This window comes from Astatotilapia calliptera, chromosome 7 (genome assembly GCF_900246225.1).
Source record: "Astatotilapia calliptera chromosome 7, fAstCal1.2, whole genome shotgun sequence".
Lineage (NCBI taxonomy): Eukaryota > Metazoa > Chordata > Actinopteri > Cichliformes > Cichlidae > Astatotilapia > Astatotilapia calliptera.
In genome coordinates, this window is record NC_039308.1 from 10774394 (window position 1) to 10846482 (window position 72089).

Here is a 72089-nt window from a genome sequence, read left to right on the forward strand (position 1 = left end):
ATCCTATTTGCATGAACGATCCTTTTCTGTGGCTACCTCTAAGTACAGTTCCTCTTCTACTTTTCTTGCCTATGGTGTGCCACAAGGTTCAGTTTTGGGGCCTTTATTGTTCTTACTGTATTTACTTCCTCTTCAACACTTATTGAGCACTTTTAAGGACATTTCGTATCACTGCTATGCTGTGTATATATTCAGGTATATATCTCCTTTAAGCCCCATGATGTTTCCAAGCTACAAATTTTGCACAAGTGCATAGACTCCATTAGATGTTGGATGGCTGGAAACTTTCTTCAACTAAATGAGGAGAAGACTGAAGTTCTTGTTTGTGCTCCTAAAACTTTTGTACCTAGTGTTATGGAAAACTTGGGTCCACTTGCTACATTTGCAAAACCGTCTATCTGGTGTTAGTATTGACTCAGCTCTGACTTTGGATGCCCATGTAAAATCTTTGGTTCGCTCCTGTTTTTATCATTTGAGAAACATTGCTAAGCTGAGTCCCATTGTATCGCGCTCCGAATTAGAAATTGTCATTCATGCATTTGTTTCATCTCGTCTGGACTACTGTAATTCTTTGTTTACTTGTTTATGTAAAGCCTCTTTGGATCGTCTGCAAGTTGTTCAGAATGCTGCTGCAAAGCTTCTGACCAAGTCCTCCAAGTTTTCCCATGTCACATCCCTGCTGATTCAGCTGCACTGGCTCCCCGTTAAATTCAGGATCCAGTTTAAGGTTTTTACCTTGACTTTCAGGGCCCTGCATGGACAAGCACCAACATATATAAGTGAACTTTTGCATCCATACATTCCCAGCAGGTCCCTGAGGTCATGTGACCAGGGCTTGCTTGCTGCGACAAAAGGCGACAAAGCTTTTGGAACTGTGGCCCCCAGATTGTGGAACCTCCCTTTGAGCCTGAGATCTGTGGACTCAGTGGTCACTTTTAAAAAACAGCTAAAAACCCATCTTTTTAAACTTGCTTTTAGTTGATTTTTATTTTTAGGTTTTAGCTTCTGTGAAGCACTTTGTGATTTTTATCTTGAAAGGTGCTATATAAATAAAGTTTTACTTGCTTACAAGACGACGAGGCTCCAGTTACAGCAGTGCAATTAAACAAACAAGAAGAGTAAGAAAATAAATATACACTTTAGGACTATTGCCCCCGCGATAAAGGGATCAATAACAATTTAAAATTCATAATTTACAGTTTGATGATTTAAAATCTCACACACAACCCGTCGAAAGGGGAGGAGAGCCCTGCTGCTTCCAAGTAGACCACATTTCATTCATAATGTTGTAAATCCAAGCCCATTATGTATTCATGATTGGAATCCTGGGTTGTGCGAAATCCTCGAAATAAACCCTAGACAAAATGAACTAAGGTGTAGGTTTATTAGGTTATGTTGGGGTGATCCCTGAGTTGGGGGATGGGTGTTCATACTGTAGTGTAAAATTAAAACCAATGGAAGATGGACAAGAAAAGTTCAAAGCCATCATGTCTTCAGTTTAGAAAAAAGAAAAAAGAAGAGGAGGAGAAACGCGCAAAAGATACAGGTAACCAGATGTGTCATTGGATCATGGCAAGTCATGTATCCTGAAACAATCAGAATCAGAATACTTTATTAATCCCTAAGGAAATGTGGGTTGCTCCAAGAAGAAATGGTAAAAATAGTAACAGTAACAGACTAAACTCCAAACAATACATTATGTTACAGATTTTAATATTAATTAGTCATTGTCAATTGTTGATTTGTTCTATTCTCATTGTATGATGAATTATGATGGCTGTTTGGTGGCTGTTTGCATACTATGCACACTCTCTCTCTCTTCATATGTGTGTGTTTCTCTGGTGAAATTCAGTATGGTTCCGACAACAGTTTTATGTTAATGCATAATCCTTAATATGTTTTATATGTGTGTGTGTGTGTGTGTGTGTGTGTGTGTGTGTGTGTGTGTGTGTGTGTGTTTGGCGGGGGGGGGGGGGCAGAGGGAGTGTTCGCCCTGGGCGCCAAACAGGCTAGGACCGCCACTGTTCACGGTCTTTGTTTTACAGACAAGGCTGCAGCTTTTTAGCTTGCAGCCGAACATACACACCAACTAAAACAACACAGTCAGGACCCAGCAAAGACTTGAATGCAGGGGAAGTGTGATGAGCTGATGCAGTTTCGGTGTATCAGCCAGATACGGTGCTACAGACCACACCCTGCCACACGTTTTTAGCCTTTGCTTCCCTTGACCCAATTTTTTTTGGAACATTTTACTGGCATCAAATTCAAAATAAGATGATATTTTTCATGAAATAGTAAAATTTGTTTAAAAACTCCATTTAAATTAAATGTTATTGAATGTATGTGTGTGTGACAGTGTAAAGACATTAGATGAAAAAGTTATGGAAGGGAAAAATCGTACCTTCATGTCAAAGCAGGCAGATTCAATTCCTTCTTCAGGTGAGCTGAAATATGAAATAAAACATTTGTAAGACACTGAATGGAATAAAAACACGTATAACTGTATATAATTATCAATATCAGCCTACATACCTATATACACAAATGTCTGTTGTAATGTGAACACCATGCTTTGTCAAGCAATGTATTTAGACACAGAATGCAAGTACAATATGATTACAGTGAGGGAATGGGAAACGAAACATGCTGCCAGACTGGAGCTGTTCCCTTTTCACAAACAATAACCCAGGATGTAACTCTATAATTGCAAATGCTTTTGGGAAACTCCACCCTTAGCTACTGGTTTGAGATCAAAAGCATAAAACATTTAGAATTTTACTTAACATATCCATAATCACGTAAAAATCACATTATGTTGTTATGATAGTTTTAGTAAAAGCATTAGCTTTTGGCTTAAATTTAAAATAAATTTAACTGAATAGAACTTCTTGTACTTACCAGTCCAGAGCTTGAGAGAGATCAAAATCACACATAGTTGCGAAGTAAATTGCTGAATTGGGATTTTTTTTTTAAGTTCTCTGTCCAGGTTTTGCGAGCGTTTTAAGTAATTAGTGTCACTTGTTGCACTGCAAGTTGAATGACAGTCCTGTGTGTGAGCAGCTTCCTTTATGCGGCTAGAGGTGGACCTTCTTTCTTTATGTCATCAGAAACCACACTGCTGCAATTTTGTTACAGGGGAAATGGAAAGAATATGCTCTCTGCCTAATGCTACTCATTTCTAGACACACAGTGAGGAGGAAAAAGTTGCATTAATTCAGGTGAAAGGTTGATGTTTTTTTCCCCATTTTACACAACTATTTAAACAAAACTAGAGGAAAAAATCCATAACTTAATGTTTGTGGGACTTTTGATGTCTACTAAAAATGTGTCTAAAAATGTGAAAAAGGGTTTCCCCCTTCCCGATTTCCTATTTTTTGTATGTTTGTCACACTTGTTTGACAAACATTGCTCATATATGTATATGTATATACATATATACATATATATATATATACATATACATATATATACATATACATATATACATACACATATACACACACACACACATATATATATATACACACACACACATATATATATACACACACACATATATACACTCAACAAAAATATAAACGCAACACCATTGTTACTGCTCCCATTCCCCATGGGATGGACGTAGAGACCTAAAATTCATTCCAGATACACAATATAACCATCCCTCCCAAACAGTGGTCACAAATCAGTCCAAATGTGTGGTAGTGGGCACATCTGCTATATTGAGATAATCCATCCCACCTCACAGGTGTGCCACATCAAGATGCTGATCTGACATCATGAGTAGTGCACAGGTGTACCTCAGACTGCCCACAACAATTCTTTACCTGTTAAATCTAGAGTTCTGAATGAGTCCCATGAGTGTGAACAGGGTTTTTCTGACTTTGCAGCTTGTGCTGTTACGAGGGCTGCAGCTAAAAGGGATGCAGAGCCTGTAACTCAAGCAGAAGAGTGTCAGGTTGAACCAGACTTGATTGTTCCTGAACATTTGTCAGTTTCCCAGCAAGAGTTAATTCAGGCACAGCGTGCTGATGCTTCACTGACTGAGCTGTTTCACAAAGTGCAACCTAGTGATGACGCTAGAAGTGCGGCCTCTGGTTATTTTCTGCAGAAGGAGGTACTAGTCCGTAGGTGGATTCCGCAAGGGTTGGACTGTGTTGGGAGTCCAGTTGTCCAGATTGTGGTTCCAACTAAATACCGTGACGAGGTGTTGAAGTGTTCTCATGACAAATCTGGACATTTGGGTGTGACGAAGACTTATAATTACATCTTGCGCTACTTCTTTTGGCCACATCTTAAGCGTGATGTTTCAGCTTACATTAAGACCTGCCATACTTGCCAAATTGTAGGTAAGCCAAATCAGTCTATTAAACCTGTTCCACTTTGTCCCATCCCTGCTGTGAGTAACCCATTTGAACATTTGATCATTGACTGTGTGGGCCCTCTTCCTCGATCAAAATCTGGTTCGGAGTATCTGTTAACTGTAATGTGCCAGGTTACGCGTTATCCTGCTGCATATCCGTTGCGTACCATCACAGCTAAGTCTGTGGTGAAGGCTTTGACACAGTTTATTTCTGTATTTGGCATACCGAAGATTATTCAGAGTGACCAGGGATCAAACTTTTCGTCACATCTATTTGCACAAGTTCTTAAGCTGTTGAATATTGTGCATAATAAAGCCTCTCCTTATCATCCACAGAGCCAAGGTGCTTTAGAGCGCTTCCCCCAAACACTGAAGTCCTTGTTACGTGCCTATTGCACTGAAATGAGGAGTGACTGGGAGGAAGGTTTACCGTGGCTTCTGTTGGCAGCGCGTGAAGTGTGCCAGGAGAGTACTGGGTTTAGCCCAAATGTCTCGGTCTTTGGCCACAAAGTTCGGGGACCGTTGACAGTGCTGTGCGATAAGTGGTTGTCAGGTGAACCACCAGTGAACTTGATAGATTATGTTAATGGTTTTCGGCACAGACTGTATGTGGCAGGTCAGTTGGCCAAACAGAACCTTGAAAAGGCTCAGGTCAAGATGAAGTATTTTTATGACCGGCATTCTGAAGAGCAGCAGTTTAGTACAGGTGACCAGGTTTTGACTTTACTGCCGATTGCAGGGTCACCGTTCCAGGCACATATATATATATATATATATATATACAGGCCCCCTTTCCGGAGTATGGGGGTGCCTACTGCGGTCAGCGGGGGAGCTGGCCCCAGGGAGGGGTCACTTGCCCCTCCCTTCCTTCCCTCCCCATCTCCAGCTGCCTCCCTCTTCCCGCTCCACCACAACCACCCACACATGCAGGGCCTTGGAGTAGGGGTATGTCACCAGGGTGCAGAGGAGGCTTACCCCCCCCCCCCTCCCCCCCTCTGTCCCCTTCTGGCTGCCTCTGCCTCAATTTTATCCCACAACTTAGACATTCACATTACTCACACTCTCATTACACATACATATAGGATCTTGGGGGTGGGCACGATACACGGAGTCCAAAGTACCATCAGGGTGTACACCCCACCCCTGGCATCGTTGCCCACCTCTCAATTTTAAATACACGTAGACATTGAGGGCTAGCAGGAGGGACCATGCGCTTACCTGCTGCTCTCTGGCAGGTAGCTCCAAGCCCTCCTGGGTTTTAAATGCACCTTAGAACACACATGCATCAACATTACAATGAGCGGGTGGAGGGAGGTTTGGAGTCTTCTCTCACCCCCATTCTCTGCGACCTGCTGGAGCAGGGGGGCTAGGACTAGGAGGAGGAGTTGGCCGTCCGACTGCGGTCTGGAGTGTGGAGCCTTCCTGCTGCTGCGGAGTCGGGGCGGTCTGCCTCCCCCCACCGCAGGGAAAAGGGAAACACCACCTGGGTCTGGGTGCAGTTCCCCCCTCCAGGGGCGGGGGCACCTAGACCCGGTTTGTAGAGTACGCTTGGGGAGTGTGATCGTGTGTACGTCTCTTTATGTCTGTCTCCACGTTGGTTGAGTGTGGAGTAAGTGCATATGAGAGCATGAGGGTGGGAATGGATGTTTGTATCTGTGTGTGCCTGTATGTCTGTGTCTATATGTCAGGTTGGGTGTCAGGCGCCACCTCTCTGGGGACATCTCAGGCCCTCCAAGGTTTGGAGGCCTATCTCCCCCTACCACCACTTCCCCTGCCAGTGGCGGACCCCCTCAGACATCGGTGCGTTGGTGGTTCTTTGTGTCCGGGGATGGGCGTCCAGGTACACACCGGCTCACTCCTTGGCGGCCGCTTATCGGGGCCTGGAGCCTGGGGCTCGCTCGGGCCACTTCGGAGGTGGGGTGCCCCCGGCCTCTCGGCCTGGGGCTCGGTCACTCAGGCGCAGCTGGCTGCCGGCGGAGCTCACGGGCGCGTCACTGCAACTCCCCCTGGCTTCTGCTCCGCGGCTGCTGAGTGAGCCCTCATCTGGGACTCTCGTCAGCTCTTTCCAGGACAGTGGCGCAGCTGCCCCTCTGTTGGTCTCCCTTGGTCTCTTGTGTTCTGGGGGCCTCTGGATGTCTGGAGTTTTGATCTCCTCCACACCTGCTTCACGCCCTGGAGGACGGGGCTGTGGCCCCCCCACACCCTCTAGCAGGTTATTACATGAAGGAACCTTTTAAAAAACAAAAAACAAGCGCGTCCATGCTCACAGGTGTACACACGGGTGATCACACCCACAAACTACACCCTTTTTGGCTCCTACCTCAAAGCACACTGTGTTCTGTTGATCTTATGTGCTGCACAATAATGTTTAACATTTAGTATTTACTGTCATATTCCCATATATCATTGTGATGTTGTTTATTCTATTACTCTTGTTCTCTTCTGCTTGCTTTCTTTTTTCTTTCTCAGCAGGTGATCCAGGTGATTGATATATGCATTTTTTTCTCTGCCCGTTCTGTTGGTTTTTGTCTTTTGCCCTTCTCCCCCGTCCCTCTTCTCAGCTGTTTCTCTTTCCCTCTTTCTTTCTCCCCTTCTTTCCCCCAGTCAAGTCTGTCCCGTATTCAGTAAGTGAAAATAAAATAAACAATAAAAGGTGAATCAAATGGACCATTACGGCAAGGCTGGGATGGTCAGTTTGGTAAAGTAAATCCGTTGGGCATCTTTCTTTGCCTTTAGACAACAATTCTGATGGCAAAAGAGCCAAACGGGACAGGCCAAAAAAAAAAGAAAAAAAAAAAGAATTAAACAGGAATTATGCAGTAAGCAAGGCCTGTCTTTTCACTTTAGCATTTCTGCTTTATTCCCCCCCGTTTTCTACAGGCGTACTAGATATGTCAGTAATATATAATGAAAAAAAAAAAATCTTTGGCATTGGGAAGCAGACGGCTGCCCAATGTTCATAGAAAGAACCTTCTGGTTTTGAATTTGGCCATTGCCTTTCATGTTGTCTCTGTAGGTACTCCATGTTCCCCTCACAGTCCAAAGACATGCAGTCAGTGGGGTTAGCTTAACTGGCGATTCTAAATTGCCCATAGTTGCAAATGGTTGTCTGTCTCTCTGTAACAGACTAGTAGCTCTCACATGGTGTACCTCACCTTTTGCCTTGTTTTAAACGGATGGATGGAAGTACTTTGTGGTTTGGAAATACAAGTGTAATTTCCAAACCACACAAGAAAAGTTTGATCTACATTTTTGTAAACCACAAAGACATAGAACAGCACACACATGACGTAGACACAGACGTAGAAAAGACATATGCTACATATATGACAAAAAATGTGTTTTTGATTCACAACTTTGAGTTTATCCTTGTATAAAACTTTGAATGAAATCTTCAACTTGTACTCAGTGGCGTGTCTAGAAAATTTTTGTTGGGGGGGCCAGGTAGGGGCACAGATTTGGAGAAGGGTGGCAGATGTAATTGGCAGATAATGTTTAAAAAAAATTCTACCAACCATTAACCATAATTCAATAACCCTATATACCTAATAACCGAATGCGCTTTTAACTCTTATTAGAATGAGATTTTAACCACTACGGTGCAAAGTTTTTAGATACTGCGTTGATAAAGTACAAGAGATACAATCAGTGCTTTGTCAGTGTTTACTCAGCATTCAAGGACAGCAATATTTGCATAGTATTTTTACTGACATATAGTGCACATATGTTTTGGGCAAAAACATTTTTTAATATTAAAATACAAACATTTGTAACAAACAATCGACAAATTAGCCAATGCCAAAGCAAAACTTTATCTGCCTATTAAAAAAAGAAGATAATCTTCTCACAAACTGGTGTTTGATTTTGAAACAGGAAAAAAGTGGGGAAACAACTGAAAAGACTAATATTTGAATAAAACCTGAAAGCAAGTAAATACTTTCTATGCTGCCTTATGGTAAACTTTGGTAATATTGATAAAGAACAACACTGGCTGATGATGAAATACAGTCAGCTGGCATGGTGACACTGCCAGTATTAACCTGCAGGGCTGGACCGGGACAGAAAATCGGGCATTTTGACTAGAGACCGGCCCACCAGGTATTAAAGCCATAAAGCCTTTGAATGAAAACAAATGCTGTTGTGACAGTGATGTACACTGTCTTGTTGGTATATGTATGATTTCTATACATTTTACGTCAGATAAAACCTTTGGTTGTAAGATTTAGATAATTATTTAATAAAAGCTAGATATTTTAAATGAGAATAAGAAAGAAAAGTATTTCTTTGTGCCCCCTTTCCCTGTTAATGCCCTACCTGGCCCCCTGGCAAAAATTTCCTAGATCCACACCTGCACAGTTACCAGCTGTCAGCTGCTTAGAAAAGGATCCTGGTGTTATTTGTCTCTCAGAAACAGTTCATGACTTCCCTTCAACTCATTCATGTCACCTAAAAGGTAAACCTGTTTCTCCATCACCTGTTCAGCTCTAATGATTCAGTAAGGACATCTCCTGGTTTCATCTTCATGTTTCCCTCTCACCACATATACAAACCGACATCATGACCAGCAGTTTTACAGCTGTGGCTCCAGCAAACATCAGCTGATACTAGAAATTAATATTAAATAAATTCTGACAACAGCTGATCAAGCTTAAACGTGCTGCTGTTGTTTAGCGCGACATCTGCTGGTTTCCTCTTTCTGGCGCAAAGTGGGCAATAAATAAATGAGAGAGAAAAGCCGATCAGCTGATCATTGATCAGTTTCATGATTGAAGTAGCAACAGGAGAGGCAGGGGGAGAGAATGAGAGAAGAAGAGGCAGCTGTGCAGCGTAACGACAGAATAACTTCAGCTTTGTGTCCTTTTCCATTCTAGCTAAAGTTCGGGACAAACTGCGTCTCTTCTCAGCTCAATACGAAACGTGTAATATTTTCTCTTAATGAGGGACCATTCCATTTTTTTAAGGAGCCGTTGGCAACTCTACTAACTAACCTTATGAATAAAATAAAGTTCACTATCAGTAACATCATAGAACCCACCCACCTAAAAACTCCATCAAGCTGGCTAGAACGCAGTACGAGTTATTGCAACTGACGGTAAAAAGTCAGCACAACGAAAATAAACTACACCTAAACTTAGTTTATATCTGACCCAGATAGACTGCAGGTCATAACTTCTTACCTGAAGTTCAGTTCACCTGACACTCTGACTGGTGGCTGCCTCGGGGCTCTCCTCCTGCCTCCCCTCACCTCATCCACCTGCTGGCCTCTGTGGAAGCCCCGCCATAGCCACCACCAAACTGAGTTATTTTTACACATCGAAAATAAATGGCTAAATGATCACTTGTTTCACATGTGTTCATATCACAAAGAATAGAATATGCATCTACTTAAATCAACTTCAAGTCAAATGGTTAAAAATAATAATAATTTCACAAAGAAAAAAAGAGCTAGAAAATTCACCACACTGGGAAGGGTGAAGACAACTGGGTTGCCCGGCCCTGGCCACGAGGTGTCCCTTATTTATTTTTCAGGGAGTTGGCAACCCTATTTTTATGTATACATATATGTATACACACACACAGATATATATATATATATATATATATATATATATATATATATATATATATATATATATATATATATATATATATATATATATATATATATATGTGTGTGTCGGATTTATATAGCGCTTTACAATGCCACTATTCATTCACTTTCGCATTCACACACTGGTGGAGGCAAGCTACGGTTGTAGCCACAGCTGCCCTGGGGCAGACTGACAGAAGCGAGGCTGCCATATCGCGCCATCGGCCCCTCTGGTCAACGCCAGTAGGCGGTAGAATTATTAGGCAAATGAGTATTTTTTCCACATCATCCTCTTCATGCATGTTGTCTTACTCCAAGCTGTATAGGCTCGAAAGCCTACTACCAATTAAGCATATTAGGTGATGTGCATCTCTGTAATGAGAAGGGGTGTGGTCTAATGACATCAACACCCTATATCAGGTGTGCATAATTATTAGGCAACGTCCTTTCCTTTGGCAAAATAGGTCAAAAGAAGGACTTGACAGGAACGGAAAAGTCAAAAATAGTGAGATATCCTGCAGAGGGATGCAGCAGTCTCAAAATTGCAAAGCTTCTGAAGCGTGATCATCGAACAATCAAGCGTTTCATTCAAAATAGTCAACAGGGTCGCAAGAAGCGTGTGGAAAAACCAAGGCACAAAATAACTGCCCATGAACTGAGAAAAGTCAAGCGTGCAGCTGCCAAGATGCCACTTGCCACCAGTTTGGCCATATTTCAGAGCTGCAACATCACTGGAGTGCCCAAAAGCACAAGGTGTGCAATACTCAGAGACATGGCCAAGGTAAGAAAGGCTGAAAGACGACCACCACTGAACAAGACACACAAGCTGAAACGTCAAGACTGGGCCAAGAAATATCTCAAGACTGGTTTTTCTAAGGTTTTATGGACTGATGAAATGAGTGGGGCCTTTTCGGGTTGAGGATGGAGTCAAGCTCAACTCCCAGTCCTACTGCCAGTTTCTGGAAGACACCTTCTTCAAGCAGTGGTACAGGAAGAAGTCTGCATCCTTCAAGAAAAACATGATTTTCATGCAGGACAATGCTCCATCACACGCGTCCAAGTACTCCACAGCATGGCTGGCAAGAAAGGGTATAAAAGAAGAAATACTAATGACATGGCCTCCTTGTTCACCTGATCTGAACCCCATTGAGAACCTGTGGTCCATCATCAAATGTGAGATTTACAAGGAGGGAAAACAGAGTTGCCCCTGGTGAGAGGCGGCGGGCTGGGGTGGGTATCCTAATATCCCCTCAGCTTGCTGCTGGTACGTTGGGGTTTTTCCCGGTGGACGAGAGGGTTTGTTCCCTGCGCCTTAGGGTCGGGGAACGGGTCCTGACTGTCATCTGCGCTTATGCGCCGAGTGGCAGTTCAGAGTACCCAGCCTTCTTAGAGTCCCTGGGGGGGGTGCTGGAGGGTGCTCCACCTGGAGACTCTGTTGTCCTGCTGGGAGACTTCAATGCTCACGTGGGTAACGACAGCGAGACCTGGAGGGGCGTGATTGGGAGGAACGGCCTCCCTGATCTGAACCCGAGCGGTGCTCTGTTATTGGACTTCTGTGCTAACCACAGTTTGGCCATAACGAACACCCTGTTCGAACATAAGAGTGTCCATAAGTGCACGTGGCACCAGGACGCTCTAGGCCGTAGGTCGATGATCGATTTTGTAATCGTATCAGCAGACCTGCGACCATATGTTCTGGACACTCGGGTAAAGAGAGGGGCTGAGCTGTCAACTGATCACCACCTGGTGGTGAGTTGGATCAGGTGGCGGGGGAGGACGCTGGACAGACCTGGTGCACCTAAACGCGTAGTGAGGGTGTGCTGGGAACGTCTAGCAGAGGCCCCAGTCCGCGAGATCTTCAACGCACACCTCCGGCAGAGCTTCAACAGCATTCCGAGGGAGACCGGGGACATTGAGTCCGAATGGACCATGTTCAGCGTCTCCATTGCCGAAGCTGCTGCATTGAGCTGCGGCCGCAAGGTGGTGGGTGCCTGCCGTGGTGGTAATCCCCGAACCAAATGGTGGACACCAGAGGTGAAGGGAGCCACCAGGCTGAAGAAGGAGTCCTATCGGGCTTGGTTAGCCTGTGGGACTCCGGAGGCAGCCGACAGGTATCGACAGGCCAAGCGGAATGCGGCTCGGGCAGTGGCTGAAGCAAAAACTCGGGTGTGGGAGGAGTTCGGAGAGGCCATGGAAAAAGACTTTCGGACTGCCTCGAAGAGATTCTGGCAAACCGTCAGACGTCTCAGGAGGGGAAAGCGGTGCTCTACCTGCACTGTGTATAGTGCTGGCGGAGCGCTGCTGACGTCGACTGAGAAAATTGTCAGGCGGTGGAAGGAATACTTCGAGGACCTCCTTAATCCCACTGACACGTCTTCCGAGGAGGAAGCAGAGTCTGGGGATGAGGGGAATGGCCCGCCAATTTCCGGGGGCGAGGTCACTGAGGCAGTTAAACAACTCCTTGGTGGCAGAGCCCCTGGTGTTGATGAGGTCCGCCCCGAGTTCCTGAAGGCTCTGGACGTTGTAGGGCTGTCCTGGTTGACACGCCTCTGCAATGTTGCGTGGAGATCAGGGGCAGTACCTGTGGACTGGCAGACCGGGGTGGTGGTCCCCATCTTTAAGAAAGGGGACCGGAGGGTGTGTTCCAACTACAGGGGGATCACACTCCTCAGCCTCCCTGGGAAAGTCTATGCCAGGGTGCTGGAAAGGAGAGTTCGTCCGTTAGTCGAACCTCGGCTACAGGAGGAACAATGCGGTTTTCGTCCTGGTCGCGGAACACTGGACCAGCTCTTTATCCTCTCCAGGATACTTGAGGGTGCATGGGAGTTTGCCCAACCAGTCTACATGTGTTTTGTGGACTTGGAGAAGGCATTCGACCGTGTCCCTCGGGGTGTCCTGTGGGAGGTGTTGCGGGAATATGGGGTGTCTGGCCCATTGCTACGGGCCATTCGATCCCTATACAACCGTTGCAAGAGCTTGGTTCGCATTGCCGGCAATAAGTCGGATTCGTTCCCGGTGGGTGATGGGCTTCGCCAGGGCTGCCCTTTGTCTCCGGTTCTGTTCATAATTTTTATGGACAGGATTTCTAGGCGCAGCCAAGTGGCGGAGGGCTTTCGCTTTGGTGGCCTCAGAATCTCATCTCTGATTTTTGCAGATGATGTGGTTCTGTTGGCTTCATCGGGTGAAGGCCTCCAGCTCGCACTGGAACGGTTCGCAGCCGAGTGTGAAGCAGCGGGAATGAGGATCAGCACTTCCAAATCCGAGGCCATGGTTCTCAGCCGGAAAAGGGTGGAGTGCCCACTCCGGGTCGGGGATGAGTTCCTGCCCCAAGTGGAGGAGTTCAAGTATCTCGGGGTCTTGTTCGCGAGTGATGGGAGAAGGGAGCCGGAGATCGACAGACGGATTGGGGCTGCAGCTGCAGTAATGCGGACGTTGCACCGGTCCGCATTACTAATTCTGCACTCCCTGTATGTATGTACAGTATATATATATATATATATATATATATATATATATATGCTAAATATATAAAAATTGGATAAGTATTAACAATAATAAGTAATAATAATATTTTACATTTTTCAGCCAGAAAGGAGTGTGATGATCAGAGGTCTTTGACCCAGCATTTTGAGGTTTTGTGCTCTCATGTCTTGCTTACTGAATAATATGTTTAATTCTTAGTTTTCTTTGTGTTTATCTTTTCAACTTAATTTCCTTTCACGAATTATGTTTCAGTTTAGTTTGTTCCCTCAGTTTCTTGGCCCTTTCTCATCTGTCAATTCCCCTTAAATTCTTGTCTCATTTCCTGTTTAGCTATTGCTTCTCGCTTCCTATTTTATTTTAGTAGATACCTGTCTCCAGTATCTTGCCTTCAGTTTTACTTGCCTCAATGTCTTTGATTCTTATCACCTGCATGCATCTCATTACACAGCTCCCTCCCTCCATTCGTCTTCTGCTTATCCAATTCTGATTCCTTTAGCTGCCCTAACATATACTGGTGTCTGCATATATTTCTGACAGATTGATACACTTGTCTCTTGCTAAAATTCCGCTCATTACAACACAGATGCTGCCATCTTCTGTTTAACTACAGTAAAACACTGAGCTCTGGCCAAGATTCAGGTAGAGTACGGGATTCATCCAGAGAACACCGTCAGGCATGTTTAGGCTGGTGTTGACAACACCACACTAGAAACTGAAAATGTTGGGGGAATGTTGTGTTCAGGTTCCAAGTTGTTGTTTCAAGCAAACTGCTTTATTTGATCTTTATTCGCACTATGTCAGTATAAAAACCTCATGTCAGCGATCTCACGTCATGTCATATGCTGCGTATGAAAAGAAAAAGCAATCATAATTAACATGTTCAGAACAGGATTGACTTTATTTCTTAAGAAATTATTGAAAGTGTTAAATTCAATGGAGTCCCAATATACCCAATACTGGCAGCATTCCAGAAAAAACAAACCATCAAAAATAACTTTAGAAGTTCTATACAAATGTAACAGAGTGAGCGAGCGAGCGAGAGAGAGCGAGAACTATTTAATTCTCAATAACTCGTCTGGTAACAGTATTGTACCTGGAAACTAAGACTGATTACCTATAAAATATTTCCTAGATTTATACTCCAAGTAGTCATTTAGTAATACATCATTCTTAACATCAGCAAACTGCCCAAGTCGCACAAAATCAGGATTATCTTTTTACATTCAATCTTTTGATAGAAATCAACTTTTTTAGAACAAAAAATGAGCAAACTGCTGAAAAAAATATTTACTCACAATCCCATTATCAGGGAATCTGGGATTCTGCTGGAATATGGCAATACACTTGAATAATAACGCATACATGTGCACAGACTGAATCTAACATACATGGATCTGAAACACAAAGAAACACACTGTGTCACAGCTGACAGCGCCGACTCCTAAGCAACCCTGCACACCAATGTGGGAAATACACTAGGTTGATTATGTAATGATTAACATGGTGTGTTTCCTATTGAAATGGCTTAATGGGCCATGAATTCTCAGGTTAAGTTGGCACCCGTGCATCTGAAAAATTGAAAGGAGACATTTAAAATGAGTTAAATGTCTGTAATTTAAAACAGTTTCTAAAAATCGGTTATAGTCATCAACACAATGTAAAGAAACAACTTTGCTGACTTCTTGTGCAACTTCTCACACTGCCACCTCTACAATGGAGTTGACAAGGTAAAGTTAGCATGAGCCATTGAGCCAAATTACTGGGATGTAAGCTAGGTTGAAATTAACTAGAATTATCCTTTAAGGGTTAGATTTAGATTTTAAAATCTACCTTATACAATATAGCAGCCATTCCCAAACTAAAGATTGCTGGGCCTTTTTGGAACTCTTTCATCTCAACTGTGATTGTCATATAAACATAAGATGAACCTGTACCCGTTTGTGCTTTCACTGATTCATTTTGATTTTCTGACAATTCACCTCATAAGTTTGGCCATTGCCAATTCACTTTCCATCACCTCACAAAACTGTATTTGCTCCCTTTGAGTTAATTTCCTCTATGAATGAGATAATAGGTCCTACAATGAAGAATAAGATGTTGTTTTATATCCCACTGCTTTGTTTCATCTAGTTCCATTTATTTAATTATGCAGTGAAAGCTTTCCATTATAAGACTGACTCTTCCTGTCCTTCCTTGTTATCATTAATATTTTATCATCAACACAGGGATTATTTAGAAGCCACTTCTGACCTTTCTCACATGTTTACACACATGCAACAATGACTGACAGACATTTCAAATGTATTTTAGACTGTCAGCATACTGGATAATGAATACTACAGTGCAGACTGGATGTTTTTCATGGTCTACAGGTGACATACTGCGTTGAACTCATACGGGGACACACACACACACACACACACACACACACACACACACACACACACACACACACACACACACACACACAGGAATGCCATCATAATTCAAAGAGGTGGGAAATAAGGTTCTTAAAGGTGCTTCTGAAGCACAAACAAATGCTTGGGATTTGTTCAATCTAATCTTGTTTAACTACAGGGCAACTGCAGTTAAACAATATTAGAAACAACATTTCACCACATTCACCCTTTCAGTGCCAATCTGATTTCCAGTTGCAAGGATTAGACGACACACTGGGAACAGTGCAGGGAGCAGACCCTCTACTTAACCACAGTGCTCTGTGCTGTGCTGCTTACTGTATGCTCTTAAGTTTAAGTAGGTCTGCTTTTCATAAGTCTTAAGTTTACATGACTTATGAAAAGCAGACCTACTCGTAGAAGCATCACAGCATGTATATTAGAACTTACTTAAGGAACACTAGGAACAGCAACAATAGAAACATGTCCCATTTCTGTGTCACAGATCTGATTGCACAACTTTATATTAAATCTTGCTTTTCCTGATGACTTTATGGTCTCCTTTTATGGTTTCAAGTCCTATAAAAAGAAATTACGGTCTCCATTAGAGTCAAAATGTTAGAGTGATTGACAAGGTAGTAATGTGATCTGTCTCAATTCCATATCATCTATACGGTCTATTGTTCCAACTGGTGTTTCCACAGGTCCTTTTAGACATGATGGATGTTTTTGTTTATCTAAAGGCATTGTATGGTCACATAAGTTACACCAATCTTTAAAAAGAATTCAACAAAAATCTCTAGCTCTTTCAGTACTCAATGTTTCTGAATTAAGCCTGCAGAGATGCAAAAGATAACAACATAGTCTCACCTCCTTGGCCTGGTAATAGCAGCTAAGTAGGTGAGACTTAAAAAGCTGCAACCTAAAGTTTGGAGCAGAAGTACAAAGTATCAAAAGTCAAAGTACAAGTACAAACCACGAGTCTGGAGTTTTGTTTAGAGACTGAGTGGGGAAAAAATAACAACCTAAAAAAACCCCCTCAAAATTGTCTATATTTGGATATATATAATTTGTTCATATAAATGTCTATGCATCTCATTAGTATTTTTTTTTAGCTTTGATACTTTCTGGATTTCTTCCCCTTTATGGTAAAGTCTGTAGTGGCAGTCTTTCTGTAAAAGCCAATTCTTCGACCAATCAGAATTTGTCGGGAAAAAAGAACCCCTGTTAGGTGTGCTGTTGGCCTTTTGCTAGACGTCATGCAAGGACCTCTATATTGGTTGAATTTCTATAGTCCTTTTCTCTGAATTTATCACACATACTCAATCACACATGCCTGAAGGCATAATAACCAATCACAGCAGAAAGGCTATAGAAATCAGTGCACTCTAATCTTGATGTCGACAAAGGTCTCAAACATTATTAACACTAACAGGTGTTTAGTCTTGTGTTAAGGTCCCTTTAAACAGTAACACTGTAAGATGTCTAACTGTGGGGTGCCAAATAAAATTCCCTCTCTTAGACTATCAAATCTCCATTCCATCATGTCAGAGTCTTTATGGTGAATGTGTGATGTGAAGTAATAAAAGATATGTCAAATAACAGTTTATCAGCTTGTGACGTCAATTTGGAAATCCTTTTGCATCTTTTCATCCTCAGTTTCATATTGAATTATAGTTCTGTCCTTATATTCTTTTTTTTTTTGGAGAAACCACACTGTATTTTGTCTCACAGTAAGGCATGTTTCAATTTGACTTGCCAGTTTGGGGGGAAAAAAAAGAGAACAACGGGATAAACTAGCAGAAAGGTCAGTCACTTCTATGTATATAGTAACAATCAACAGCACCTGAGCTCTACAGGTCTACACTGTTAACCCCTATACTGAACAAAATGTTTCTAGAATTCTTTCAAAAGGCCGGTGCTGTTTTAGCCATGTTTTCTACCCTGACAAAACATTATATCCAGAATTTGTGAAAAATCAGTCAAGCTTCAAGAAATCTTTGCTACAGATCCAAGGTCTATGGTAGTAGAACCAGACCCTAGAAAACCATCCATGAGCGACTGAAAGATCAAAGACGCACGCACGCACGCGCACACACACACACACACACACACACACACAGTATGGCATCAATGTTAAATGAATTGAAAAAATTCGGACGTACCTCGCATCTCACCAAATAGTTTAACATCTTCCACAGTGCACAAATGTAAGGTGCAAATCTGCTTAGAACCCACTATCGAGTGTTTTTAATGTCTCAAAGGGACGCACGCACGCACGCACGCACACACACACACACGCACGCAAGTAAGGAATGGCAAAACAAGTTTAGTACAGAAGGCTCAATCTGGAAGTAAGGCACCACCAGATTAAAATGTATACTCAAGGGCAAGAAACAGCAATGGAACCCTTTGGAGATATTTGCATTTTGTATCAGCCCAGTTTTTAAAATAACAACAACAAAAAAAATGCAGGGAAAGAGTTTTCCGTAATTCAGTGCAAGTTTGACCTGCAGCTACAGGAAGCTCTTCTTTCAGACACACAGTTTTGTATTGCTGATTGAAGCACATTGCGCTTCTGGCAAAGAAGATGATCAGATGACACTTTATAATGAATCCCAATAGAAACAAGGTCATTCCAAAGGATCCATATACTTTTTCCTGCTATACCACATTTTTATTTGTATATACATAAACATGCACACACATAGTCCAAAGTTATTAAAAATTGCATAAAATAATAATTCCAATAGTAAGCACATAAAGGAATGTGGGTGGAAATGAACAGTGTGAACAGTAGATGTACATAAAAGACAAAAAGCACTTCCACTCCAGTCTTGTCCAATAACTAGGTTCCAGCCATAGATGATTTATCAATAATTACAAACAATGATATAAAAAAACAAAACCAATCTCTACTTGGTTGGAGGAGGGCTTCCCCCCCAAACAACAGGCTGACAGAAACTGCACTACCCGTGAGCCTCATCTTCTGGGGAGCTCTTCTGGGCTCTGGTGCCACCTGTGGAATCTGACCAATGACAGGAGAGCTAGGATGAGTAAGGAGTCACATCATCACACTTATGTAAACCCACTCAGGGGGTTTAAGGTGGGGGTGGGTGGGGTGTTACAGTAATATGAAGAGGGGATTAAAAGATGATGGCAGGGGAATAAAAATAGGAAACAATAGTCTGCCTCAAGACATGAAAGATAGCACGATTGATGAAGAAAAGCCAGTGATTAGGAAAGAGTTGTTCTTTGTCTATAAATACACTCACGCTTTCCCTCTGTATTATATTTTACATAAAATAACTAACAATAGTTTGTATGCTGTATTCATTTTGGAGATATATCATGGGCCAAAATGATGACATTCAACTCAAAAATATTTTCAAGTACAGCTTTTCTCAGGAGCACAGACTTTGTCATCACTTTAGTGCCATCTTTTGTCTTTTTTAGTACACTTATGGTGATGTAACAAGTCCTCCAATAGGCATATGACGGGTCTCCGTTAAGTTTGAAATTAATTTTTGCTAATAATAGACTAACACATTTTCTCCCGTTGTTATGTTTTGCCTCCTTTCTAATAAAAACTTTAAATGACTGTGGTCACGGTTTCACGGATGACTCAGTCACACTGGAGCAAAAACAGGATGGAAACCAAAAACAAATGAAGCAATAAGCAAATCAGTGGTTACCAGGTAACTGCATTAAATGGCTGTCCTGCAGCAGCTGCATCCCTATTTGTGCAGAAGTTTTTGAACTTCAGTTTAAGATCTATGAGATTGTGACCAGTCTATAAATGTAATGAGTTAATTCTGTGTATGTATGATGGTAAAAGATTTGAAATTGTTGTCCAACAATCTGTTATCAAGTTTACAAGGTCGAGTTGTCGAGTCTCTGTTGTTGCTTTATCACCATTTTGGGGCACCAAAGTCGCTCTGAAGATGGTAACTGACTGCGAGTGGCTACACACCTGGTCCCCATTGTTAAAGCAACCATTTCAAAAGCAATGAAATTTCTAGTTAATTACACAAGGCTGCAAAAATAATTTTGGTCATGCTGTAGTCTCCAGCGACTGTGCGTTAGATACCAATTTTACAATAGCAATACCAATGATCAATAGCTGCTAATGATATTTGGGTTTTTTTCCCCAGGTGATTATTTTTCCATCCTTGTGCCAGGGGTACACAGACTTCTTAAGCCATCACAAAACTGATGTGATAATACATTAAATATATCAGCCAACGACATCAGTAATGCCAATCAACGTGGCCATGTCACCTCAGTTTCATTTACTGCCCATGTGTTTTGTTTTTACATGGCTGGCTCACAGAGAAGTCAGAACCATGACTGTTTAAAAGAAAAACACAGTACTCTGCAAAAGTTTTAGCCAGGTGTGAAAAAAAATGCTGTAAAGAATGCTTTCAGAAATATGAATAATGATTGTATTTTGTAAATTGATAAAAATAAACAAAGTGAGAGAACAAAATAAAAATCTAAATCAAATCAATATTTGGTATTACCACCTTTTGCCTTCAAACCATCAGCAATTATTATATGGAACAGCCAATCTCTGCTACCAAGGTGAGGTTGTGAAAGACCGTTTCATGTCATGGCAATATTGAGCAGAACCACAAGACCTTGCACCAGCAAGGTTTCTCCCAGACAAAGATTTCAAAGCAAACTGGGGTTTCAAGATGTGCTGTTCAAGCTCTTTTGAAGAAGCACAAAGAAACGGGCAACGTTGAGGATTGTAGACTCAGTAGTTGGCCAAGGAAACAGTGCAGCAGATAAAAGACACATCAAGCTTATTACTCTTCGAAATTGGAAGATGTTCAGCAGTGCCTTCAGCTCAGAACTGACATAAACCAGTGGGACCCAGGTACACCCACCCAGGTCCGGCCAGAAGTGGTCTTCATGGAAGAGTTGTTTCCAAGTTGGAGGTATGGCTTTTTGGCTGCAAGGCCAAGCGACTCAATTATGCACGGAAACATAGGAAATGGGGTGCAGAAAAATGGCAGCACATGCTCTAGACTTTTGACCTATGAGTCAAAATTTTAAATATTTGGCTGTAGCAGAAGGCAGCTTGTTCGTCAAAGGGCTGGAGAGTGGTACAATAATTATTGTCTGCACGCAACAGTGAAGCATCATGGATGTTGGTTGAAGGTTTAGGGCTGCATTTCTGCAAATGGAGTTAGAGATTTGGTAAGGATTAATGGTGTTCTTAGTGCTGAAAAACACAGTCAGATACTTATCCATCATGCAATACCATCAGGTAGGCATATAATTGGCCCCAAATTTATTCTGCAGCAGGACAACGACCCCAAACATACAGACAAAGTCATTAAGAACCATCTTCAGCATCTCAACATCATCAAGCGTGTTAGGATTACATGAAGAGACAGAAGGATCTGAGGAAACAGACATCCAGAGAAGATATGTGGTTAGTTCTCCAAGATGTTTGGAACAACCTACTAGCAGAGTTCCTTCAAAAACTGTGTGCAAGTGTACCTAGTGTACCTGCTGTTTTGAAGGTGCATTGAATTGCTATCCTGAAGCAGCTGCATCCCTATTTGTGTAGAATTTTCTAAATTCTCTGTTTACAGCATTTTTTCACACCTGCCTGAAATATTTGCACAGTACTGTTTCTGGACAGATCTACAAGTTCCTCTCATGTTGGACAGAGATCATATTGGAGGCTCCACAGAGTTTTTATTCCACACCAAGACACAAAGGAAACATCCAAATGCTAGCTGGCTAACATGCTCAATTAGGAGAGATATCTCTGAAACACAATATGGGATTGACATGAGGTTAGAGCTGTTAATTTATCACATAATATTGATCTTTTTAGTTCTTTTCTTTTTATTTTATTTTATGCAGTTTCAAATTTACAGTCTAACATATATTGTACCTTTTAACCTTTTTTTTGAAAATATAAGCCTTTTTGGGGGGAGGGGTTTAATATTATTCTCAAAGAATAATTTTGCTTTATTTAACTCTGATATATTCCCCATTTCTAGAGCTGTGATTTGAAACAGCAATCTGCAGCTGCAGGGTGCTTTTGATGTCAGTATAATCCGTTCTGAGCGATTCTTCTTTTTCTGGAATCTGTACAATGAAGATGGTTCACTGTGGCAGTCTGAGTTATATTTATCTCATCCAATTTGTTCATGTAAACAAGGTGTGTTCCTTCCACACATTAACCAGTCGTGGAGTTCCACATGGTACTGTGCTAGAACTCATGCCTTTCATGTTTAGCCAAATTAGAAAGCTCCACTTTAACACCTAGGCAGGATTGCTAACTGAGCAGTTGAATCAAGAAATCGCTTACATAGAACCTAACTGACCTGGAGAACCTGGTTCTCACATGTCTTTTCCTATTAAAAAGGATACTGTTCCTCCCCACCATGACTGAGTGCTTTGCTTATAGTGGACTGCTGAATTACTGAAGCTCTCTAACATCACAGTCATTACCTGACAGTACTCACGTACATCAGACGTTGTGAACTGAAAGTATAAAATAAAATTGAATTGAAGTTAATTGAACTGAGAGGACACAGTGGGCATTATCCATAAAGGCACATTATTGGGAAATATATCAGGTTAAAACAAACAGTTTTCACCTAAGTTCTCTATTGTAAAGTGTAGACCTACATTTTGGATGCCAGAGGACACAATTCATCACCATTTGTCGCCTATGTTTTTATATACACCCAGATTCCTGTCATTAGCTTTGTGAAGGGCATCAATTCAGTAGAACAGCCATGCAGATTCAAAGAGACTCAGCTAACTACAGTAAAACTGGGAGAAGTGAGATGGTTCCAGAAACCAGAAATGGACACAGTCAGTGACAGGCTGCATTTCATTTACCTCATGCAACAAAACAAAAGTGTTAACAGTAGTTCTCAATGGTATCAAAGAATGAAAAGTTTACAGGGAACTCTGGACAGGCCAGAGCAGAGAGGACACATGGAGGCGCGCAAGGAGGGAAAAGAAAGAGAAAGAGAAAAAATTAATTTAGTTCAGCTGAAGGCAAAAAGGAATGCACATTCCTATAAACGTTTACAAAAGGCGTCTGGAAAACAAAGCTTTGTAGTCGATGGGGCAGCACACCCGGCAAGTCAGACATCATTTTGAACAAAGCTACCTTGCGTGGTGTTTCTGTCATTGAGCAGCTTGGTCTGACTGTTCGGCAAAATCTTGATCTCAGGTGGATCTGGACTCTGGCCAGCGCGTGACGCCATGAGAGCGTTGAGATACTGTAGACGTGTCACCTGCAAAACACACGTACACACAAGTTAGTAATGTCGCTGCAGGGTTTTGGATAAAATGAAAGGTTTTTAGGGAGTTTTTAGGACAACCTCATAATCATGAATTACAGTAGTCAAGCATCAGTGATGGGAATAACGGCATTACAAGTAACCGATAATGGGATAATAGTAACAGAGTTACTAACGGCGTTACTTTTTTCCAGTAGCGAGTAATCTAACTAATTACCATTTCTATCGTTACAACGCGGTTACCATTACTAACAAGAAAATGCGGTGCGGTCGCCTTACTATTTTTCAACAAACAGATGCTGTCTTCAGCTTACCACATCTTTTATCAGTTGCACGGAAGTAACTGTAAGTAATCTGGGCGCTACAGCTTTTAGCAGCTGCGCGGACGGCAATCACTTTCTGCCCAACGATCACTTTTTGGCACAACACCTGTAGCTAAGGGGGCAAAACAATCGCTTGAGTGCTGCTGTTTGACTGAGGAAGAATAAAGTAGTCGTGGTAAGCCAATAACATGACCACTTCAAGATGACAAACCAACAAGGTGATATATACCAGTTTTTAAATTGTGTTGATAGACCACGTAAAACCAGAGTCATGATAAACAATAAATTCATGGCGTTTTTTCCTCAATAGTTTTGTCACGTTTAATGTCTAAGGACAGCGCTAGCAAGCACTCTCAGAAAAAGAGAGAGAGAGCGAGTTTTGAGATGTGAGAGATTTGTGACGTTCAGCATATTTGGAGTCTGTAGTTAATGTGTTGTCTTGTGTAGTTAGGTGTTGTGGATAGTATTGTGTTGTGTGTCAGAACAATGAGGTGACTGCTGTCTCCAGGTTCTACCTGGAGACAGTAGTCACCTTAGAAATAATTTTTTTGGAGTGGCACAAATAATTTGTGTGGCATCTTATTGAATGCAGAACAGCTGATTGTTCTGTAAATAGTTTGAAATGGTTATTTAAAAAAAGGGGGTAAAAGGTAAACGGCTGCAAATAACTTTGTTGTTTGCAAAACTTTTGCATATGATTTTAAAATTGACAATTTATAATTGCATTTAAAGTTATGAAATATGATTCAATAAACATGTTTGTGGTTGTTACAGTAAAACATAACTTTTTCTACTCGGATTTTATGTTTTGTCTGATTTTAGATCAATTGTGTTAATACAGTATATCAAAATAAAAACATAACTGTAAATTCAGACATGTGAGGTTGTGCTAAAAAGGATGATACTAAACAAGGCAAGTAAATAGTTTTTAGGTGAACTGTAGAGGGGAAATCAAAAGTAGTTAAAAATGGCCAATTATACCCTGGACCCCAGTGGGTTAAACTTTTTTTTTAAAAGTAACGCAATAGTTACTTTGCAAGTAATTAATTACTTTTATAATCTTGTAACTCAATTACTAACTCGGTTACTTTTTTGAAGTAGTAACTAGTAACTATAATTAATTACTTTTTCAAAGTAACTTGCCCAACGCTGTCGAGCATAGAAGTAATGAATGCATGATTTAGTTAGGGCTGGATTCCCACTGTCACCAAAAGCTTGCTCATCGGGATTATCTGATTGTTGGGGTTTTCTCTGTATTATTGTAGGCTCTGTCAAACTGTTATATTCTTTATATTTCTGTAACTGTATTATCAGTTTGTTGTCTATGATACGCTTTACTAACCAATACAGATTAAATTAAAACTTTTTAATGCTTACGAATAGTCTTTGTTATGGATGAATACTTTCCAAGAGAAAAGACACATATACAAACTCGTATGAGCTGGAGGTCCGTGAGAGCTCGGACGGTGTAGTCGGGGCAATAGCTGGACGGGCTTGTGGCTTCTGCTGACTCAAAAGGATCCCTGGGAGAGTGACGCTGAGTTGACACCGGAGACTGGTGCACTGAAATTGCACAATCATACACACAGCCTGCACATTATCTGGAGCATTGCAAATTTGAGCTCTTTTGTCTTCTTATTGTCACCAACTCATTGTTATGAAAACACACTGAAACACAGCATTATGATTTAGTAGAAATCATTACTTTTAGCTTATTGTATGCTTAACTGGTTTGAAGATAAAATTTTGAGGTGTGACTGAAGCGACTGACAAACCCTTGGAACAAGTATTATAATTATTATGAAGAATGTGTAAAAAATCAATTAACTAATATGTAAGTTTATATGATAAAGTTTAAATCTAATTTCTTCAAACCTTGCTATGGAGAGAATTATTAAGAGAAAACTGCTAACTTGAAACAGTAGCTTATGATTGGAAATTTACGTGGTTTAGTGACCATTAAATAATGTAATTTTAATGTACTTAAATCACAGTTAAGGTTTTAATCTTGGTATAAATAAAATGAGAGGTAAATAATAAAAAGGTAACAAAATTTGGTCCCACTTACAGCCAACTAGTTTAGCTTTAAACTGTAATTCACATAATTTTTGTTAGGTGCCTTTAAATTGCTATTTCTAATGTCTTCAACTAGGATTTAACTAACATGCTACAGATACTGTAAATGTTACATATTGGCTCCATTAATGTTTTGAGTCACTCCTGCTCAAAATCTCTTCCCATATTTGGAAGGTCCTGATTCAACTGAAAGAACAATGTCACTGAGCATACAAGTCTATGGCTTATTCAAGGACTAAGAATTTATCAGCCTTTATTTAAAATTAGGCAATTATTTTATTCATTTATCAAACAAAAATATAAATCATTTAAAATGAGCAATAAGGTCATTTACTAGATTAAAACAGAAACATTGTTATAATTATAATACTATGTGGTCAAACCTAAAGGGAATACCTAAAATGACCATTATATGCATGAAGTCTTTTATAACCTAGCTGATATGAAAATGAATGCTATGGGGTTAAATTCCAGGCATAAATATAAACTCCAAGAACTTCTTTAAAACTTCCATGCATGTAAAACAGGACATGTTGGCTGATTTTAATTTATCCTGCTCAATTTGTTTTCTTATTTTTTATGACTTAGCATATAAACCTAGCCCTAACGTGATTTATTAATATCTGTTGTCTACTATGTATGCAAAAACAACATTTAACTGCTCCAGCAGCTCAGTGTGATTTTATTTGCAGTATTTTCTGTAGGTTGTAAAATGTTTTAGGGGTCAGACAAAAATGTGACATGAAAGATGTCACTTCAGGCTTTTAAAATTGTGGAGATGATTTGTGGATTTTATTTACCAAGAAAAATAATGAAAATAATAAGACATATTCTTACTTACAGCTGGAAGTCTAGTGGTGAAATGAAACTCTTGAATACAATATCTCTAAATAATTATCAGGATTCTCAGTGCTTAATACACAATTTTCCAGGCCATTCGGAGTGACACGCGCGCTTTGAAATGCATTAATATAATGTAAAGTACATTACTGTATATGTAATAGTTTTAGTATTCTACAGGAATGCTGTGAAATTGCCCTGTTTATCTTACTTAAAACAATTTAATAAAATTTGTAAATAGTTTTATTTTTGAGTGTTAAAACTACACTGTAATCTTAACTTTTTAAATATGGCTTTTAATTTTAATTCATGAAGTATACACAATCTTAACAAACATGATGATGCATTTAAATGCCCAGAAATCTGTATGATCAGTCTTCGGGTGAATTGTCCCTGCATTGTGAAGCAATTCTGTGTTTTGTAAACTCACCTGAAGATGGCAGCGTCAAAGCAGACACGCCATAGTATGTAAATGCTCCATTTTCAAATTTCAGCCCCTCTTTGCCAATCTCCACTTCAACGCGGCCCTGACAAGGAGCAAACAAGAAACATGCACACAATGAATGTGTGTGTGAATGGGTGAATGACTGAATGTAGTGTGAAGCGCTTTGGGGTCCTTAGGGACTAGAAAAGCGCTATACAAATGCAGGCCATTTACCATTTACCATTGTTTTTGGAAACAAGAGAAAACATATACAATAAACTCACAAGAATGTCCTTAAAATTATTCACACATGGACTTCCGGTGTCATGGTGGCGAGAGTAGCAGCATAAACAGGAGCTCCTGCATCGATAGCTAAAATAATCCGCAATTCAAGAATATAATTCATTAAAAGCGATTTTCCCTTTAAGAATAATGAGCGGAAATAAAAATAAGAAGGGACGAGCCCCAGGCCGAAGCTTAGAAACGCGACTTGAGAGTAAGACATATGAAACACGCTCCGAGCAAGAGGGCGAGAAGATGGCGGCGGAGGCCGCAACATCAGCGCTAGGCCCTCTCAGACAAGTGGTGGGTGAAGTAGTGGCGGAGGGCATGCAAGACCTTAAGGCAGAGATGAAGAAGGAGCTATCGCTCGTGAGAACAAGTTTGAAAGAGGACATGAAAGCCCAAATGAGCGAGTTAACACACGAGATAAATCAACAGGTTACCGCCGCCACAAGCAGGATCGAGGAGGTGGGGAAACATCTGGAAGAAATGGAAAGAAACATGGTAGGGAAGGAGAAATGGGACATTGGAGTGAGGGATGCCATTGTTCAGCTGCTGCCAGAGGCAGCTCCAAGAGAAGGTTACGGATTTGGAGGGGCGCTCACGCCGTAATAACATACGGATATATGGCATCCCTGAGAACATAGAAGGCACCTCCATGCTAAGGTATGTGGAAAGCATGATGATATCGGAGTTGGGGGACGGTGTGGACTTGGGCAGCGAGAAGAACCTAGGGATAGAGAGAGCTCACCGGGCGCTGGGAGTGCGGCCGCCGCCGGGGGCGCCCCCTCGATCAACGGTGGTGCGCTTCTTAAAGTTCAATATTAAAGAACAAATCCTACGCGCTGCATGGAAGAAGCCTGTATATATAAAGGAGAAACGGATTTTCTTTGATCACGACTATGCCGAAAACATACAAATGAAGAGAAAAGAGTATGGCCCGGTTAAAAAAGTACTTAAAGAAAACGCCATCCGGTTCCAGACCCCGCTTGCTAAAATGCGGGTTCATTTTGACTCGGGAATGGTCCTATACAATAACGCGGAGGAAGCTGCGGCGGATCTAAGAAGACGCGGATACACGGTGGGACCGGTGGCCACAAGAAAGCCCAAAGGCATTACGGCGGAGATGATCAGCAGTATCCTACCGACGAGCGTGGTTGGGCCGCGACGCACCGGGAATACAGCTGATCTACGCGGGAGCGCACGGGAAAAGCTGAAGGTACGGAGGAGTAACACCTGCGCCCCGCCCGCCCCGTTTCGCTGTTAAGATGAACATAAGACCAACGGAACAACAGGTGCGCCGGGCTGCTGATCAATACAGGGGGATATATGGTTGGATGGCCTCCTCCCCTGGCCGTGATGGAATATGGCACGTCGATACCCCTTTGATCATAGAGTGGTGAGGGTCCGATGCAGGTGACTCACATGTTTTTTGTTTTTGTTTTTTAGTTTCCCTTTTTCTTTTAAAATAGGAAACGAGAGGGGCCCCACACTGTGGCATTTCCCCCAGACTGAGAGGAGAGAAAAAACCTCTCTTATGGAAGACCTGGTTTATTTGGTTAAGACAAGTTCTGTCTTTGTTCATGTGTGTTTATTATGTGTTCTGAGGGCTGGGAGTATTGTTATGTTGGTGCAGGAAAATAAGTTGGAAATATATAGAACATATGCGGTATTATAAGGTATTGTCTTTGAATGTAAATGGTATAAAGAATCCCATTAAGAGGAGTAAGATAGTTTCAAAGCTAAAAAGGGAAAAAATTGATATTGCATTTCTACAAGAAACGCATCTCTCAAAGGAAGAACATGAGAAGTGGAAGAGAATGGGATTCAAAAATATCTATTATGCCTCACATAGATCTGGCAAAAAAAGAGGAGTGGCCATTCTGATACCGAACAAGGTTGGTTTTGAGTTTACTGGAGAACATAAAGATAAAGAGGGAAGATTTGTGTTGGTGAAAGGGAAAATGGAACAGGAAGACGTCACGCTGTGTAATATATATGCACCCCCTGGTAGTAGTACAGGGTTCTTTAAGGAGATATTCAGTCTTATTGCCGCAGAAAGTGTTGGTACATGTATATGTGCAGGAGATTTTAATTTACTTCTCCATCCAAAATGGGATACAACTAGCCGAGACCGGAGGGGAACTAAATTAGAGAAACAAGTAAAAACAATGTTGTCTGAGTTGGGGCTTATAGATATATGGAGATATTTACACAAACATGAACGCAAATTTACATTTTATTCAGCGAGACATGATATGTACTCGAGGATTGATTATTTCTTTACTTTTAGTAAAGATCTCCACAGAGTGAAGGATTGTATAATAGGACAAAGAGATTTATCTGATCATTCGGGACTAACTATGAAGATTGGGTTTAAAGCTAGCCCCAAAAACACCTTATGGAGGCTTAACACAGGCCTGTTAAATAATGACTTGTTTAAAAGAGAAATGGGACAGGAGTTAAAAACATATTTAGAACTCAATGACAATGGAACAGTTAATCCTACGATTTTATGGGATGCGGCTAAGGCATACCTTAGGGGTAAAATTATTGCAAAATGTGCAGTCCTAAAGAAGGTCAGAGCAAAAAAGCTGTCAGATTTGCAGGAAAATTTGGGAAAATTGGAACAATTGCACACCGTTACAAGGTGCCCCCAGGTATTGGAGCAGATGAGGCTGGTTAAACAGGAGATCCACAAAATTTTAAGTGAGGAAATTGAAAAAAAAATTAAAATATAATAGACAACGGTGGTATGAGGCAGGACCCAAAGCTGCTAGGCTATTATCATGGAGACTCAGGAGGCAACAACAGGAGAACACTATTCATAAAGTTCGAAATTTAAAAACAAATAAGATAACTAATAAACTTGAAGAAATTCAGAGAGCATTTGAAGAATATTACACTGAGCTATACACACAACCGGACAAAGCAGATGAGCATAAGATTCAGAATTTCTTATCCAGCCTAGATCTACCATTTATAGGTAAGCAGCAGAATGAAAAACTCGTCAGAGAAATATCAGCAGAAGAGATTAACATTGGGATCTCAAAACTCAAGACTTTTAAAGCCCCAGGATGTGATGGATTTCCACCAGAGAGGTATAGGCAGATGAGGGAACCCTTAATCCCGCTACTAAAGGCCTCTTTTAATTACTCTCTGAGTGGGGGGGCGCTCCCACCATCGTGGCAGGAGGCGTATATCTCTGTCATACCAAAAGCAGGGAAGGATAAAACTGACCCCAGAGGTTATAGACCTATTAGCGTGTTAAATATAGACTATAAACTATTTGCCGCGATTTTGGCTAGGAGGTTGAGTACATTGATGCCCACGCTGATAGAGGAGGATCAAACAGGCTTCATTGGTAACAGACAAACACACGATAATATCAGAAGGGCCATTCATACTATTGACCGGATACTTAAAGGGAAAACTGGAACAGTTCTCATTGGGCTTGATGCGGAAAAGGCATACGATACAGTCGGGTGGGAATTTCTGTTTCATGTGTTGAAGAGATTTGGGCTATGTGACAGGTTTATTCAGTGTATAAGAATGATTTATATGTCTCCAACAGCGAGGATCAAAGTTAATGGAAGCCTCTCAAATCGGATAACGCTACAACGTGGCTGCAGGCAGGGCTGCCCGTTGAGCCCACTGCTCTTCAACCTTTTCATTGAGCCATTGGCTCAATGTATCAGGGAAGATACTCGATTGGAGGGGGTTACAACGGGGAATGTGGAAAATAAAATTTGCTTGTATGCAGACGATGTGCTGGTAGCGCTAGGAAACCCGGAAGAGGGAATTCCTCTGCTTATGGAAATACTGGAAGAATATGGCAGACTGTCTGGTTATAGACTGAACATTCAAAAAACTCAAATCTTGACATTCTTCTTTAACCCCTCAAGACAATTGGTAGCAAGATATAGATTCGGATGGCATCAATCTCAAATGGAGTATTTGGGGATCCTGCTGACAAAAGACCCTGCATTGTTATATGAAGTTAATTATAATCGGGTGAACAAGAAGATATATGAAGATCTGGAGAGGTGGAGTCTGCTCCCCCTCGATCTGGGCAGCAGAGTTAGAGCGATAAAGATAAATATCCTCCCAAAGCTGCTATATTTGTTTGCAGCACTTCCAGTTGAGGTCCCAGCAAAACAATTTAGGGAGTGGGATATGCATTGCTCAAGATTCATATGGGGAAATAAAAGGCCGAGAGTGAAATATGCAACAATGCAGCTGCCTGGTGAGCGGGGGGGCATGGCTCTACCGTGCTTTGAGTATTACTATCTGGCAGCCCAGATCAGACCTCTAGTGTGCTGGTGTAACTCTAAGTTTGAGGCAAAATGGAAGGACATTGAGCTTTCTTTGATGGATTTCCCAATACAGTCTGTTCTGGGGTCTCTTGAGAGTTTGCCACAGGCATATCAGATGCAAAATTTATGTGTAAGTTTTTCCCTGAAAAAATGGGCAGATGTGATTAAAATTTTTGGTCTTAATAGGGAAATAGGGTTGCTGGGATGGCCAGCGCATCTCCCACGCTTCCTTCCAGCATTGTTAGACCATAAATTCAGGGAGTGGTCCAGGCATGGAATCACTGCGATCTGTAAGATAGTTAAGCATGGGGAGCTGATCAAATTTGAGGACGTGTCAGATTTACGAGATCGGCAGGGAAGATTTTTATCGTTACCTGCAGGTTCGGAGCTTCTTCCGGAAGGAAATTAGAATGCTTGACGCAGATGCTAGTGGGGTGATCCAAATATTTATGGATGCTTATGGTGAGAACATTATAAGAGGTACTATAGGCAAAATATACAGAAGTTTTACAGCCATGAAAAAGACCTCAACAAGATATGTCAGTCATCGATGGGAAAAAGAAGCAGGTATAACTATCTCAGAGGAAGATTGGTTGCGGATGTGGAAGAATGTGTTGTCTACCACAAATTCTTTAACATGGCGAGATTTTGGATGGAAGAATTTAATTAGATTCTTCATCACACCAAAGCAGAAATCCAAAATAAGTGGTTCAGGCGCTTCATGCTGGAGGGAGTGCGGGGAGGTCACTGCAGGTTGCTTCCATGTCTTCTGGTCATGCCCTAAACTGAAGACCTTTTGGGAGGAGATTAAACAAATGGTGATGGATGTGCTGGAAGTAATACTGGACTTCTCCTTTAGTACCATGTACCTTGGGAATATCCCTGAGGATATAAATAACAGAGACTCATACTTACTGAAAATAATTATGGTTGCATGCAAAAAGGCAATTACTAAGTGTTGGTTACAGACAAGCCCCCCCACACGGAAGCTGGTCATAGACATTATTAACACAATTCATCATATGGAACTGATTACCCTCTCACTGCGGCTACAGAAGGAGAAAGGAGAGAGACTTTGGGAACGATGGGATCGTTATATGTCAAGAGACTAGAAACTGATACCTCTGTGATGCAGAGGGACAGCTGCGAATTTGTTTGAATGGGACATGCACCTGTGTAATATGTAATATGTGTAAGTAAAACAAGGCGTTGTGTATTTTGGAATATGCGAACATATGTGACTGTGTTGGTTTCCCTTGCCCTCTTTAGTTCTGTATGTAAAATAAGATGAAAATCAATAAAGAGAAAGTATTAAAAAAAATTATTCACACATGCAACTTCTACTGCTTTGCTTGTGTTACTTATATCCTTATTTCTGGATAATGTTTTCCACTGTCAGTGATTTTCAGGTTACGTCAGGCTAAAAGGCTGTATTTTACAGTCTTAAATTTGTACTTTTACTAATAAGTGCGGTTTTTTTTGTAATTGAAGTCTTTATTTGTTTTTAACATTTAACAACATGAAAACAAACAAAGTAACAAACAAAACAACAAGAGAAAAGAAACAATAAAGAAAAGAAAAGAGCTTCCAATCCCATGGTTAATTCACCTTTATATTTTGGGTCTATTTTCAATACCTACTAACTATCGGTACACCCGTAAAAAAAAAAAAAAAAAAAAGGACAATAAAATCTAATTCTTAAGTCGTTCCATTACTGAGTGCCTACACAAACATACAATGCAGCAAGCATAAAATTTAACTAAAGATAATTGCCCTGACCAAATAAATTCCAGCCATCTCAGCCAAAAACATGTCCCCATGATTTGTCAAAACCCTCCCTATTATCATTAATCCTAGCAAAGAATTTTTCATACGACACCATTTTCAGCATATTTTCTTTCCACCTATTATATTCTGGAGGAGATGGTTCCTTCCATACACTGAGAATAACTCGAGCCGCTGCGATCACCCCCACCTTTATAACCACAAAGTCATATTTTGAAACCCCAGGTAACACCGACTGATCCCCTAATAAGCACAGTCTTGGTGACAGGGGTATCATCAAACCAATCCACCTTCCTATTTTATCCAATACTTTTTGCCAAAAGGGATAAACTTTCCCACATTCCCAAATAGCATGCATAAAGGTCCCTGGATCTGAACTACATTTCCAGCATACATTACTGGGACTGATTCCCATTCTATAAAGTTTGGACGGAGTGAAGTACCATCTGTGTATTAATTTATACTGAGTAAATTTACCCCTGACCTCTCTTATATATTTATCAGAGAATGACAAAATTCTGCGCCAGTCTTCTTTAGAAATTGCACAACCCAGATCTCTCTGCCATATAATCCTTAAGTTTTCACACATCTCTTTTTTTGGATTGTTAAACAGTTTGTAGAAAACAGCTGCCCTATGTGCCGTACTGGACAATTCTAAAAACTCCACCACCATATTTGAGCTTTGAGTAAATTTCCCTTTGGTAATACAATCCCTTATTTGTAAATATTTCCAAAAATTATTTTCTCTTATCAAACCATATTTTTGGGTTATTTCAACGAATGACATAAACACTCCCCCTGAGTAAAGATCACTTATCCTGTGTTTGCCTTTGACAAGCCATTCCTTCCAGAGCACAGTTTTTCGCCCAATCTGTACAGCAGTGTTGTTCCATAGCGAGGTATAAGGTTGTCTTAAATGAGATGCTCCACACATCTTGTGCACCTCTACCCAGACAGCTTTGGAATACCCGAGCACTGGGTTATTATGAAAGTCTTGTCCATTAGTTGCCGAGCCCTGTGAGAGAACATCCAAGGGTGTAAAAGGGCTCACTAGTTCCTGTTCGATCTTCATCCAGCTCAGCTCAGAGTCCGATCCTGTCCAGTGTTTGGCCAGTCTTGACATTTCAAAAGCTAAATTATACAACTTCACATTTGGGAGGGCCATTCCCCCAATGTCTTTAGAGGCCCACATTTTCTTTATAGTCACTCTCGGCTTCTTGTTATTCCACAAAAAATCTTTAATTAACTTCTCAAATTGACTAAATATGTGTAAAGGAATTCGTACAGGTAACATCATGGAAACATAATTGAACTGTGGGGCCACCATCATTTTAATCACATAAATTTTACCCCATAGTGTAAGATTCAATTTACCCCATTTATCCAGATTTGTTTTTATCTTTAGGAGGAGAGGTTCCATATTTGAAAGCATAATATCCTCCAGTTTGGGTTTTAATACTATTCCTAAATACTTCATACCTGAAGGTAAGTACTTAGAATTGAATGGAGTAACGCATCTAGAATGACATGATGCTGATAATGGCATGCCTTCCGATTTGTCCCAGTTTATCTTATAACCTGACAACCCTGAAAATGACTCAACACATGTGAGTAGCGCTGGTAGAGACTGCATGGGATCCGTTAATACTGCTAAGATGTCATCAGCATATAGAAATAACTTGTGCTCCATACCCCCTGCATGAACACCTCTGACATCCCTGTTAGCTCGAATAGCCAAGGCCAGCGGTTCCAGAAATATTGTAAAAAGCAGCGGGGACAAAGAGCACCCCTGCCGGGTCCCGGACCTATTTTTAATAAAGCCAACCTGATCACCATTGATGATATCTGGTAATATTTGATCCAGGCGGGAGGCCAAAACCTTTGTCAAAATTTTGCAATCGACGCCCAAAAGGCTTACTGGCCGGTAATTTGCTGGGTCCGATAGATCCCTATCCTTTTTAGGAATAAGGGAGATCAGTGCTTCATTAAACGTACTTGGCAAGGAACCTATTTCTAATGCCTCAAGGTAAACTTTATGTAGGACTGGAGCTAAAATATCAATATATTTCTTATAATACTCAATCGGGAAGCCATCCAAGCCTGGCGATTTCCCATTCTTCATTGATGAGATCGCAGCTCTGACCTCTTCTTCAGTTATAGGCTCATCCAGTCTTTTTTTCTGTTCCCCAGAAAGAGTAGGTAATTGTAGACCTGAAAAAAATGTCTTCACCTCCCCCTCATTAAGTGCACCAGCAGACGTATACAAATCTTGATAAAATGATTGGAAAATTGAATTTATTTCTTTCGATGAGGTTACCACTTGGCCGTCTTTCTTAATCATAGATATATTATTTAAATGATCTTGCTGCTTCAGTTGCCTTGCCAATAGTCTTCCATTCCTTTCGCCACCTTCATAAAATTTTGTTTTAAGCCTAAATAAGGCATATTATGCCTTTTTGTTATAAATGTCATTCAGCTGGTATTTTAATTTACATATAGTCTGGTATTTATAATTTGAGTATTGTCTCGCTAAATCCTTCTACAATTCTCGTATTTCTTTATCTAAGGTTTTTTCCCCGTTCTAGATCACTTTTCCTAACTTTTGTTGCGTATGCAATTATCTTTCCTCTTATATATGCTTTAGATGCTTCCAAACTGTGGCTACTTTATCTGTGGAACCCATATTGATTTCGAAGAAAATTTTAAGATCCTTTGTTAACTCCTCACTAAAACATTTGTTCTGCAACAACATCATGTTAAGCCTCCAGCGACCCCTCTTCGTTCTATCTGTGTTTAAATCAATTTGCAACTCTACTGTGGCATGATCACTAATGACAATGGCACCAATCTCACAGTCGACGACTGAATCGACCAGAGACTTTGATATTAAGGCGGAATCTATCCTCGAATATGTTTTATGACAATTGGAGTAAAATGTATATTCCCTTGAACTGGGATTAACTAACCTCCAAATGTCCACTAGGCAAAGATCCTCTGTCAGTAAATGAACAGCCTCTCTGTCCCTGGGTGTAGACGTACCCCTGGGTTTGCTCTTATCAATTATCCCATCCATCACCTGGTTGAAATCCCCAGCCAATATTACCTGCCCCTCATGATCCCCTATTATCTTGTTAATTTTGTGAAAAAAAAAAAAAAATCTGGCTCTGCTTTATTAGGTGCATAAATATTACACAAAACTGTTCAAACCCCATTAATTAAGGCCTCCAAGCAGATAATGCGCCCTTCTTTATCATTATATTTCTTCAGCAACACGAAGCTTAATTTTTTATTAATAAGGATCAAAACACCATTTCGTTTACTCGAATATGAACTATGAAAAACGGAGCCCACCCAGTCTCGTTTAAACTTTTTTGCCTCTTCTTCCCCAGCAATGTGGGATTCCTGAATAAACGCTATATCTGTATTTTTAGATTTTAAGTATGCTAGAACCTTCTTCCTCTTAATTGGGTCCCCACATCCGTTTATGTTCCACGATATTATTTTAGTATACCTGTTCATCGCTTTCTAATAGAAATGGGTTAAGGCACACCTTGTGCGCTTTACAACACAACACAAATATATAGGCATAGGCACTCAATATTACAAAACCCAAACAAACCAAAACAACGTTGCTAAGCGCCCCCTCCCTCCCCTCCTACCCAAGCCTAACTAACTTTAGCTTGAGACACCAAACTGTCCGTGGTCCGTGAGACACGCTAATCGTCCGATAGCAGCACCGCCGCCGCGGCCCCGTTGTGCCCAGTTTTTTATTTGTTACCTTATTTTAAAATTCACATACACTTCTCCGATCTGTTACATCATGTCCCGCACTCCTCTAAGTCGACTCCTGCAGAAATTTCTCGGCCTCCTTTGAATGCTTTCTTTTGTCTTTTGTCCGTTCCACGTAAAAATGAGTGTTGCAGGATACATCAGCCTATGCTTCACTTGTAGCTCTCGGAGACGCTTCTTGACCGGGTTGAATGCCTTCCTCTTCTCCGCCAGCTCCCTTGTAACATCTTCAAAGAAGGAAAGCTTGGCGCCTTGCCAATTGACTCCACGCTTCTCTCTGGCCACCCGTAGTACTTTCTCCCCAGCAGATGAACGTAGAAAGCGGACATGTATCACCCTGGGAGGCTCGTTAGATTCCGGCATTGGTACAGGGGAACAATGGGCACGTTCAATTTCAAATTCACTTCCAGAAAGCTTAAGTGCTTTGGCCAGAATCTCCGTCACATATTTGTCCACGTTCCCGGGTGTCTCCACACCTTCTTTAAGTCCAATAATCCGTACATTGTTCCTCCTGCTACGGTTTTCAAGGTCCTCCACTCGTGACCACAACGCCTCCATCCTTTTTTGGAATTTGTCCACTTTTGCCTCGGTAAGCACGCTGGCATCTTTCATGTCTGAGGTACGTTGTTCCGCCTCTCCTAACCTCACTTTTATATCTTCCACCGAATCTTTCAGTTCTTTAGTGGCTTCTTTAATAGTGGTGACATCTTTTGCTACGACCTGAAGAGTAGCGTTCATTTTCTTAATTTCCTCAAAAACATCCTTTTTGCTCTCGCTCCCTATACCTTCCTCAACTACTGCTGGAGAGGCGGCCTCAGATGCAGGTGTATTTTCGGGCGGTTCCGGAGCGAGGCTAATGCTAGCTTGCTTCTTCCTCGTGGTAGCTCCCTTAAAAAAAAGTTTGCTTTGTTATTACCTGCCATTTTCCAAAGACGGTAATTCTTGAAAAACTTCAAAGTCAACAAAGGGTGTCCAATTTATGACTACAGCTGGAGTGTATGTTTCCAGGTTCAGAACATTAATCAACAGGCTTTAGGAGCGCCTCTAGTGTGCGGCCATCTTCCTACTTTTTTTAGTGCAATGCCTGGCACAGTCAATATAAGTTGTACCTGTAATACATAATAGAAACTATACATAGTCACATATACACACACACGTGTGCGTATGCGTGTGTGTATATGGGGGTGATCGTGGCTCAAGAGTTGGGAAGGTTGCCGGTTCGAGAGATTCTCACACACACACACACACACACACACACACACACACACACACACACACACGGGGTGCAACGATACACAAAATTCACGGTTCGATATTTTTTCGATACAAAAAAAAATGTTCATGCCTTTTTCATTTGTCATTTATTAAAATTATAAATATATATTTTAACTCAAAAGTACAGTTTTTAAATGTAATGTTGCTGAAACAAAGGGATAAAATAATAAATCTATCTGATCGAGAAATCACTCATCTTTGGAAAAGAGTTTATTACAGAGAAATGGCTCTTTCCAAAATAAAAGCTATACTATATGCTTCTTCTGGGCTATATTCTCAGCAGCATATTAAACATATCAGGTCCCCATAAGGAGAATCATGTGCTAACGGCTGTCTAAATGACTCGGGTAAAGTTTGTAGCATGCGTGCTTGTTGTTTTTGTCTACTTCCACTTGTCTTTGCACTAGGATGCTGTCGGAGTAAATGTGCAGTCATATTCGTTGTGTTCCCACTAGTGCTGTCAGCGTTAATCTCGTTGAAATGACGTTAACGCCACAACACGGCAAATCTCCGTTAACGAGCTACCGCTGATCGCCCCATGCGTGGGGCTGGACGGCGTCAACACATTAACGAGCTAACTGCGTTAACACACTAGTTCCCACCCATGTAATTGAGCATTGCGTGGCACATCCAACATACTGTTTTACATTAGTCCATGACGCGCTTACCTTCAGGGTCATACGTCACATGAAAACCAAAATAGTTCCAAACGCCACATCTGAATGAGGGTGGGGGAGGTTCAATTTGCCATGTTGCAACCAGAGCTTAACTTCTGTCTCGCTAGCTTGCCCTGCACTCAGTGAATCTGCGTTCGACTACTCCGCCTAGGCTGCACCTTCGAGCGCAGATCCACTGAGCGCTCAACACAGACAGCATCGTCAGAAGGAAAGTTGATAAAATAAATTAAAAATTTTGTATTGTTCGATACATATGCGTACCGAACCGAAAGCACTGTATCGAACGGTTCAAGAGCTCGAGAACATGTGGAGGGTGAAGGTCATGGTGGTCCCAGTGGTAATCGGAGCACTAGGTGCAGTGACTCCCAAGCTAGGTGAGTGGCTCCAGCAGATCCCGGGAACAATAGCGGAGATCTCTGTCCAGAAGAGCGCAGTCCTAGGAACAGCTAAGATACTGCACAGGACCCTCAAGCTCCCAGGCCTCTGGTAGAGGACCCGAGCTTGAAGGATTGACTTAGGGCTGAACGATATATCGCATTTGCGATAATATCGCGACATGATCAAGTGCAATTTTCTAACCGCAAAGGCTGCGATTATACTCTGGACATGTCCAAATTCATGGGCTGCATCCTCCTGAGGCCGCATTTGTAGACCGATTACGTCACAGCGACGCGCCGAAGGCTGTCCAAATTACTACCATATCCCAGAATTCATAGCGCGGCCCAGCCAAACTCCAGTTTCCAGCAATGGCGGCCGCTACTAAGTTTTAAAATTACTCATACTAATCTTTCTGGGTCACAAAATAAACTTTTAACATATTTTCAGGCGAGAAAGTAGTTGTGTAAACATCAAATATCTGCTCGGTTTATCAAGATATCCCATATTTGCAAAAGTGCTTCGACGTTTTCAGAGGCGTCTGCTACCCACCAGCTCGACAGCTAGCCGGGAGCTCGAGGGTTACTGATGCGGCTGAGAACGGCACAACTCCCGGCACATCATTTTCAGATCACCGCGGAGTTTCGCTGCTCGGGTTAAACGTAATATATAAGTCACTTAGACAACCTAAAAATGTTATTGTTGGGCTTTTTTCAGTGTTTTGTTTGTTCGTGAGTAAATCGGTTTGGCTGAGATTAAAGTTATTAGATTAGATAAAATAAAACTTTATTAATCCCCCGGGTGGGTTCCTCCTTGGTTTTCACACAGCTGACTAAACGTCAAACAGAAAACTTATTAAACAGAAGTATGAGACAGTCGAGAATTTACACCAGTGTCTGGTTATATTTTAGATAGCAAGAAGCAGACGGCCGAGTTTATTAAACTCCACCGAGACAGCGGTGACGCTAATCAGAACTAGCCTTCTGATTAGCTAATCAGAAGGCTAGACCGTCCAATTTCACGCCTTTAAACTTTAAAGGCGTGTTTGTGTGTGTGTTTATACAATTGCTATTATGTTTGCACTTTATGTGTAATGTTACTGACTGCAGAGATCAGTAAGATGTGTGTATTTTTTATTTATTAGTTTTATTTATTTAATATTATTTTTTAATTGAATGACTGTCTAGTAGTTCACAGATGTCGAAAAACTGAGTGTGGTAAAGCCACTGATTTTTTTTATGTATATTTCTGCAATCTGCACATTGTACTGACTTTCATTTTAATGTTTACACCAGGGTTCCTTGTCAGCACTTTATGCTCAGATGTTTGTAAGCTAAAAATAAACTATTGTGTATGTTCAAATATACTGTTGTGATTGAAGAAGTTAAATAAAAATGTCAGTCATCAATTCATGCATCACCTCATGTCATCATAACAGAGGTCTGTCTTCCAGGAAAGAACAGTTTAAAATTAATGTAATATAGTATTGGCCATACTATATGATGTATTGCTTGTCTTTGTTTAATAATACAGAAGACAAAGACCTTAAAAAAATAATCGCATATCGCATCGCAATCGCAATATTGGGGCAAAAAATCGCAATTAGATTATTTTCCATAATCGTTCAGCCCTAGATTGACTATATCTATATATATCTATACACACATATATATCTATACACACACACACACACACACACACACATACACATAAATAAATAAATGACAAACATGGTCTAAAATGTTCTAAAAGGTAATAATAATTATATCCAAAGGAAACAAGAAAAATATGCATGATATTATAAGAAGTATTTTGGTAAAATGTGGAAACGATCTCTTGGTTCCCCAGTTTTAAACTGTTATACTGAATCCTCACATTTAGTACAGGGCAATAGATGTACATGTGTAAAACTGGTGTCAATCTTCTCTCTACTTCAAGCAAGAAAGCAAAAAAATAAAGATATTAAGCTATTCTTTGAATTCACTTTACAGACTGACTTAAGCTACCAGTTTAACTTTGAAGTTGAATCTTCTGTGGTATAAACGTTCAAGCATATATTTGTTCCTGTCAGACAAAATTTGGTTTTGCTAAAAGTTTTTAAAAGTGTGGGTATATGAGCAAATACCTGCAGCAGAAGGATGAAATAGTCCACTGGGTGGTTGCGGGTGTAAAGATAGTGTGCTGGGCTCAGACGGTTGTTAGGGTCAAAGTGCACTTCCTGGTTGACACTGGGGTGACGGAGCAGGTGGAACAGGACCTTCTCAGATACACGTGCTGGGCTGAAGTGTTCCACTTCTACAGAGGCCAAAGGTCAAATAGGACAAGTGAACTCATTGTCTGGACAATAAATGCATTTACACAAGTTTAAGGCACTTGACGATTTCCGTTTTCCTTCTACCTTTACCATTTTGCAGTTTACAGTTTTTTCTGTTTTACCAAATCAAGCAGTACATTAGCTCAAGCATGCCACAAAGTCAAGCTAGGACAAATCACTTGATTTTAAAGTCATGCCTCACCATCTATGGATTTAGATGGTAAACCTAATGACAGGTATTGCTTTAAAGTTATCCTGCAGCTTTAGGCAGGCTATCTGCAAACTTTGCAACCCATATCCACCTCAGCTCCTCTCTGTCATACTGGACTGACTCAAAATGTGTCATATTTGTTGTTGATTATGAATCGGTCCTATGATGAGGCAGCATTTACGAGGAAGTGTGTGATTTCTTCCTTGTGCCTTCCACGTAATGTTTATTAATAGATGGAAATATCGTTTTAACCATGTCATATTTTGGGTTAACAATAGATTCTATTCTTTCACATCATGGGACCTACAGTGACTGCAACCGCACCTCCCATAGAAAGTCAATGGATAATTTGAAATGACCTGTCAGGTGGACACTTCCCTAAAGGGGCCCCAGAGCTTTTACCCCAAGTACTTTTTTCTGTATGGTGTTTGTACTTTTACTTAAGTATAGGATCTGAACACTTTTCTCTACCACTGGACGCAATGAAATTTGTTGAATATTGGCTGTAAATGGACTGGTTCTTATATAGCGCTTTTCTACTCTGAGCACTCAAAGTGCTTTACACAACAATAAAGTGGTGTTACTAGCTGTGACCAGTCGAGGCTCAATTCTTTGAATGCTTCAGTAGCTTTTGCCAAAGACATCAATACTGGACCTTAGGTCCAGAGTTGAGTCATGATATACAAGCCTGTTTTCAGACAGAGGAAAGATAAAGGTGAGAACTAATTAATCTACTATTAGTTGTTAGGGTCACTCTAATCATTTTTGCTGTGCTTACCAAGGCAATAATAATATGAGGAAGGGTTATGACTTAAACGTAGTCATGACTCATATGCAGCGTAGCTTCATGTTTAAAGGGAGTTCTTCCTTCCCATCAACTCAAGGAGCCGCTTACAGGGAATAGTCTATGATTGTTGGTGTTTGCTCAATAATACTGTAGTCTTGACCTTACAATCTAAAGTGGTTTGAAATGACTGGTTGTGAACTGACACTATTTGAATAACTGAAATAAGTAGTCTGGAAGGTTTCCTCTAGCATCTTTAAGTACACTGGCTGAACATTTTATTAGGTACACCTGTTCAGCTACTTAAACACAAATGTCTAGTCAGCTTTTTACATTACACCAACTCAACACATTTAAGCATGTTCACATGATCAAGATGACTTGTACAGTAAAAACAGAGCATCCGAATCGAGAAGAAAACTAAATTAAGTGACTTTGAATAGTTGTTGGTGCCAAATAGGCTGGGCTGGATATTTCAGAAACTGCAGCTATACTGTGTTTTTCCCTCTCACAATCACCTCTCAGGTTCACAGAGAATTGTTCGAAAACAAGAAATGTCCAGATGGAAGCGTTTTTTTGGGTGATAAGACCATGTTGATGACAGAGCAAAATGGTCAGACTACCTCAAGTTAATAATAAAACAACAGTAACTCAAATAAGCACTCACTGGAACAAAGGTATGCAGAAGAGCATGTCTGAATGCACAACACATCAAACTTTCAAGCAGACGGGCTGCACCAGGAAAAGAGCACAGCGGGTGCCATGACGATAAGTTGGCCATACTCAAATAGCTGCCACAATTACCAGATCTTTTGAGGATCACAGATGTGCAGTGGACAAATCAAATGGTAACATGTCAACATTAATCAAAACCTCTTAAAAAATGTTTACAAACCTTGGTGAATCTGCCATGAAGACTGAGGATTTGAAGCTGTTATAGCTGCAAAGGCTGAGCCCACATCATTTTAAACCCTCTGGCTTAGAATGGGATGTCACTAGGGCTGCCACGATTAGTCGACTAGTCACGATTATGTCGACTATTAAAATCGTCGACGACTAATTTAATAGTCGACGCATCGTTTGAAGCTTTGTAAGATCACAAAGGACGCAGGAATGAGTAGTAGGATTTAAGAGTGTAATAACGGACTGAAACAGAAGATGGCAGCACTGCATGTACAAGGATGCCAGCTGCCGTTAAACCCCGAAGAAGAAGAAGCTGTGTCCCAGAATTCATATCGCAGCCCAGCGCAGTTGTCAACAATGGCGGCAGCTAGTTAGTTTTAACTTTACTCTTATTATTCTTTCTGGGTCACAAAATAAACGTTTAACATATTTTCAGGCGAGAATGTAGCTGTGTAAACCTCAAATATCTGCTCAGTTTATCAAGACACCACATATTTTCAAAAGCGCTCCGACGTTTTCGGAGACGTCTGTTACCCACTAGCTCGTTAGCTAGGCGGGGGCAAGGCTAACTAGAGCCGTGAGAACACCGGACTCCCGGCAAATCTTTTTCAAACCCACCGCCGTCTTTTGCTAGTCAGGTTAAACATATATATAAGTCACTTAGATAACTTAAAAATGTTATTGTTTGGCTTTCTTTAGTATTTTATTTGTTCCTGAGTAAATCGGTTTGGCTGAGATTAAAGTTATAGTTTTTGCACAGCTAAAACTGTCAAGCATACAGCTGATTATCAGAAGTGTGAGACGCTGGAGAATATACTCCGGTGTCCTGTTATATTTTAGAAAGCAAGGAGTTTATTAAACTTCACCGAAACAATCTGCAAATTTCATTAAAAATTAATAAACTACCATCTTGTCTTTATTTTTAGTTAGCACAAACACTTCAAGCTGTAAGCTAATGATAGTTATATAAGACCAGATGCTGCTGGTGCAATAAGCTGTACGTCCAATGGATGATGATCTGACTAGTCGACTATCAAAATAATCGTTTGTGGCAGCCCTAGATGTCACACAGTTGATAATGGTGTGAAGGCAGACGAGTGAATGCTTTTGTCAATACAGTGTATATTGGTGGGGTCACTGCATTAAACTTTCTAAAATTAGTTAGACATTACTTGACTATGCACCACTTTCTAGACAGCTGTGATACTGCACGTATTGCTAAATAATAGAGTCGGAGCCCCAAAGCTTCTTAAAGTTGTTGTTTTTTGTAATGTCAAAAAGCTAGTGTAGTGTAACTATGGTGTAACCTAACCTCTGCGTTAATACAATCTGAGAAGCAAAATCCTTTAAAGGGTGAACATGTTTTGGGAAAATGGGAAAAATGGGCAACCCCCATCATCAACTGATACCTACAAGTATTTGGGTAAATAAAGAGCAGAGGCCCATTTCAAATTTAAATATGAATAAGTGGCAATGTGAACCATGGTTTTTGTCTTACAAAATTGAGAAAACAGTCAAATGTAAAACTATTACATTTTATTCTCCATAGTACAGTATGAGAGAAATATGGCAACAAGCAAATTAGCTTCATTGAGTCAATAAGCATGATAAATGATCCAGGGTTAACTCTCTGGAAAAAGGAAACTAGTTTGCAGAAAGCGAAATCTGGGTCAACAAATTTGGACAAAGACACATTAAACCTGCTGTTGAGAACATACACTTTGTGCCTTTTACAGACAAAAAGATATTTCAGATTTATACAGTGGAATATTTCGTAATAGGACAGCCTATCCAAATGAATCCTACACTCCACTCACGCTATGCGGTTTATCTGGACATCACGCACATTTATCCACACACAGACTCCAGCAATTCCTAACACAAGATTTTACACAACCTACACAATGTGGTCATTTGGTTATTAGATCATACTCCAACCTTATGGTACAATGCTGGTTATTATTAAAATGAACTGCTGTAGCCAAGTCAGTAAGGATATCATTAGCAAGCCTTTCACTGTCATGTGCATATTTTTGTAATTGCGGAATTTGTCCCTGTTAGTAAATCTGGTGTTGTTGATGTTGATTCATGCTGAAGACATTGTGCAGAAAATTATTGTTGCTGTTCTCCTTTTCTTTTCTTTTTTTTGAGATGTTTGACCTAAAACTTTACTTTGTTGTTCTGACATTTAAATACAAACACATCTTTACACATTATACATTTACACATTTCCTGTAAGGGAAAATGTCAAAGTCAGAGACTGGTCTCAACTCCCCTTTAACCAGTTACTGCTTGGTTGACCAGGTCCGTGGCATAATCATTACATGTGCTGTGTTAAACTGTGACTATTTTATTCATGTGCTAGCTTCGGTCAGTAGAGATTTACAGATAAACACACATAATCACATACCTCTGGACAGGAAGCGGTGTGTGGCTAGCAGGAGTTGTGGTGAAGTTCGGATCTTGGGTTCTCCTTCAGGAGGCTTGAAAAGAGAAAACTCCTCATGGGTGCTGCGAGGCTCCAGAGGAATCTCCAGTGGAGTGAGGGGACGCTTTACTTTCCTGTCTACTGCAAGGGGAGTCAATAATAACAATAAATAACAATAAAAGAAGCAAAGAAGCCAATATTCCAAAAGACACTCACAGTAGCCATCAGATTCATCCAGGATCTCTGACTTGATGATCTCCTCTATGACATCTTCTAAAGTGACCAAACCCAGCACCTCATAGAAAGGATCTCCCTCTCCCTCATTGTTCACCTTCTGGACGATGGCCATGTGAGAGTTGCCTGATTAAAGGATAAAGGTTAATGGCAAATTATAGTGAGGAAAAAGGTACTTGGAGTAAAAAGAGTAACTCTGAATTATAAAGGAGACATAACAGGAAGGAGGGCTACAAAGTCATAACTCACACGAGTGATTTTCTTTAGATTCAGTGTGATAAACTTACTGTTTAAGTCGTTTCCAGTACAAACTTCTTAGAAATCACAGAAATAAGCATCTATTAAATTCACAACATGCCAGTGATATTCTGTGTGGACTACATTAGTCAGGACAGGCCTGCACTAATTTAGAGTTGGCAGTATAGCAGTTCTGGCACCTCTTTACCTTCTATAGAAAAATCAAATTAAAGTTCAGGGCAGGCGTCAATGATGATAAATATTTAATTAATGAAGTCAGATACAGTACAAAAAGCAGGATCTTGGGTTGAGATGGGTTGTAAGGCAGTTTACAGATGCATAACAGACACACTGAAGCCACTCAAATAGTGCCCTATATGAGATTTACTAATAAAATGTGTAAAACGGAATCAGTTGAATCATCATCATCATCATCAGCTAATCTGAAGTGGGATTAGCTGGCATTCTCTGCTATTCTCAAGATTGTCTGTACAAGCATATTCTTTTGCAATAAGAGCTACCAACAGCTAATTAATTGTACTTTAGTATACATTTGTTAAAGGTCAATAAAAATATAAAATATATAGGCTACTCTGGCTTTATTTATTTACTTTATTTATATCACTTCTCAAAAGGATGACATTATATACTTATCTATCAAGGCTTATTAGCTTCAGGATCACAGCAGTCAGCCTGGTTCTGCCTCTGTCTCTTGTTGTTGAAAGGGGGCCAACTCATAAGGGACTGTCTAACTGTTTCGAGTTTCTCTCTCTAATACTTTAAAGATTTGATCAAAGCATGTATCAGGCGTCATGAGACTTGAGACTTTTAATAATTCAGGATATGAGCAAAATGAAAGCTCCAAAATAAAAATAAATGTAAATAAAAAAGGTGAAAAGCTTGCAGCATGGCAACTCTATAATTTTCTATGATTCCAACCATTCCCACAAATCAAACAGCAGCCAACCTTTTTTGAATTCCTCCAACATGGCATCTAGTTTGGTATCATTGAACACAAAGTGCAGAGGGTGATTGTAGAACTTGGTGATAGTCGTCATTGGGGTGCAGTCTTCTGGATCAACCAGAGCCAAGTCTTTCACATAAAGGATTTCCACAATGTTAGACCTGAAGGAAATCAAACAAAGGCTTATGATTGGTATGAATATGTGAATAACTCCCAAAGACCTTTCCATTGCACTCTTATGGCTACCATTATATTCATTCTTTGGTAAAAAATGTTGAAGTTATAAAAGGCCTGGACACACATACTCTGGTTATTATTAAGAATATTTTGCATGTGCTAGATTATAAGAAAATATACACTTGTGCTGTTGTCTTTTTTGTCATGGTGGTTTCAAGGAATAGACATTTTTAAATGAGTGAATCCAAGGATTTACATTTATTCAACGTTATACCAAGAAGCCTAATTCAAAGCTGCCAATTCTACAGATACTCTGTTCAGATGAGGCGAATGCTGCCATGTCAAGTTTTTAAGCCATGTTTTTGTTAAGCTATTAAGTGAGTGTTGTGTTGCTGATCCCACCTCTCTTCCTCATAAATGGGCACACGGGTGTAACCACTCTGCATGATCTCAGACATAGTGGAGAAGTCTAGGACAGCCGAGCTAGGCAGCATGAAGCAGTCTTTCAGAGGTGTCAAGATGTCCTCCACGGTCTTAATGCGCAATGTCCCACGACTGAACTCCTCCTTTACAAACTCACTACAAACATAATGAAGAAAACTGAGTCAACAATCAAGTCAATTATCAAATCTTCTAGGCCAATCTTTAAGAACCAACTTCAAGTCATGTCTCAAATCCTACAAATTTAATGCAGATTAGTCCTAAAAAGTCTATTGAACCAAGTTCAAGTCGAGTCTTAAATCTTTTGAAAATGAGTCTGAGTCCAGTCTCAATACTTAATCTGTCTAAGGTGTTAATACAGTTAGACCAATACACACATGGTAAACTGAGTCTTGAGACTTAATCTGGTTCAAGCATCAAATTTTTACAGTGTTAGGCCAGGTCATGTTTCAAATCATTACAAGGCTACTATGGGGTCAAATGTGAAGTCTGTTAAAAAAAAAACAAAAAAAAACAAATCTAAATTTCAAAATACTCTCAAGACTTTCAGATCACGTGTGAGTCAAGTTTCAGGTCTTTCATGGGCAAGTGTTAAGAAGAATATAACAATTGTGAAGTCTTTAAAAAGAAGTCCACCCTCAGAATAATCTCAATTTTTTTTGGACTACTCCAACTAGAATATCAAGTGTTTGGAGATCTAAACAAAGACAACTCCTAAAAGTCAAGTCTTTCGGGTTCAAGTTACATTTCAAGTTTCTACGAATGATGTTCCTGTTAGTCATTGGTTATGCAAACAGTACAAGAAAGCACTGGCCAAAATCACACCAAATGCTTCTGTTAAAGTAAACTGGGATGTCTGGCATTAATCATGAATCAAAGCATCTTAATGTGTCAGACATTTTAATCAAATATTAAACTCAAACTTAGCAAAGAGTCTGTGTCTGGAACACTAAATTGTTCCTGTATGTCAGTGAATCTAACATAATGTACCATAAGAATTATGCACTGTAGAGTATGACAGAACACACTTTTTGTTGGTTATGTCCTATAGTATCTTTTTTTCTAGTTCTGTTTACTCTGTATGTTCAGAAGCATCATGTGTTTTTTTCTTTCTTAACAAACAAACAAACAAACAAACAAACAGATCAGGGTTTTTTTTTTAAAACAAGTGTCAATACTCATCGCACCTCTATGTCAGATCTCTGTGATACTCTCCCAAGTCCACTATATTTACCTGTAAGGATCATTCACGTTTGCCCGTACCATCTCCATGGCCCTCTCCCTTATCCCACAGGTACTGATGTCTCTCCTCAGCCCCAGATCCAGAATCAGGCCCAGAGGGCAAGACAGGGGGCAGGTAAGCACCATGCAAACCTGGGCCAGCCAGGTCAGACCAGGCGCCAGCTGGAAGCCGTAACCTGAGCACAAGATGTGAGGAGCCAGCTCAGCTAGGAAGAAGATAAGGAAGCCGCTGTTGAACACAGCAGAGACGATGGAGCCCAGTGCCCGGTACAGGAGCACACCGAGGACAGAATGCCCCAGAGCACACAGGAACAACAAAGAACATGCCTGCGGTGGAAAAGACATGCGTTTAGAAAACACTACTTCATTTGCACCTTTCTTTCCCTGTGGCTTCCCCACGTGCTTTTAGAAACTCACCATGAAGTTCCCCCTTCTCCTGATCGGCTCCAGCCGTTTGGCGGCTCGTTTCTCCTCCTCGGATCCACAGCTGTGTAGGACATAAAGCTCGACTGGGTCCAGCCACAAAAGGCTCAAGTTCACCGTCCTCAGCAATCCGCAGATCATAAGCACAAGCACTATCAGTACGGCCAGACCCCACGGCGGGATGTAGTCTGCTGGCAGATCCGTGTCAGTGTTTATTCGCAGTCTGTCCAGGCCCGCAGATGTCCATGTCTCTCCACTCCGCACACACAGGTGGTAGTAGGTCTGCTCGTTGCCAGCTTCCCCCTCAGAGGTGCTAACCTCCACAGTTAGAAGCACGCTGTGCGCATCGTCGAGTTCTAAATTGGTCACCTTTAACTTGGAGTCCTGGCGGTTGGACTGCTCCTCGCAAGGGTCCGGTGTATCACCGACAGCCCCAGCCGCTCCGCCAGCTGCTCCTGCGAACGCGACCCACGGCAAGCTTCCATTCAGATTAAACCCGAAGACACGGAGCTTAAACGTGGCTCCTTTTGGTGCTGAAATGATACGACCCTTCATGCACAGCGGATCCACTGGTTCTTCCAGCCGCAGCCCCAAAACCTGCGGAGCTTTCTGGCTGCAGGCGCCGTACCTGATTCCGCAGAACAACACTACCATCAACAGGAACCGTAGACCTGCTAGGCTGGCCACCATATTGGAATTGGTCAGTTTGGCTTTGCCTAGATCACGTGACTTTAGCCCCGCAGCGGCCCCGCCCCCCGGAGGGTTGAGCCAATGAAGCAAAACAAACAGCGCAACTGAGCTGCACGGCGGCCATTACGGTTCCACACGCGCGCGCACAGGCCTCATCCGCGAGTGTGGATCTGTCGTACATGTTGCGGTTTTTTATTGCGTCACATCCCTTTCAAGAAGAGCCGAGTGCATCCGGTAGTGAATTTAAAACCGCGACAGGCTCTGGCTCCCATTTTCTGTCACAATTCAAAACGTATCACTTTAGGCCTCTTTACTTGCTGTTAAACTAATACAGCTGTCAGTACTGGGAGAAAATGTCACAGGCTGTTTGGACTTTTTTTTAGGCGGGTGGACGACCATGATGAGACCAAATTGAAGCAAAACTGAAAACATTAACATAGGACCAGTGTTGGTCAAGTTACTTGAAAAAAGTAATCAGTAACTAATTACCGATTACTTCCCCCAAAAAAGTAATCCCGTTACTTTACTGATTACTTATTTCCAAAAGTAATTAGTTGCTTAGTTACTTTTAAAAAACACGATTTACAACCTGAACAGGTGATAAAGCAATAGATCTTTCAGCCCAATTCTACTTTTTCTGCATAATCCATCATACAAAATGTAATCAAATGGAAAAGTCTCTTTTTAAAACTTGTTTTATTAGTTTTAACCTTTTAACTTTATGCATCAAGCAAAAACATAATTATATGCAACATTCTCCGACTGGAAGAAATTTGTTTAACATTTAAACTTATTTTCTGCACATTCCAGCACATAAAATATATATATATTTTTTTGTGTTTACACTCACTCTTTCAAATAGATGCAAAATTATTTGAAAGAGTTATTATTTATTTTCTGCTGTGCAAAACACAGCAGAAAATAAATAAAATCAAAGACTAGCAATCCTTTTGCTCTATTTTCACCTGTAAAGCAGGAGTGGCGTAGGCGGAGGTTTGCCCTGGTGCAGGTGTGCCGCAGCGGTCAGTTGAAGAATCTGCGAGTTTCTCTGTGAGTTTCCCATTACGTGGTAGCGCACTCCCGGTGCTTGCTTGGAAGTTTAGGGGGTTTTTTCGCTGTAAAAAGTTTTCTTCCGATGCACAATGAACGCTAATGTTTTTGTCACTTTTTATGTAATCAAACTCAGTAAGTAAGGCCAGTACTTCCACGCTTTAGACGCTGCACGCTCATACTCTCTCCCGTACTCGATCCATTGTTGATCTGCACACAGCTGTTGTCAAGAATGTCGCACTCGCTTATGTCACTGTCATGAGACATTCTCGCAAAAAAATCATGGTTTTAGTAACGCAGTAACTCAGCATTCCTACGGGAAAGTAACAGTAATATAATTACCGTTTTTGCAATAGTAATCCCTTACTTTACTCGTTACCTGAAAAAAGTAATCAGATTACAGTAACGCGTTACAAGTAACGCAGTAACGTTACTGCCCAGTAACGTTACTGGGCAGTAACGCGCATAGGACAAGAACTACCAAAGTAAATCAGGAAACATGAGACAGTTCTCAAAGACGCAGACTAGGGAGGGAACACGAAGCACAAAAACAAATGTAACTGGACGTGGAACATAGTTTTTGTCATCAAATGACACCTGGAGAAGAGAGACACGTATGTGAGAATGCTGTTTGTAGATTACAGCTCAGCATTCAATACCATCGTTCCCTCGAAGCTGGACAGGAAACTGCAGGATCTAGGACTGAGCAGCTCCTTCTGCAGCTGGATCCTTAGCTTCCTGTCTGACAGACGCCAAGTGGTCAGACTGGGCAGCATCACCTCATCCCCCATCACACTGAACACTGGTGCTCCACAGGGGTGTGTACTGAGCCCTCTCCTATACTCACTCTACACCTACAACTGCACAGCCACTAACAACTCCAACATCATTGTGAAGTTTGCGGACGACACTACAGTGGTGGGTCTTATCACCAATGGTGATGAGACGGCTTACAGGGAGGAGGTCAGCGCCCTGACCCACTGGTGTCAAGTCAACCATCTCACCCTCAACGTCGCAAGACAAAGGAGTTGATAGTGGACTTCCGGAGGTGCAGAGAAGTACACACCCCCATCACCATCAACGGCGCTGCTGTGGAGAGAGTGAGCAGCTTCCGGTTCCTTGGTGTACATCTGACTGAGGATCTTACGTGGTCAGTACACACAAACAAAACAGTGAAGAAGGCGCAGCAGCGCCTCTTCTTTCTCAGGAGACTGAAAAGATTTGGCATGAGCCCCCGCATCCTCAGGACCTTCTATCACTGTGCCATTGAGAGCATCCTCACTGGATGCATCACCACCTGGTATGGCAACAGCACCGCCTACAACTGCAAAGCTCTCCAGCGAGTAGTGCGGTGCTCTGAACGGATAATTGGAGGTGAGCTTCCCTCCCTCCAAGACATCTACAGGAAGCGCTGCCTGAGGAAAGCGGGGTGGATCATCAAGGACTCCAGTCACCCCAGCCATAAACTGTTCAGACTACTTCCATCAGGAAGGAGGTTCTGCAGCATCCGGTCCCGTACCAGCAAACTGAGAGACAGCTTTTTCCATCAGGCCATCAGACTGCTGAACACCTCATAGACACCTCAGCTTCACTACTGGAACTTCAACATTATGCACTCCATACTGTACAGTTTTGCACATGTCTCAACTCTGTATATTTTTATATATTTTATTTATTGTTTACTCTATTTAACTTGTAAAATATGTGTGTACACACACACACACACGTAGAAAAATATTTAGTATACACATCCAGGAATGCATATACTATTATATATTGTACATATATTTATTAGTTTCAGATGTAGCCATTCTTGTATTTTGCTTGTTTACGTTATTGTATTTGCACAACTCTGTTGCTTGTGAAGCTCGCACACAAGAATTTCACTCACATGTACTGTACCAATGTACCTGCACATGTGATGTGACAATAAAAGTGATTTGATTTGATTTGATTAGAGATTACCAGGTATAAAATCACCACTTACTAACCAATCAGGTCTCCAGAAAGTGGTGTGACCACTGGAAGATTCCTTGGACTTCTCCCGGAAAAGCAAAGCGATCAGTAGTGTCTGAAGTCTTTGTATTTCCTCGATGGTACTATGCAGAGAGCATCAGGTGCAGCTTTACTGCTTGATTTTTTTCTGTAGAAAGCAGTTTTTCAACAGTATTGTTATTCTATAGACGCCAATATATTCTAACATAGGACAGAATCCTTGCTGAACTTATAAAATCAAACAAATCAAAATCATACATAGATTAAGCTTATGTTATTAAATGTAATCGTCTTTTTAATTCAACAGCATTAACTCTGCAACTGGAAGAATAAAAATAAAACGTTTGGGACTACATTATGTTATGTCTGGAAGTGCCATGTTTTACTGATCGTAGCAACTAGCAACGTGCTAGTGCTTTATAGAATATTAGTACATACAGTGCTACACACAGCCCATTGGTTTATTTTCATTACCGACACTGGATTGCCCAATCAAATCTCTCAGGGCAACTGGTCTCTCCCGTACCTTCGCTGTGCCCTTACGCATCTTGTAAAACTGAGTTTAGTGTGGAAGAAGTGGCGAAAATGTGGAGCTAAAACGCTGAAAGAGAAATAGAAACTAAAAATAAATGCAGGAAAACGTGTCAAATTAACCGACATGTAGAATATCTGCTGCATCGTGAACTATATTACCAGTAACAACTAGAAACCAGGCCTCACAGAGCGACAGAGGAAGGTGTAATCAACGTGGTAACCAAATTGATAGAGGGACTCAAGGATTCAGGTAAAATGCATGGATGCTTTGATCATGAGCCACACCTAATAGTTAAAGTGTAGCTTTTTAGTGTCATATGCTGCAGGGCAGTGAAACTAAGAGCCAACCAACAACTGGACCAATTACAAAGAAAGTCTCTCAATATCAATGAATTATGTACATAATCAACATAGATTTATTTTTGATGCATTTTTGTGAGTGATCATGATTGGTCGCCTGGACCAAAAATGCCAGGCCCGATTTATTTGTGCCAGACCAGTCCTGCGCTGAGGAGATAGATTTTATGTGTGTAGGTTTGCCGTACCTGAAACCACTGAAGTGCAAACTCTGCATTGCAGTGCTACGGTAATGTCTGCATTTTAATTTGATCATTTAGAAAATGTCATTATGCTCGATTCCAATCTCCTGCTGCTGGGACTGTATCTACTAGAATACAGGATTCCCACCAAGAATACCTATTAAATCAATCAAATTAATTCCACTTTGATCTACAACAAACTAAAGCTATTTCCATGTCTCCTTTATTAGACAATAAGTTCAGGGTTGCAAGCATAGCTGGACTGGCCATCAGGCATACTTGCCTGGTGGGCCGATGGTGATTTTTCGTTTTTATGGGCCTATGATTTTTTTTTGTTGTAACGGCATAAACAATGAAAGGTGGTGGATTGGCCAGATGCTGGCCGATGTGTAAAAATAACTCAGTTGTTTGGTGGTGGCTATGGCGGAGCTTCCACAGATTCAGTAACATTAGCAAGTGGTGGAGGCCAGCAGGTGGATGATGGAAAGGTGAGGCAGGAGGAGGAGAGACCCGAGGCGGTCCGAGTGTCAGGTGAACTGAACTTCAGGTAAGAAGTTATGACCTGCAGTGTATCTGAGTCAGATATAAACCAAGTTTAGGTGTAATTTATTTCCGTTATGCTGACTTTTTACCATCAGTTACAATAACTCGTACTGCGTGCTAGCTAGCATGACGGAGTTTCTATACAGCTGGGTGGGTGCACTCAGAAAAATAAAGGTGCCAACTGGAACCAAAAGTGGTTCTTTAAACTGATGCCATAGAAGAACCTTTTTGGTGCCACAAAGAACCTTTCAAACAATGGTTCTTTGAAGAACCATCAAGAAATGGTTCTTTGGAGCACCTTTAATGGTTTTTCTGGCATGGCTGGCGGAGTGAGCCGTGTGGTGTGGAGGAAAAGGAGGACCCAAAATGCAGGCAGCCGACTGATGATATGAGTAAGAGTTTATTTACAGGTGACAGTGGCAGGAACAGACAACGAATCATGAGACATACTAACGGAAACCTAAACTGGGAAAACTAAAGAGCAACTAGAAATCCTCAGGGCACGGGGTGAAAGGCAGAGAGACGCAGACTGACGGAGGATACCAAAAACGCAGAGATACACAGATGAACGCAGACGAGCCGACAATGAACACAGACGGACACCCACTAAATATACACACACAAGGTAATCGGGTAATCACACACAGGAGGGAAGAACAGCTGAACCCAATACACATGAGGACCGGAGGAGACAAGCTGAACACAATGACAACAGACACAGACTTTCAGAACAAAACAGGAAATCTAGAACCCAAACCGGACACAAGGGGGGAGGACACAGAATAACTAGGAACAGAGGGATATAATCATAAAACACAAAACGCTGGGCCAGCACCATGACATTTTCAAAGAATCTTTTTAAAAATGGTTCTTTAAAAATGATTAAAAATGTTTTTTTAAAGAACCTTTTTGAAATGGTTCTTTAATGAACCATTTTAAACCATTTTAAATCTTTCAAAATAAAATCTAACATAAATTGAATTTGAGCAGGGTAAAATAAATACGAGCACAGCATAGACATATATTAATGGTTTATTGCCATTTCGTAGAATACCAAAAGACAAAAAGGCATTTTAACCCTCAGCACAACATCACAACTAATACATGTCACATATTAGTCATTTAAACAGTAATAATCTATAGATAACACAACAATACATGTATTGTTTAATTAATAAAACATCAGAAAGTGATACAAAACACATTAGAAATAGCAATAGCTTCATAACAGACCAATAAAATCAACACATTTTCATCAGCAGATGTTTGCATGTTCAGTAAAAATATTTCAACAACAAGTTTTTGATTAAAATGATCAATGAACTTCAGCGTTATGTAAGGCAAGTTTCATGTTGGACTCATGGTCCTTTGTTAGTCCAGTTTAGGACAATGTCTCTGATATATGTATCATATCAAATATATGTTATATCAAAACAACCCCACACCTGCAGTTGTTTCAGTTTTTCACAGGTGTTTCCTGTCAGTGGTCAACCTCACTCAGGGGGACATCCATATCAGCTAACCAAATGACAAGCTCCTCCCTTTGTGCTTCGAATCCCTCCCACTCTGAGACAAGGAGCTGAGAGAGAGAAAACAAGGGTCAATTATAAAGAAGAGAGAAAACTGAAACCCTCCTCAGAAGGTCTGACTCGCATACCTACAGTCGACCTGTGATGGACTCCTGTTTGGCGGTCACGTCATCCCAGCGGCGGCCGCACTCCCTCGCGAATGCCAGCAGCTGAGTCTGCAGGGTGCCCTGGAAGAGCTGAGTTAATGTTCGACTCCTCCTGGTCAAGCTCTCCAGCTGGATGAGCCGAGGTCTCTCCTTTCGCCGCCGCCTCTAAACACACAATCAGAAATTGCATGTAAAGCAGGAGGTGCAGATTTTTTTTGCTATTCTTTTCTAAATCCAGGCTTAATCACGTGGAGGTATTTGGAAAACTTTTTTGGCCAGCGGACAACTGCTGTCTCGCAGGAAGTCAAATCAAATGTATGCGATACACAATCAATTCACAAGAACACATTAAAAAAGAAAGTCCTGTTCTTGCTTGATTTCAACTGAATTCTGCATCAAAACAGGGTGACAGAATTAAACGAATGTTTGCAGCAAATGTGAGCACAAGGCCTCACTTTTTACAAGCCTACTATTAAAGTTCTCTTCTATGCAGACAACGTTCCTGTTTTCAAGGCACAACTTGGATCTGCTGTACAAATCTTATAGATACACACTAAATGAAACAATAGTGTGCACGACTCCAGATTCTGATCCCTCATCCTAATATGGTCCCAAAAGGCTCACAAAAACCAACATAGCAATAAAGCAAATGTTGAGGCTTCAAAATACAAAGTCCATAAACCAATGGCTGACATGGGTTTTATCATAAGGGTGATAAATATACAACATATGTTCTTAAGACTAAAAGTATAATACAGATTTTAGCATGAGAAATTTGATGTTCATTTACCTGCAGATTAGAGCAGGGCGATATGACCAGAAATATTTATCACGATATACATTTGAAAATTTGCGATAACGATATAACTGACGATATAAATGACACTAGACAAAATACTTTACAACTCCACAACTTTATTAGTGCAAAAAACCCCATCAATGTATTTTCACTTAAACAAGCAGCTGTTTTTTATGTGCATTAGAGTTATATAAAAATGTAACAGTGCAAATTCCTTGCTGACAGTTTAACCAAAAGGCATTTCCAGTGGAAATTGGCCGACATATCCTCAGCATAACCATGTATAATATCCACAAAACTTAAAAAGAGGTTATACACACACAATACGGTAATATTATGTTGAAGCGCAGTACGTATCACTCTGCGAGGCTCCTGCCTACGATAGCCGTAATGCTCTGACAATCCATCAAGCGGTGCGGGTTCGTAGCTTAGCAAAGTCGTACTGAAACATTTGACAGATTTTCGCCGCGTACCACATAAAATCATTTCGAGGTCAGTAAACACAACCAGAATTCATACATAAGGCACACGGGATTATAAGGGGCACTGTCGATTTTCAGAAAAATCAAAGGATTGATTTTAAGTGTGCCGTATTTTCCAAACAACACGGTAATAACGACGGCCCGCTAGCATGCTCTACCAAAAATAGTGTTTTGTTGTGTATCTGACGGACAAAAGCCAAACCAGTTCCACACCACTGAAGTTGCAGCATTTTTACAAACCAATTCTGGTTCATCCGTTTCATTCAACGATCCACTTTCGCTCTTCTCATTCTGCGTCGCCGCCATGTGCGTATGTAAACATAGGCACTGCGCATGCGCGTTTTACCCATATTCTATCACTATATTTCATTTTCCTATCGTTGCCCAAAATTACACTGGTATTATTGTGAATGGTATGATATAGCCCAGCCCTACTGCAGATGCCCTATACGTGCCTGCTCTGTGGTTTTCTACAATATTTTGCACATCACTATTTAATACAGGAAGTAGGTGAACTAAAACAAGTCATATTTCTTTGTGAGAGGACCATATTAATGAAACCAACCTCAATGACATCATAGAGATCCCTAAAGATGCTCCTGCTGCTTTTCTTCCTCCTCATCCTAAGCTTCCTTCTCCTTGTCCTCGACTTCCATCCAATTGTAACTCAATCTAATTGTGTTCCTCCCCCCCTCTTCCTCATTCTGTTGTTGTGAACAGAATTAGTGTGAATCTGAATTAATTTGTGCAAACGAGAAAAATCTGCTTTTCGATCAGAGGTAGAGCTGGTCGATAGAACGATAATGATATGTATTGCGAAATAACTTTTTCTCGATGGAAAAGTTAAACTATTGCGATAGGCCTCATCTCTCTTGTCCTCTTAAAAAAAAAAAAAGAAGAACAGCCAATCCAAATCAAGTAGCGCAGAGCCAAACCAATCACAGCCGCAGCGTCACGTCACGTGACTTGTTACGTACAGCACAAGTGCCAAGCCGCACATGTGTATTTGTTTGGCAAGCAGCCAGCCGCCATGCCGCCTGGGTAATGGAGGAAATGAGTGTGCTGACTAGAGAAAAATCTACCGAGAGGAAATGAGTGTGCCGAGAGCATGACCGAAGGTTACCGAAGAGAAAACAAATGATGGTTCCAATGCCGGAGAGATTGTCGAACGGAAGAGCCATAGAAGTTCCGTAGTGTGAAGGTATTTCGGCTATTTCAAGTCTGACAAAAAACAGAGTAGCGCACACGGTAAATTGTGCCAAAAGCAAGTCTGGAAATACAATAAACCGGTGCATGCTCAATCACTGACTGGAAGCGCTAATTCGCCATTCGGCTTTTGTCAGACTAAAGTAACTGTTAAAACAGTTTGAAAAGCTAAGCTATACAACAAGGAGAGATTGAGAATTTCCTTTTAGTTCTCAGTTTATTTGATATTGACAAAAGTTAGTCAATTTTGTCTGTTCTTCTGTAAAACAAACTAAGATTTATTTTTAGAATTAATATTTTGTTTCTAAGTGGAATTGACAATTTAGTAGTCTGTTTCATTTGTTCTATTTTGAAACTTAAACGCTTTAGCGGCTGCCTATTGTGTAGTTTGCAGTGATGTTGTGGCAGTGATGTACACTGTTCTGATGGTATATATGTATCAATCTATCAATTGTTTGTTGTAAGACTCAGATAAAAAAAATTTTTTTAAAGCGAGACATTTTAAATGAGAATAAGAAAGAAAAGTATTTCCTTGTGCCCCCCTTTCCCCGTTAATGCCCTACATGGACCCCTGGCAACACTTTGCTAGACCCGCCCCTGCACAGTTAGCAGCTGTCAGCTACTTAGAAAAGGATCCTGGTGTTATTTGTCTCTCAGAAACAGTTCACGACTTCCCTTCAACTCATTCCTGTCACCTAAAAGGTAAACCTGTTTCTCCATCACCTGTTCAGCTCTGATGATCCAGTAAGGACATCTCCTGGTTTCATCTTCATGTTTCCCTCTCACCACATATACAAACCGACATCATGACAAGCAGCTTTACAGCTGTGGCTCCAGCAAACATCAGCTGTACTATTAAATTAATATTACATAAATTCTAAGAACAGCTGATCAAGCTTAAACGTGCTGCTGTTGTTTAGCGCGACACCCGCGGTTTCCTCTTTCTGGCGCAAAGTGGGCGATAAATAAACAAGAGAGAAAAGCCGATCAGCTGATCACTGATCAGTTTTATGATTGAAGTAGAAACAGGAGAGGAGAGAATGAGAGAAGAAGAGGCAGCTGTGCAGCGTAAACACAGAATAAATCCAGCTTTGTGTCTTTTTCATTGTAGCTGAAGTCCGGGACAAAATGTTCCTTTTCACCTCAATACGAAAACGCGTAATATTTTCTCTGAATACCAGACGATTCTGTTTTTTACGGGATGGTTGGCAACTCTAATAATTAACCATATGAACAAAATAAAGTTCAACATCAGTAACATAGCACCCACCCAGCTGAGAAACTCCGTCATGCTAGCTAGTTTTTTCATAGTTAGATGCCTGGCTGACAACTGTATAAAACAAAAACTACACACAATATTCGAAGCACATAGCGCACACTGTGGGAATTTACAACTGTGCATAAATCCCCCCTAATATTGGTATGATCCGAGCTCAGACACACTAAGCGACTGAGCCAGGGGGTGGGGGAGCTGCTGCCTGCGAGTGTGCTATTGGAGAAGCGCAGCCAGGCAGACAGAACAGAACTGAAGTTCGACCAGGTACCAAAGCAAATCATTCGTACTGTACAAATAATGTAAATATGACAGTGTATCACGAAAGATTGATACCAAACTGATCACTTGACCCATATTATGTTACTTGCTCTTAAAGTGAATCAACAAATGGCGAAATGAAAAGCCGAACAACAATGCTGTTTCGTTAGAGAGTCTTAGCTTACATGTGTGTTTATTTCATATTTTCAGTTGTTACCCTCCACGGCTAAATAAATCGGTTTCAGTAATGTACTGATATACAAGAATGGACATAAGGGGCCTCTTTCAAAGAAAAAACTCTGGTAGATGTTATTTTATATATTATGCTTTGTATGTTGTTCAGTATATTCCTATGCAAAACAAGAGGGATTTCAATACACAGCAGTATATTCACAGTTTAAACCAGATATTTACATACACTTTATGGAAAACACAAAACATTTTTTTTACTGTACAAGATCAATTTAGAGTAAACTTGTTTTGTTTTGGATAAATAAATATTGAAATATATTTTGAATTAGTTAAATGTCAGAATAAAGAGAGACAGAGCAGTCTATTTTTGATCACTTTCATCAAATTTAGGTGTACATATACTCTAGGTCAGGGGTCGGCAACCCGCAGCTCCGGAGCCGCATGCGGCTCTTTAGTCTTTATTTTGCGGCTCCGGGTGGTTTGGGAAAATAAATTAGAAGTATTTAGCTGAAGTGTATTTTATTTGTTTTTAGTTTTTTTTTTAAACTTGTAGTTCTAAATTGGAAGATTATTGTGATTTTGAAATATAAAAATAAAATTATATCTTATTATTTTTGCATCGCTCAAAATACGCGTCACACTCGCGGAAGCCGGTATACCCGCCGAAACGCTGTGCATTTATCGAGACTTTCGACCCCAGGTAGGCCAATTATGGATCTTCGGATCCACATTATGTTGGCAGCTATTCTCCACCGTGAACTATGTTAAAAACAAACACCGCTCACGCCCCACAGATGACAGCTTACAGTCCTGCTTAAAGATGAAAGCCCTGTTTTGCAGACGCTGTGCGCAGAGGTTCAGGACCATAAGTCTTATTGTAAACATATCACGACAGACCCGACGATATTTGCATGAACATGCTTTTCAGCATCTCTTTATTGACCGCTTTTCACACACGGTTGCTGTACGCATACAGCCGGCTGTAGCTTTTCAGCTCACAGCCCGACACATACCAACACAACAGCATAGAGAACACAGACTTTAAGGCGGCGAGGCGTGATTGCGGATGCCGCTCAGGTGCGTCCGACTTCCATACAGAGGCACTGCAGACCATGTCCCGCCACACACATTAACCAGGTAAAGTACATATTTAGGCAGAATTTTGCAAATATCTTTTTTTTTTTTTAGCAGCATAGTGCTTTTTTTTCCAATTACTTTTTAAAAGTCAGGTCAATGCTCCAAAAGCCCAAAGGCGATATAAGGGTGGCGGCTCACAACAGTTTTTGTTTGCTGGATCCTTTTAGTTCAGCTGGGTGTCTTTCCTTTTGTTATATTTCTTTAAGAGTTCAAAATGTGTTAATTACATAAATAAAATGTAATTTTCTCGGTAGCACTTCATGGATTTCATAAGCAACACACCTTAGTTGCTCTGTGGATTCTTTTAAAAAGCAGTTAAAAACTTTTCTTTTCAAACAAGCCTTTTGTTGATCTACGTATTTTATATTCTTTACATTATTTACATTTGATCTTTTACATTGTGTATAATGTCTATTGATTGTATTGTTTATTTTAATATTTGTGTACAGCGCTTTGTGACTGCCTGTCTGTGAAAAGCGCTTAATAAATAAACTTTACTTACTTACTTTAGTTGTTCACACAAAGCATAAAGGTAAAATAAAAAACAATATATGCAGTGTTATCTTCATTTTAGAAGTCAAAAAGTATTTGCGGCTCCCAGTGTTTTCTTTTGCATGGAAACCGGGTCCAAGTGGCTCTTTGGGTGTTAAAGATTGCAGACCCCTGCTCTAGGTTTATTGTTAATTAATAAGAACACTCCAGACTCCATTCTGAGCTGAAGAAGCTTCTGATAGGTTAGTAGAGTCCATGTGAGTAAACTGGTGGCACCTGTGGATGCATATAAAGCAAAACACAGAGCCCGTTTCTTTGAAATGGGAAAGTCAAGAGATATCAACCAAAACACCAGGAAAAGAATTGTGGCGCTCCATAAGTGTGGCTCAGTTTTTAATACAATTTGGTGCCATTTACAATTAAGAAATACAGATAGTTTCTCTCTTTACTCTTAAAGTTAACAAAAATGGTTTTTATATTTATCAATCTAAAAAAAATAAACATTTTGTCTGATTTGATGTTACAATTAAAAAAGTGTTTTTTATCTGAAGAGAATGTGAATATCTGGTTTCAACTGTATATTTGAGGATGTTGGTGTTTGGCTTGATTGTCAGCACAAAGAAGGAGAGAAAGGGAGAGAGAGGAACAGAGAGGGAGATGGAGAATGAGGACAGAACAGAGATGGAACAAGAGCAGGTGAGACAGACATGTTAGTCAAATGGTTGTTTACCAAAAGTATCACCGTATCATAGTACTCATGTATCTCGTACCTAGTGTTTCTTTTTAGGTTTGTTATTTTTCAAATTCCATATTCATTGCAGGCTTGTTTGCACAACAATGCTAAATAATTATATAAACTTTTCTCAATCTAAATAGTGGACTTTGGTAGAATTAAAAAATAAGTGTAGTGCAGGGGCCCGTTCTTCGTACGTCGCTTACTACATCCAAGATCAAATGACACATCCAAGATCAAATCATCGCGCTAACCGTGAGCTCGCTAATCCGGTTCCCCGAACACACCTGCTGTTGACGATTACTACAGCTGGACGCAGGAATGTGACATCACTGGGTGTCGTAAAAGGGGCTACGCATCGATAGTAGAAACATTGATCGGCAACCCTTTGATTGGTCGGCGAAAATGTCCAAGGGGCGTGCTCGGTATTTTCCGGCAGCAGAGCAAGAACTCATGAGTGAGGGATTTCAGGAGTTTCAGAGTTTAATTAAAACGCAAGAGAACACTGCAAAGGCTGCAAAAGCAAGGAGAGAGGGCTGGCAGAAAGTTGCTGACAAATCAAACTCGTAGGTAATTTAATAATAATAATAATAATGGATTGGATTTATATAGCGCTTTCCAAGGCACCCAAAGCGCTTTACGATACCACTATTCATTCACTCCCACATTCACACACTGGTGGAGGCAGCTACGGTTGTAGCCAGGCTGCCATATCGCGCCATCGGCCCCTCTGGCCAACACCAGTAGGCGGTAGGGTAGATCTATCATATGACACTATATTGTCCAATATCATATGGCATTATATTATATTATAATATGTTATATTATATCCCCTTTCACATTAGAGCCACAACAGGACCCACAAGAACATGGGAACAAGTAAAAGTGGAATACAGGAGTATTCTACAGAATGGTAATATTTATCTCTTAGATTGCTTTGCGTCTCTTGGCAAGGTAATACTGGCCTGTAATACTCTATTACTCTGTTAGTTTGTTCATAACAGCAACCAAGAAAAGGGCAGAGGAAAAAAAGACAGGTGGTGGTCCTGCACCCCCTCGTCAACAAGTTGGTTAAGTAAATAATACCCTCACGGGAATATCGATATCTCTCTATGAGCACACTGTCGCGCTGAGCTAAAGGATCCTGACTATCCCGCAATATACGCTGAATTCTGAGGACTCTCCTTATCAATCTTGCACCTTCCGCAATGGGTTGGTCGCGTATACGGACAGGACATGGCTGCGACAGGCTTCCCAAATCCACCTTCGCTTTTATAGCCGTGGTCTCTCATCTTGATTACACGAAGTAATTTACAATTACTACTCTGAAATATGAATTACATCTGTAATAATCACATACATGTAATAGAATGTTAATAGTTCATTTCCCTTTTTTAGGAAATGACCTGTATGTATCTGTGTGACATCAATAAAAGGATCAAGTGCTGCATTATCTTTAGTTACATTGATAATATTTATTTATGGTGAAACAGTGGTAAAATATCGCTGTTGCTTTCGTATAAATGAAGCGGACATACCTGCGTGGCCGCGATCTAATCCTGTTTACATAAAGTAAACCTGCTCCCGAGCAGGTTTACGCTTACGGCTCTGTTGCTATGACAGCAAGTCCCGGATGAGCTTCGGGGAACCGAACGATCCAGGATCACGCGAAATCGTCAACAATCTAATCCGGCTAACCTACTTAGCGAGGTACGAAGAACGGGCCCCAGGTCTATGATGATTTTTAGTGCTACTATCATCTAGTTCTGATTCTGGTTCTGTCTTGGTTAAATCCTAAGTAGTCCTGATTTTGAACTGTTGTAGTCCTGTTATAATTCCGGATCAGTTCTGGGTCTGGTTGAATTGGGGTTTAGTCCTCGTGTCTTGATACAGCTCCGACTTTGTTCTGCCTTGCTGCTTAATTAAAAAAACTAGTTTAAGGTGTCCTGCACATGTGATATATATTTTTCCCTATATGAAGTTATTCTTTTTTTAACAAAACTCAAAACAGAGCCTATTAATCTTTAAGTCATTTTTAACCCTCCCGCCAATCCCACATGCATACTACCCTTTAGGGCTAAGCCCCGGGTGTATCAAATGTCTGCCTCCGCCTCTGCTCGTATCGATATTGAACCGTTCGATACAGTGCTTTCGGTTCGGTACACATATGTATCGAACAATACAAAATTTTTGATTTATTTTATCAACTTTTCTTCTGATGATGCTGTGTGTGTTGAGCGCTCAGTGGATCTGCGTTCGACTACTGGGGTGGCTGTAGCTCAGGTTGCAGAGCAGGTCAGCCACTAATCAGAAGGTCGGTGGTTCGATCCCAGGCTGCATCCTGGCTGCATGCCAAATATCCTTGGGCAAGATACTAACCCCGTGTTTGCCTACTGGTGGTGGTCAGAGGGCCCGGTGGCGCCTGTGTCCGGCAGCCTCGCCTCTGTCAGTGCGCCCCAGGGCAGCTGTGGCTACAATGTAGCTTGCTATCGCCAGTGTGTGAATGTGTGTGTGAATGGGTGGATGACTGAATGTAGTGTAAAGCGCTTTGGGGTCCTATGGACTAGAAAAGCGCTATACAAATGCAGGCCATTTACCATTTACTCCGCCCACCTAGGCTGTACTGTCGAGTGCAGATCCACTGAGCACAGCACAAGCTAGCAAGACAGAAGCTAAGCTCGTTGCAAGATGGCAACTGCCTCAACGCTACCCGAAATTGAACCTCCACCACCCTCATTCAGAACTATCTTGATTTTCGTGTGAAGCATGACCCTGATGGTAAGCGCATCATGGACAAAAGTAAAACAGTATGTCGGATGTGCCACGCAATGCTCAATTGGTGGGAACTAGTGCGTTAGCGCAGTTAGCTTGTTGACGCCGTCCAGCCCAACGCACAGGGCGATCCGCGGTAACTCGTTAACAGAGATTTGCCACGTTATGGCGTTAATGTCATTTTAACGAGATTAACACTGACAGCACTAGTGGGAACACAACAAATATGACTGCACATTTACGCCAACATCATCCTAGTGCAAAGACAAGTGGAAGCAGACAAAAACAACAAGCACACATGCTACAAACTTTACCCGAGTCATTTAGACAGCCGTTAGCACATGATTCTCCTTATGGGGACCTGATGTTTAATATGCTGCTGAGAATATAGCCCAGAAGAAGCGTATAGTATAGCTTTTATTTTGGAAAGAGCCATTTCTCTGTAATAAACTCTCTTTTCCAAAGATGAGTGATTCCTCGACCAGATAGATTTTTTTAATTTTTTTTTATTTTGTTGTTTCAGCAACATTAAATTTAAAAACTACTTTTGAGTTAAATATATATTTATAATTTTAATCTAGAAATGCTAGAAACTCCAGAAACCCTTGTAAAATTCATTCCAGGGGCCAAAACAGGCAAGAATGAATCCAATTACAAACTGCTGCCTAAAGATAAGCATAAATAAACATGCAATTCACATCGGCAGTAATGAAACCCAATTACATCAGTCAGAGGTCACTAAAATTAACACTGAATCAGTGTGTAACTTCTAAAGTGAAATTGGACTCGAGTTTTTTCTGATACATTCTCCATTCTGACTAGCTAAGCGACAGTTAATTATCACCCTTCAACTGCTGGCTGACCAGGTAGTGTCCAGAAAACAACATAAATTTTTTAGAAAATTTTAGGACATTGAGGAAAACTGACTTTTATTAGAACGAACTTTATCAAACCCACTCTGGATGGTTGAAGTCTGATTTTGAGAAATAAGGCCAAATGTATTAAACTATAACTGTAGTTCAATAAGGACACACATGCACACTCACACACTCAAGCCCATACTTATTCATACCCGTGGCAAATTTGACTTAAAGATACTTTTATTCAACCAGCAAGTTTTTTTTGACCAGAAATGACACAGATGTCTCCCAAAAGATAATGACGATGTACAAGAGGCATCATTGTGGAAACAAAATATATATTTCTCAGCTTGTGTTTACATTTGGGCAAAAGGTGTCATGTCCAGAATTATTCATACCTTTCTGAATAATAAATAGAGAAGCAATCAAATGTTTCCTATAATTGCAGATCAGCTTTTTGCCCATTCATCTTTAGCAACGAGCTCCAAATCTTTCAGGGGCCATTACTGTGATTATGTTCCTACTTAGGATTCAATGCGTTCTTCTTTCTGTGCATTCTGATCTCATTAGCAGCTAATGAATTATCTTTGGCACTTTCCAGATTAAACCAGTGAGTAAAGTTCATGACACACCCCATCAGTTTCAGGCTTAATCTGCATGCAGTACCACTGTTTTGCACATTTATAAACATACCAGCGCAACAGAAACATCATTAACTATACATGACTTCCTACGCAGCGACAGGTTCTGTCATTACTCAGCGGTAAATCACAACCCGTCTACACTTCAGGCAGGTGAGTTGTTGCACAGAGTTTGTATTGAGCTCTATTACAGTTGTGGGATGTTTTAATTACACTTTTTGGGGGTTAATATTAGTTACATTTTCTGCTTTCCAATTTGAATTTGAAGCTACAGAACTACTGTACTACTACAGTAAGATTGGATATATTTACAATACAGATTGTTATATCTCTCACTTGTATAAGAAGCCAAATATGACAGAAAGCAGACACAAAAAAATACTAAAAAAAGAATAATGTTGGATTATAATTTGTGTAAATCCATAATTGCATGGATAGAATTATTTGTGTTCAGGAAATAAAAACATACTTAACATTGCTTTGAGCAGCACAGGCAGCAGATTTTGGATAATTGTTAATGTTTTTTTGTTTTTTTTTATCAGATTTTGTTTTTTTACATAAAGAAGTGACGCTATCTATATAATCCATATATAATCAACTACCAACACCCAGTAACAGTTGACACTGATCTCAACTGATAAGAGCTGCAAGTTGCCAATCTAATAATCCTCAAATAGCACCTACAAGATTTTCTTTCTTACACCTGTATGTTCATTGTACTCACATATAGCAACCATGGGCAACAAACCTTCAGCAAATCAGGAGCTAAACACAGAAAAGACGACTATCTTTCAATGTTCATTTTCAAAGTCAGGACCCCAGATAGCTACTTTTTTCACACCCAAATGATAAGGGCAAAAGAAAGGATCTAGGAGTATATCTGAACAAAACTCCACATGAGCCAAAAAAACTGGAGCTCACCCTGGATCATCAACAAAGGGCCAGTAGTTATTCAGACCTGGTTTACATTGGGGATGGGATGTTTGCATGTTTAATGGAGCGTGGGGATAACAGTGAAATTGAACAGATGGCTTTCTCAATTTTTAGCTACAGTGAAGTCAAGAAGGGCACTGAAGAGTAAATACATTTACTCAATATGCTGTCTCTTATCAGGGGCTGAGCTATGTGGCGGCCATTTTGGTTTCACACACACAAACATATGTGACTGTGGTGCTGTTGTATATGTTGGGGCTTCTTTTTTTTTATTGTGTCTCCAAATTGTCTCTCGTGTATGACAGGTAATTTTTGTTTAATCCAGGAAATACTATAACTCTGAAACTGCATATCATTATACTGAGTCTTTGTGTTAGTATTATATGTCCAGTATCCATTCATGAGCTAAGTCACAGCTATTTCACTTTATAAGGGTGCTGTGTTATTTTGATGATTTGATTTTAATTGATTTTAATGGTGATAACATAGAAACTCGTGACTGATATAAATACTTAGGACTATGGCTGGATGCTAGATTCACTTTTGAAAACCACGTGGAACACTTTTCAAGAAAATTAAAGATGACGATTTTTATATTGAAACTAATTTTTGTTTGTCATTCACAAGTTGTAAGATCATATTACAGACCAGATTTTGTCTGCATTTGGTTATTGTAGTACTGTTTATATGAATGCTGAAGCCTCTTCATTTTGTATATCGTGATTAATCACAGGTGATTGTTTTCTTACTTACATGTATCTTATATGAAAAAGTGGGATGGTGCTCCCTAGCAAAACGAAGACAGCAGCATTGTATTATGTTTATTTGTAGGCCTAATTTTGACTTCAGTTTATTTTAGTTATAATAAACATGACAATTCTATGAAATGATACTGTACTCATGAAATTCTAAACATATTAAATATATTTTACCCTAAACAGACACAGGATTGGTCAGAATAAAAGTCATTGATATACAGAGAGTGCAGAATTATTAGGCAAGTTGTATTTTTGAGGAATAATTTTATTATTGAACAACAACCATGTTCTCAATGAACCCAAAAAACTCATTAATATCAAAGCTGAATGTTTTTGGAAGTAGTTTTTAGTTTGTTTTCAGTTTTAGCTATTTTAGGGGGATATCTGTGTGTGCAGGTGACTATTACTGTGCATAATTATTAGGCAACTTAACAAAAAACAAATATATACCCATTTCAATTATTTATTTTTACCAGTGAAACCAATATAACATCTCCACATTCACAAATATACATTTCTGACATTCAAAAACAAAACAGAAACAAATCAGCGACCAATATAGCCACCTTTCTTTGCAAGGACACTCAAAAGCCTGCCATCCATGGATTCTGTCAGTGTTTTGATCTGTTCACCATCAACATTGCGTGCAGCAGCAACCACAGCCTCCCAGACACTGTTCAGAGAGGTGCACTGTTTTCCCTCCTTGTAAATCTCACATTTGATGATGGACCACAGGTTCTCAATGGGGTTCAGATCAGGTGAACAAGGAGGCCATGTCATTAGTTTTTCTTCTTTTATACCCTTTCTTGCCAGCCACGCTGTGGAGTACTTGGACGCGTGTGATGGAGCATTGTCCTGCATGAAAATCATGTTTTTCTTGAAGGATGCAGACTTCTTCCTGTACCACTGCTTGAAGGTGTCTTCCAGAAACTGGCAGTAGGACTGGGAGTTGAGCTTGACTCCATCCTCAACCCGAAAAGGCCCCACAAGCTCATCTTTGATGATACCAGCCCAAACCAGTACTCCACCTCCACCTTGCTGGCGTCTGAGTCGGACTGGAGCTCTCTGCCCTTTACCAATCCAGCCACGGGCCCATCCATCTGGCCCATCAAGACTCACTCTCATTTCATCAGTCCATAAAACCTTAGAAAAATCAGTCTCGAGATATTTCTTGGCCCAGTCTTGACGTTTCAGCTTGTGTGTCTTGTTCAGTGGTGGTCGTCTTTCAGCCTTTCTTACCTTGGCCATGTCTCTGAGTATTGCACACCTTGTGCTTTTGGGCACTCCAGTGATGTTGCAGCTCTGAAATATGGCCAAACTGGTGGCAAGTGGCATCTTGGCAGCTGCACGCTTGACTTTTCTCAGTTCATGGGCAGTTATTTGGCACCTTGGTTTTTCCACACGCTTCTTGCGACCCTGTTGACTATTTTGAATGAAACGCTTGATTGTTCGATGATCACGCTTCAGAAGCTTTGCAATTTTGAGACTGCTGCATCCCTCTGCAAGATATCTCACTATGTTTGACTTTTCTGAGCCTGCCAAGTCCTTCATTTGACCCATTTTGCCAAAGGAAAGGAAGTTGCCTAATAATTATGCACACCTGATATAGGGTGTTGATGTCATTAGACCACACCCCTTCTCATTACAGAGATGCACATCACCTAATATGCTTAATTGGTAGTAGGCTTTCGAGCCTATACAGCTTGGAGTAAGACAACATGCATGAAGAGGATGATAAGGACAAAATACTCATTTGCCTAATAATTCTGCACTCCCTGTACATGCTTATCATAGAGAACATGAGCACTGTCCCTCATAAGTAAGCCTGGTAACAAGGAAATCACATTTCTGTTATACAAGCCATCGGCAGGATTTTTAGTGACCAGAAAATCAAAGACAGTAGCATTGTATGATGTTTAGTTAAAAGGGTAAACATTTCAGTGTCAGGTTGCACGACATTTTAACATTAGCCATGCCTCTTGTTCACACTGGACTTGGAAAAAACTCCCTATAAGCATTTAAAAAGTTGTATTTGTCTGTCTGCAACTACTTTTTTCTTTATTGTGATCATGTATAATATGTCTTGAGTTGTCTTTGTCAGTTTTTCTATGTGTTTTTTGTACACAGGTGTCTCTTGAAAAAATGTCTTGATCTCAGTTTCGAGTATATTACTTATGTGTCAGAATTTAATAAAACTTAAGGCCATCAGTTTTTCTTCTCCAAAAATAAGAAATGAGGAGACTCTAAAACTGATTTTTATTTAATGTGAAAAATTAATCACTCTGTAAATAATGTGACATTTGAACCAAGAACTAATGCAAATATAAATCCAAGGCAACCAGTGTGACCATTATACAGATCAACTTTGTCAGTTTTTCAGAGCCACAGCATTATTGCATTACCCTCCAGTGTCACAAACTGAAAGCAGGGACTCAAGCGCAGAGCAGGTTGACGTATCAGAACACGATTTATTTACACACCAGTGTGTTAGGTATTTTAGTACCATGGGAGCATTTACTGGATATTGTTTTATAGTGACATTATGCAGGAAAACTCTGTCATTCAATAAGGCCCCTTTGTTTCAGTGTTTTTCTCTTTGACCCAAGAATTGATGTGTGAGAATCACAGGCTGGTACAAGGTTGAAATACCACAGAGATCACTCCCTCAGCTACATTAGTTTCTTAATCTTTTAGACGCCTGTTGAAGGCCAAATGGTTTGTTTCAGATTTCACTAATGTAAGAACTCTTCGTTTTGTGCCTTGAAAATATGTCGCTGAGATAATCACAATTGTAGCTGAACTAATAAACTACACAAAGGATGCTTCTTCACCCAAGGGCAGGAAGACGCTGCCTTATCTTGGTCTGTACTGGTTTAAACTGATAATCTG

At 40.6% G+C, this 72089-nt stretch overlaps 1 protein-coding gene across 5 annotated transcripts; it reads right to left on the reverse strand.

The window, feature by feature from the left end:
- Positions 1-14313: 14313 nt before the first annotated feature.
- Positions 14314-50384, reverse strand: cnnm3 (cyclin and CBS domain divalent metal cation transport mediator 3). Of its 5 annotated transcripts, XM_026173002.1 has the most exons (12): positions 49630-50356; positions 49205-49539; positions 47932-48108; positions 47356-47513; positions 46134-46277; positions 45900-46058; positions 41403-41572; positions 26785-26881; positions 24871-25001; positions 22983-23109; positions 22706-22777; positions 18807-18860 (listed from the first exon to the last, which is right to left on the reverse strand). In XM_026173002.1, the coding sequence occupies exons 1-11, from the start codon at positions 50323-50325 to the stop codon at positions 22728-22730; spliced, it is 2244 nt and encodes a 747-aa protein (XP_026028787.1). In that variant the 5' UTR covers positions 50326-50356; the 3' UTR covers positions 18807-18860; positions 22706-22727. The 5 variants fall into 5 exon arrangements, with proteins under 5 accessions (XP_026028786.1, XP_026028787.1, XP_026028789.1 ...); XM_026173001.1 differs by lacking the exon at positions 22706-22777 and having other exon boundaries at positions 14314-18860; XM_026173004.1 differs by lacking the exons at positions 18807-18860; positions 22706-22777; positions 22983-23109; positions 24871-25001; positions 26785-26881 and adding an exon at positions 31820-32169.
- Positions 50385-72089: the final 21705 nt, after the last annotated feature.

Excerpts from the sequence above, each read along its gene's own strand:
- cnnm3 (XM_026173003.1), bottom strand. The coding sequence starts at position 50,325 with ATGGTGGCCAGCCTAGCAGGTCTACGGTTCCTGTTGATGGTAGTGTTG. Across the intron at positions 46,059-46,133 it reads GGATGAATCTGATGGCTACT|TAGACAGGAAAGTAAAGCGT; the intron begins GTGAGTGTCTTT and ends CTCCCCTTGCAG. Across the intron at positions 41,573-45,899 it reads ACACCGCTTCCTGTCCAGAG|AAGTGGAACACTTCAGCCCA; the intron begins GTATGTGATTAT and ends TGGCCTCTGTAG.